We start from the raw sequence: 72089 nt of genomic DNA on the forward strand, positions 1-72089 counted from the left end.
CTTTAGTGCTGAAAATTAAAATTGACTATAGTAGCAAAAGAGTTAAAGGCATGGATGCTATGGGCAGAAAACTCAGTGGCATCCTAAGTATCTGCTTATTTTGCTTAATGGTTAATCTAGGGCTGCATAACAGGATGACCTCAATTTTGTGTGTGCTGGCTTAGCCCCCCAAAAATCCTAGTGGCTGTCAAAGTGACCTCTTCAAATTACTCATCTTACACACAATGTTAGGTCAGATGTTGGTAAAATAACTATGCAGGATTTAATTTTGGAAGTGCTGACTGTAAATACCTGGATGACACAGGATGAGTTAGTTTCTCCCACCTTTGAATGCCTGGATACTCTATGATATAGCAGATAGGGTGGAAGATAGAAAACATGAGCATCCAAGGTCGATAAGAATTCCATGTTTAAACATACTGTTGTGTATTGGTACTAGGATGTCAGATCCTCCTCAATTGGTTCAATTTAGCAACAGTTATTCATGCTTTATCCTGTCTTGTCTGCTGCAATGAACTCTAAATGATACTATCCTTGAAAAGTGGCTGGAAGTTGTCTATAGTGCTAAGTATAACAGGTAGATTCCTAAAATTAAAGCACACACAGAACTTTGTTCTGGCAATAGCTTCTTCTTTCTCCTGATACCTTATACTTTTTGGTGTGTATCTGCTTTCTAATGCCCTGGGCTCATTAAAGTTCTGTATACTTTTTATGTAATAAGCTTACTGAGCTTTGTAGCTTGAGATAAATCTAGTGTCTTGCTATGGGCAGGCCACCAAAGAGAGAACTTTGTTTAACTATTCAGTGCTTAGATAATTTTCTTGAAGGTGACTCTGTTTAAATCTGTGTAGAGAGCCTTTTCTTTTGTTTTTGTTTGGCACAAAGTCACCTTGGACAATTGCCCATTTCTAAGTTAAAAAAACTTAAGGGAATATTTCAAACTTGTATTTCAATATGATTTTAGTTGCATATGGATGAAATCACTTCCTGAATTAATAACTAACAGGGATGCTGGCTTTTGACTGTTGGCTAATGGGAGGAGATTAAGGCACTTCAGTCTCTAGTTGGATGTAGTGAACATCACATATTAATCTGATGGAGTGTGATTGCTTAGTAATATAAAATTATGCTTGAATATAGATTGTCTAAAAGATGTCAGTATTCTCAGTGGTATTAAAGATAGCTTAGACTTGAGACTCAAGGGCCTTCCTGATGGCAATTGTTCATTAAAAACTACTTAAATTGGAAAGAACCAAAGAATTATTATCAGGACTCTAGCTGCTATCAGGTTACTACTATTCTGTTGAAATGGTCAGTTTCAAGATGAATTTTGTTCAGGGAACTAGAAAACCTTGCTTTGTTTTTGCAGCCTCATTTAGATATGATAAGTAGAGAGCATGTCGGTAATATTTAGCAATGGGAGATTTGTAGGCCAAAAGTCAATTTATCAGTTTTTCTTTCTGAAAATTATTCTTTTTCAATTTGACAACACCCTCCTCTCCTCTGACAATTTTTGACCCAGCATTAAACCAAACTACAGCGTAATATAATTTCTTCAGGAAAGTAATGCTAATGGGAACAATGAAACAATGGTGTACATCTTTCAGATCTCAAACTGAGTGAATGAATGAATGAATGAATGCAGGCAATGGTTAGATTGGTTTCAAATAAACTTAAGCTTCCATGGATATTCATCAAGGGTTGCTGAACAGGGAGATCAAGAGCAGTGGTGGGATTCAAATTTTTTTACTACCAGTTCTGTGGGCATAGCATGGTGGGTGTGGCGTGGCTTGGTGGTCATGGTAGGGCAAGGATACTGTAAAATCTCCATTCCCTCCCCACTTCAGGGGAAGATTACTTCAAAATCCCCATTTCTTCCATATCAGCTGGGACTCAGGAAGCAGAGAATACATGGGGGCAGGGCCAGTCAGAGGTGGTATTTACCCGTTTTCCAAACTACTCAAAATTTCCTCTATCAGTTCTCCAGAACTGGTCAGAACCTGTTGAATACCACCTCTGATCAAGAGTAGGAGACTCGCTACAAAAAGATGGACTGTTCATTGGTATCCCCCACAAATCCCAGCAGTACTTGAGGTTGTTTCAAAAATGGCAGGGGAAATCCCTCCCCCTTACCTCAAGACCTATTCTTATAAGACTTTCCTAGTTAGAGATAAATCAGGTGAGACTTTGACCACTTTTAATGTTAATGGAGAGAACATCACAACATATTCTGTCAAAGTCTTTGTTCAATTTGTTTTTGCCAGAGTAACCTTATTATAGTAGCTTGGCAGTTGAACATGCAAAAGGCACCTGGCTATTTTTATTGAACATAAAAGTTAAACAGAGTGAAGCAGTTGTGAAAAGGCAAATGCTACCTCCCTTAACAGAAGCATAAAGTCCAGATCATGGGACATAATACTAGGTGGAGGACACCAAGCCCATGGAATAGTTGAAGGATGTAAGTATGTTTAGCTTACAAAAAAAAAAAGATTGACTAAAGACAGATATGTTAGTAGTCTTCAACTATCTGATAAAGTATAACATAAAAAGGGAGTGGAGTTATAAGATGTGGTTGGTTAAAACTGAAATGTTCAAGCTAGAAATCAGGAGGAATTTGCTGACCAAATGAGCTGTCAGTGAGTGGAATAAGCTGCATCCTTATTCATGAGAACTCTTCAAAAAGAGACTAAGTGGCCATCTGTCCGAGATGCTGTAATTAATCATGCATTGAGTGGCATCTTAAACTACATGGTCTCTATGATCACTTATAATTTTATGATTATAATTCTATCATTTAGCTTGCAAGTCAGAATTTATAGTGATTGTCCCATATTTCTCAACAATGCCCCATTACTTGAGTAATGAATAAGCTTGAGAAGTTTTCAATATATAAGATTCTGTGTGAAATATATTGTACTACATCCTGTGTTATTCATTTGGAAAGAAAAAAATGCTCTCTTGGGGGCACTATTGAGTCATAAGAACATGCTTATTGTATATTTAGTTTAGAACACACACACACACTCATCAAAGCTCATACGTTCTTATGACTCAATATACTGTATATACTAAAGTAAATATACAATAAGCATAAAGAATGATAAACTTGTCAAATGTTTGTTTATTGAGTGTGCATTGCAAAAGCAATTCTCCAAAATCTCTGAAACTTATTTGCAATAGGAAAAGAGCAAATTTGAGAGCTACCTAATTTTGTTTCAGCACAGAATGGGAAAACACCACAATATGACATTTTATGCTTGCCTGCATGCAACTTAAATAATGTTCATGTTTTGTTATGTGTCATTTTAACTTGAAACTAAAACACAGGTTCTTGTCAGTAATCCTATCAGTTGTCCATTATAGGCATAGCAATTTATTTCTGGCTAGTCTGGTTTACAAGCTTAGTTTGTTTTTCAAAGAACTTTGGCAAGACAACCATTACTAATTATATAAGTGTTTAATTACAGAGGCTTACAGTCCCTTGATATGGTCTTATCAGGTTTGAACTTCAGTGACAGCATCAAATGTAGGGATTAGCAAAGAAAATATTTTCTTTCCAAGTAGTTTAGATTTCCTGCATGTGAATCACCTTTGCTTTCAAATGTGAGCCCACATGATCTCAGCAGTTCCCAAGTTTTGGATACTGTTTATTTCTGCCGCTTGTTATTGTTCACACCAGCACTTTGAACTGACATCAAACTAACCATGGTACGTAAAAAGATGGACTACTATATTTTCCCAATATTTTAAAAAATCAGACTTTCAAAGCCTCTGTAGGATGTTAAAACCCACCCCTCTCCTAGAAAAATGAAATATCCTAGGATATTGAAAAGGCAGAATATTATGTTTCCCTGGATGTGAAAAAGGAGAAATGTTTTAAAGAGAAACTTCCTGCAGCTTCCTGCCTCCCGCCTTTTTGTCAATGGGCCATTAAGATGCCAAGCCAGTCTATTCACATAACAAAGACCCCACCCCTTCAGCTCCAGGGTGATGGAATCAAGGCGTGCCAGTATAAGCCCTTTACCCAACTGACCACATGGCATCTGAGAATTCAACAAAACCTGGACTCAGCCTAGAGAGTTGCCCCTGCATGGCCCCATGTGAGTCTGACAACCAATCAGAATACATTTCTTCCACAGGAGCAGGAGGCAGATAGGTGGGGCCGAACAGATTATAAAAAGCCCCTCCCTCGGCCCTTCTTCTTCACCCAACACCTGGAAGCATGTGATCATTTTTTCCCCCAGAACCTCAAGCCATGCGGTCCTGTCCACCATTAAACCATCTTTCTAAGCAGCCTCCATGCCTCCAGTGTCTTTTTCCCCACTTGGAGCCGAACCCAGAAGGACGCTTCTTCCAACACCTCAAAGTGAAAACTAAAAAGAAATCCATTTATATAAAAGCCGCAGCTATTTCCCCCAGAACAATGATTACATTTAATTCAGTTCTGCTATAGTAAGAAGTGGTTATAGCTCACTCTACTGATGCTTACTTTGCTAACCAGTTAAATATTGTGAGAAAATAATCTGTTCACCTCTTTTCAAATCCTTGGAGAAAGATTTGTCTAGAACCTAGTCTGGATAACATTAATCTCCCAATATTACACATGCTGTTTGTGGTTTCTAAAGGAAACGACTATTTCCAAACTTGTAGCAAAGTGCCCTTAAATTTTAAGTTCAGGTTTTTCCAGCTCTAAAGTACTAGTCTCTCTATACATTAAGATGCACTTTTATTAACCTCAGCATTTTGATTTCTTTGTAACTTTGGCCAAATCGTTTTGGGTATACTTTATTTCCCATCATAACTGCACAAACGAGATGTTCATGTTGTATCTCATTTTTTTAACTTAACAATGTGTTTTATGCTGAGAATTAACTCAATTTTCTGATGTTTTTGTGCTCACATATCAATGGCTCTGCTATAACTAGCTGAAAGGGGAGGATGTATTGTGGGAACTCCAAAAGGAAATCATTCACAGTTAACCTCAAAAGGTTTAGCTTCAGCTTGGAATCGTCTTGCATAGAATTTCTTGCATAGGCGTTTACTAATTCCCCTATGTCAACTATGTCATGAGAACTGCTGACTTGGCATCTAACTGTATTTTTATTTTTTCCCACAATAGAGAGGAAGCCCTAGGAAACCTGTCTATGAATCTGCCTGTAAGATTGCTTCAGTCTTCACACTTCATAGCTACCCAAGTTGGTTGATGGGCTGAAAAATGACCAAAATGGCTGTGAAGTGACTAACATTGCCCCATCCGTATCCTATACCTGTTGACAGTGATGCTGGCACTCAAGTATAGGTTTTTTTCTGATTTTTTAATTTTATTTTTGGCCTGGTTTTAAAAGAAAGAGACAAAAGGGAAAGAGGTTCAGAAGAGCCAATCTCCTAACCTCTTTTCATGTGATTGGGAGGAGTGCAAAACTGATCCTTGCAATGCAGATCCTGCTATCCCCCACCATTAATAACATAGATGAGAACATGGAACAAAGTCTTCTCAGATTTTCAGAAGGTACAAAAATCTACAAGTTGAAATAAAATTCAACATCACATTGACAAGGTAGAAAAGTGAGCTGGAATTAGCAGAATGAAATTTAATAGAGATAAATGTAAAGTTATGTACTAAGGAAATAGAAATCATATGACCATACAGGTGAAACTGGAAAAATTAGAATATCATGCAAAAGTTCATTTATTTCAGTAATGCAACTTAAAATATGAAACTAATATATAAGACTCATTACACACAAAGCAAGATAGTTCAAGCCGTGATTTGTCATAATTGTGATGATTATGGCATACAGCTCATGAAAACCCCAAATCCACCATCTCAGAAATTTAGAATATTACATGCAATCAATAAAACAAGGATTGTACATAGAACAATATTGGATCTCTGAAAAGTATAAGCATGCATATGTACTCAGTACTTGGTTTGGGCCCCTTTTGCAGCAATTACTGCTTCAATGCAGTGTGGATGGAAGCTATCAGCCTGTGGCACTGCTGAAGGGGTTATGGAAGACTAGGATGCTTCAATAGTGGCCTTCAGCTCTTCTGCATTATTCGGTCTCATGTCTTTCATCTTTCTCTTGGCAATTCCCCATAGATTCTCTATGGGGTTCAGGTCAGGCGAGTTTGCTGGCCAATCAAGCACAGTAATCCCACAGTTATTGAACCAGGTTTTGGTGCTTTTGGCAGTGTAGGCAGGTGCCAAGTCCTGCTGGAAAATGAAGTCAGCATCCCCATAAAGCTCATCTGCGGAAGGAAGCATGAAGTGCTCCAAAATCTCCTGGTAGACGGCTGTGTTGACCTTGGACTTAATGAAGCACAGTGGACCAATACCTGCAGATGACGTGGCTCCCAAAATCAACAAAGACTCTGGAAACTTCATACTGGACTTCAAGCATCTTGCAATGTGTGCCTCTCCTTTCTTCTTCCATACTCCTGGTCCTTGGTTTCCAAATGAGATGCAAAAGTTGCTCTCATCAGAAAAGAGGACTTTGGACCACTGAGCAACAGACCAGGTCTGTTTTTCTTTAGCCCAGGTAAGACGCTTCTGACATTGTTTGTTGTTCAGGAGCAGCTTGACAAGAGGAATACGAAGCCCATGTCCAGGATCCGGCTCTTGATGCACTGACTCCAGCCTCAGTCCACTCCTTGTGAAAGTCCCCAACACTTTTGAATGGCCTTTTCCTGACAATCCTCTCCAGGCTGTGGTCATCCCTGCTGCTTGTCCACCTTTTTCTTCCACACCTTTCCCTTCCACATAACTTTCTATTAATGTGCTTTGATACAGCATTTTGGGAACATCCAACTTCTTTTGCAATTACTTTTTGAGGCTTTCCCTTCTTAAGGAGGGTGTCAATGATGGTTTTCTGCACAACTGTCAGGTCAGCAGTCTTTCCCATGATTGTGATTCCTACTGAACCAGACTGAGAGGCCATTTAAAGGGTCAGGAACCCTTTGCAGGTGTTATGGCTTAATTAGCTGATTAGAGTTGGAGATTTTGAACCTAGAATATTGCACCTTTTCACAATACTCTAATTTTCTGAGATTGTGGATTTGGGGTTTTCATGAGCTGTAAGCCATGATCATCACAATTATGACAAATCATGGCTTGAACTATCTTGCTTTGCATGTAATGACTCTATCTCATATATTAGTTTCACCTTTTAAGCTGCATTACTGAAATAAATGAACTTTTGGATGATATTCTAATTTTTTGAGTTTCACCTGTATTTGGGGGTGAGTGCTACTGCGGTTGACAATAGTTCGTATAAAAAGGTTTTGTTAGTTATAATACATAAAAGCATTACAGTTTTAGGCTGTATTAACAGAAAGATAGCACCCAAATTATAGGAAATAATAGTTCTACTGTTGATCAATCTTACGTTCTATATTCTATTCACCATTCTTTAAGGATTCAGACAAATTGGGAGACCCAGTAGAAGATAATATCTCTTGTGCAAGGTTGAATTATGGAATTCTTCATGCTCCTGAGCTTGGTTATTTGCTTACAGATGTTTCATTGCCCAAGTAGATAATATTAGCAGTTTGAGTGAGCACAAGATTTGCTGCCTGTTTACATCTAGTAGTTTGGCTGCCAGTTTCACTGAGGATGTAGTTTCCACCAAGATGGGTTTTTTTTATTAGAGCATTGCTTTTCTGCCAAATTGTTTGTCTGGTGCTAACTATTCCCTGAATATCTGAATGTGAACAGCTGGAGAATGGAGGATGTATCGTATTTTGTTTCCTTCCTAGTTTTTTATTGTCTCTTGAATGATGAGTAAATGCATTTTGTCTCTATATGTTTATTGATGCTGTTTTATCTGAATGCAAAGCTTCCAAGAATTGTCTAGCAATTTGGGATTTGGCTTGGTTTAAGATGCTAATAGTTTTCCAATTGAAACTGTTATTGGGTTTATCCATGTGTTGTGAGATTAAAGAGTTTTTGTCATATCTTCCAACAGCGACCTTGTTCAGATAGGCAGACTTCTTCCTATCTGCCCTACATAGGGGCTGTAAAAGTCCTTACACTAAATGTTGTGTAGTAGATTACCTTCTTCAGAAAAGATATGTATCTAATATATATTGCTGGGGCTAATTTTACTGCATTTTAATCTATGTTGTTCCCCCTAATTCTTGTCAAGCGTCGGACTGGGGCTCGACAAGCACTTTTCTTACCTTAGGCCTGGAAGACAATTCCAAGATATTTAAAAGATTTGATTTATTCCTTTTCATATCTATTTGGTTGCACTTGTGACTGCTAGGACATTTTAGAAATACTTAGTACTGTCTTTTCATAGTTAATTGGTCGGTCTTTCTTCTTGCTCTGATTGACAAATTATCTTAAGATATGTTTCAATCCAATCAAGGGCTGAGACAAGAGAACTACTTCACATATAGAAGCAGCTGTATGTATCTATGAGCTGACCTTGAAGGAAAGAAATCAGGATTATTCTGATAAGTAACTAAACAATGTATATAAAGGTTAAATAATAGGGATGCCAATACACACAGCTAATTCCCCTAAGTGAAATACCATAATTGCTTTTATTAAGTGATTCTGTCTGTGTGTGTGTGTGTGTGTGTGTGTAAATTGGACTTTTAAGTAGAATTTTTTATGAAGCTTACAGCTACTGTAGAAAACATATTTTTACTATATATAATGTCTATCATAAAGGTAAAGGTTTCCCCTGTCCAGTTGTATCTGATTCTAGGGGAGGTGTTCATCTCTGTTTCTTAGCTGAGGGAGACAGTGTTGTCCAAAGATATTTCTGTGGTCATTTGGCCAGCATGATTACACATTGAGGCTCATGGAACACTGTTACCTTCCCACCAAAGTGGTACCTATTTATGTACTCACATTTGCATGCTTTCAAACTCTTAGATGGGACAAGTAAAGGGATCTGTTACCCAGCCCTCGGATCTTGAACCCAGTCTTTCCAGCTAACAAGCTCAGCATCTTTAATCACTGAGCCACTGCTCCCCATCCCCATATCTATTATAGAAATGGTAACTTTGATTTTAAAAAAGCAAACCTAAAATCAATTCAAATAATAGATGGACCAATCCTCTTTAGCTTTAGCCAGGTGCTTTTCTGCCAGATGTGTTCAGGAGAGAGTGATTGGCTCTAAAAGCTAACCTATGCTTCCTTGAGAGTTTCTTTTGCATCCAGCCAATCCAACATTTTTGCATTTTTGCAATTTGTTGATCATACTTTAGAATATACTGTTAAATCTCTTTCCCCTTTTATAGGCAAGGACTGTTATTATTGTACCTCTGTTCTTTGAAACCATTGCAGAGCAAACTTTAAAGGTAAGCAGGAAGGTTAAGGCCAGAGTCCCTCAAGTTTATACACATGATTTTCACTGTTAGGAAATCATTGCAACATGATTTTCTTGGTTTAAGTTGATTAAACAAATTTTGATTTCTTAGCAGTTTACTGGAAGCCAGTGAGAAGCAAGTCACCGTGCAAATCAATTTGGCTTGGTCTAAACTTTTTGTGTGTGCAGCAAGGGAATAACAATGCTGGGTGGGGAATTCTGAGGGTTGATGTACCTACATCTTAAAATTGCTAAGGTTGAGAAACACTGGTTTAAAGAACACTAGCATTATGTGCTATTGTCTCACTAGGCTCAAGGGGGTTTATTTAAAATTGGTAATAGCTTCCTAATCTATTGGTAATAGATTTTGACATGCAAATTCCAGTGAGATGCTTATAAAATTATTTGGACATCCAAATATCAGTTTGGATAGCATATCTGTGGATATAAATACAGAGTACAAAAGGGTTGTCTGTTCTGTACTAAAAGAACTGTGACTTAGCTGCATCCTTTAGTAGTGGATATTTTCCTGCTTCCACTGAATACATCTGCTGAAGAAGAGTCATAGGTCTCTAGACTAGAAATTAATATAATAGAGAATCTTCTGTCTTAAGATCAAAAGCTAATTAAAAAAGCAACTTGATTTTCTGTATTTGAACTGAGTGAGAATTCTTCCCTGGTAAGAGCTTTTAAAACAAATCATGTCAAATTCCAAGAATCTGCAGGAATTCCAGAAGTTTGACCCACATGAAGGATACATACTACATTCTTGAAAATTGCAAATATTAAGCACAGATATTATTGTGAACCCATTCTTCTCATATGATCATGTATTCATAGAAAAGAACGATAACTTTTTTTTAAAAAAAGTGAGCTCCATTTCATACATTTAAAATATTAGGTCTTTCTTTGTCCTTTAGAAAACAAATATTATACCTGATTGTCCTTCAAACTCAGCTGCTGCTATTCGTAGAAATATATTTTCCTATAATATATTTGTTATTTTATGCTGAATGCCAGTGAATAGGAAAGTTCCATGCAATTGTTTTTGGGCTGTTTCAAAATATTTTCTCTCTCCATTCCATAAGAAATCTGATTAGTATTTGAGTGTCTTGTTAATATTGAGGTGGCACCATCCACTGAATCTAGAGGCAACAGACTTGCCTAGATGTTGAACATCAAACTGATTCATGGATAAACAACAGGTTTCACTCATCATTATTTCTGGCATTTGTTTGCTTAAGGCATCCATCTCATTCTGCCTAATAGGATGACTAGCTGTAACTTCCTTTCCAAAGGTTGTGTTATTCATGCACAGCACCCTAGTGCATGAAATTATATCAGAAAATACATTCCTTTATTGCCAGGAGCTGAGCTTAAAAAGCAACCTCAAGCAATAGGTTTGAAGTTGCTTATTTCTTATAGTTTATCTTTCCATATAGTTTTGCACTTTCTCTGATCCTGCCTATCATGTGTTTGTTCTCATCAGGACTCACTGCAAAAGCTCCTAACTCCTACTTTTTTTTTTAACCAATCATTAATAGGAAATGACACACATGATAGCAATTGCTTGAAACTTTTGCATGCTAAAAAAAATGGACAAAGCCTGTAACCCATTTCTTAAATCAGTGTACATATGGCTACTTGTCCAAAGTTTTGGGGTTTTAGAGGTCTCCAACAGTGCACTTCTGAAATTCGAAGAATGTTTTTTTTTTCTGTGGAGTTATTTCTGGCATTTCATAAAATGAAGATAGGGAGCTTTTTATCCAACCACTTGAGGCTCTGAGTAGTGAACTTTGAGTGGTTTCCATTGTTTTGAACAAAAATAAGCAAAATATGCATGCTTACCAAGTTAGATTCCAATAATTAAATGATTAAATCTTATAGTTTTATCAGGAAAGAACAAAATGTAGCATAACAGAGCATATTTCAGGTCATATGGGCTACCTACAGATAAGGTTTGCTACTTATCTCCTTCCTGCATATATTTTGCAAAGTATTTAACAAACTTTCCCTAGATGTTCAGACTGGACAGATAATTTTATTTTGAATGTGCAATGCCTAAGATATCTGGATCTTATGCCATATAAAGCTTTACAGATAATATCTATATTTTCTAATAGTGCAAAAGCTTACTAATGCAGTAATTTTAAAACCAGTGTTATTCTGCTATGGCAGAGTTGTCCCAAACCCTGTTCCTGTTACCAAATTCAGCTTTTGAATCATCTTCAAAGCCACATACCATGGGATGTGTGTTGCAGTATTCCAATTGAATGGTGATAAAGGCATCAATTACCATTGCTAGGTAAGTTCATAACTGGTATAACAGCTGAAGCTGGTAAAGGCCCCTCTGGTCATGATTTCTATTTGGTACTTGTGCAAGAATTATGACTTCATAATCCACTTTTGTAGAGTTTAATCTAAACCTCCTCAACATTAAAAGCTTCCTCATAACAGTTCAATATTTTCCATTTGCTGCGGCAGTATACAGTTGGTGTCATTAATGTATTGCTAATATTGCACACCAAACTGATAGATTTGATCACCAACCAAAATAAGGTATGAAATAGCCAATGATAATAAAGACGATGGTATTATTATTTAGAAAAACTTCAAGAGAAGGAAGATCAACTTAAACGTAGCTTGGATTGATTACAAGAAGACATTCAATTCTTTGCCATGTGAGTGGACAATCAAATGAATAATAATAATAATAATAATAATAATAATAATAATAATAATATCATCCATAAAAAGGGGCAAAATCACTGCATGTGAGGGAATTGTAATGCCCAATGGCCAACTAATTAAATGCAATGAAAATGAAGCCTACAAATACTTAGGCATTCTGCAGTTGGATAACATCAAGCATGGAGAAGTAAAAACTATTGTCAGGCGAGAGTACACCAACAGAGTTAGGAAAATTTTGAAATATAAATTGAATGGTGGAAATACAATCAAGGCCATAAATACCTGGGCAATACCAGTTATAAAATACACAGCTGGTATAGTTAACTGGACACAAGCTGATTTGGACATTTTGGATCGAAAAACCAGGAAACTATTGACAATGCACTACAGTTTACATCCATGTGGTGATACTGATAGATTGTACCTGCCCCGAAAATCAGGTGGCAGAGGATTATTACAAGTGAAGCAAACAGTTGAAGAAGAAAAACATGCACTGGCTGATTATTTAAAGTCAAGAACATCTATTAATCGAAGTAAAGAACAAAAATCTACTGAAGGCCCAAAAGACGAAACAAGAATACAGAAAAGATGTGATAAAATCAAGAATGGAGAGTTGGCAGAACAAAGCACTGAATGGCCAATTTCTGGAAAAAATAAAAGATAAAGTGGACAGTGGACAAACTTGGTTATGGTTAACAACAGGTACATTAAAGAAAGAAACAGAGTCACTAATCCTGGCTGCGCAAGAACAAGCTATCCACACAAATGCCATTAAAGCCAAAATTGAAAAATCCTCTGATGATGCCAAATGCAGACTTTGCAAAGAAGTTGATGAAACTGTTGATCACATACTCAGCTGCTGTAAAATTATTGCGCAGACTGATTATAAATTGAGGCACAATTCAGTAGCACAAATGATCCATTGAAATTTGTGCAAAAATTATAATATTAAAACAGCAACAAACTGGTGGGAACATCAGCCTGAAAAAGTCACTGAAAATCAGATGGTCAAGATCTTGTGGGATTTCTGAATACAAACGGACAAAATACTGGCGCATAATACACCAGACATCACATTGGTTGAGAAAAATAAGGTCACAATCATAGACATCGCAATACCAGGTGATAGCAGGGTCGCCGAGAAGGAACATGAAAAAATCGCAAAATACCAGGACTTAAAAATCGAAATTCAATGACTGCACAAACCAGCAGTGGTAATTCCAGTGGTAATTGGCACACTGGGTGCTATTCCAAAAGCACTGGAATTACATTTAAAACAGTTTAAAATTGATAAAATCACCATCAGTCAAATGCAAAAAGCCGCACTGCTTGGATCTGCAAGCATATTACGAAAATACGTTACGACGTCCTAGGCCCCTGGGTGGGGCCCGACTAGTAACCAATGCCAAATCCGGCGAAACAACTGATCGCTGTGATATAATTGTACAATAATAATATAATAAACTCAATAGAAACATCAGAAGCTTTGTGCAAAGATCACTGGCATAATGGAAGACACAGTTGTTGATCAATTGTGATAGACTGAGAGAGGTTAATATCAAAAGAGGAACCGTTAAGGAAACTCAATATCACCACTATGGTTTATTATTTCATTGATTCCTTTGTCGAAAACATTGAACAAGTCAGACCATGACTATCAAACATCAGAAATATCTCCCAGACTATCCCACCTCCTTTACATGGATGATGTGAAGCCGTATAGAAAAATGTCATCTGAAATGGAATTGCTGCTCAATGCTGTCTGTATATACAACTGAGACATTGTAAAGGAGTTTGGACTAGACAAATGTGCCTCTCTCACCATCATCGGGGGAAAAGTCTAAGGAATTAAGATACTCTTTGGAAATAACATCAAGTGTCTGGATGAAGATGATCGCTACAAATACCTGGGCATCCTTCAAGCTGACAACATCAAGAATGCTGAAATCAAGAAGAAGTTTAGAAGGGAATCTCTTACGAGAATGAATATGATCTTAAAGCCTAAATATAGAGGAGGAAAGGCCATCAAGGCACTTAACACCTGGGCAATTCCAGTAATTAAATGCAAAGCAAGAATAGTGGATTGGGCTCAAGCAGAACTAAAAGCCTTGGATAGGAAGACCAGAAACTGGCACATTTGAGATTGTCTATCATCTAGCATGAAAATTACAGTGGGAAGGGAGAGAATATTTGGTTTATCCTCGTCCAGAAAGATGGGAAATAAGAAATAATTTAAGGCATCAATACATGTTGGAAATGAAGCTGGAGAAGAATTAGCAGTTTTACTGGGTGTTGGGTTGGTTCAGAGTAGTAGTGATAGCAGCTCTCTGGTATCCTTATCTTTTCCTCACTGGCTGCCTTTTTCCATAACAGCGTGCATTTCCATGTCATTCATAGACCTTGATCATATTCCAAATTTTTCCTAACTGATCTTTAATACTGAAAGCTATCAGATCTCATGTTTATACCTAGCAGCTGAGATGAGTAAATAGTTAAGAAGGCAACATGCCAATCTTTTTATTTCTGCTTATTGTTTATTAGTTCCTTTGTCTCATAATATTTTCTTGCCCTACACCACAACTTTTTTCCTGGACTATTTCCATGCAATCTCTTCTAAAATTGGAACAGAACAAGCATAGAAATATTTTCATATATTTCTTCTCTGAAATACATGCCAGCCAGAAATACGACAACTATCTCTCTCTCTCTCTCTCTCTCTCTCTCTCTCTCTCTCTCTCTCTCTCTCTCTCTCTCTCACACACACACACACACACACACATACACACACACACACACACACACACACACACACACACATTATATATATATAGTGTTAAGTGCTAAATAAACATTTCAAATATCCAATGCTTTGTATCTTAGGGTTCAGGGAAGTCAGTGGTTTCCAACAAATCAGCTAAGTCTGTTTATTCAGGGTTGCATATATCACTCTCTCCCTTTTCAATTTGGCAGTTATCTGTTTATTTAATTTCTCTGTGGGGATTTCCCTTCTTTGGAGAAGCCTCCCGCTGAGATGGTAGCATGTTGTGTTTCCTATTCTCATGGCCTTCAGAAGCTTCCAGAATCTTTGCTCTTTCAGAAAGCCTTCATAATCCGATTATGGTGGAGCTGCTGGCCTTAGATATGTAATTGCTAATTACTATGTTTAATTTTTATTGTATTTATTAATTGGGTTCATATATATTGCTTATGCTATTTGTAAACAGAGACACAGTGGCTCAGTGGCTAAGATGCTGAGCTTGTCAATCAGAAAGGTCGGCAGTTCGGCGGTTCAAATCCCTAGCACTGTAAAACGGAGTGAGCTCCTGTTACTTGTCTCACAGCTTCTGCCAACCCAGCAGTTCAAAAGCATGTAAAAATGCAAGTAGAAAAATAGGAACCACCTTTGGAAGGTAACAGCGATCTATGAGCCTTCAATGTTTAGTCATGCTGGCCACATGACCACGGAATCATCATCAGACTCTTCAGTAGGGATGAGCACCGCCCCCTGGAGTCGGGAACAACTAGCACATATGTGTGAGGGGAACGTTTACCTTTATCTATTTGTAAACAGCTTAGAACCTTCTGAGATTGAATGAGCTAAACATTTTAAATAAAAGTATAATTAGTTTAACCTGCCATAATATTAAGTTTTCAGGAAACCTAAATACCACATTCACCATGTGTTCGGAAACTTTCAGAGATCTATTTGTGCAGAGATGTAAGGGGTTTTTTTGTAGCACAATCCCCATGGAGAATGATTTTAGAGCTTCATGTGAGCGATGAGGGCTAGAGTCACTCTCATGCACAAATTCCTCTGCTATTTCTGATTCATGATCACCCAACTTTTTCTCTCTTAATCACTTATGATGCTGCCTCCCAAAAGCCTTGGTGATAATTTCAAGATCATTTTCATCCCGCCCTTTTTTTCCATTGTTGCACAGAAGTAGATTCCACTCTGCTACTCGACATTGCTTGTTTTCATCCTACATAGAATGAGTCTTCTTCCAATGCTCTTTTTCATTTTCCACTCAGTAATCCTGTCTCTTGCACAAAAATATACTCCATCTGTCCACTTTAAAAAAATGCTTTTCCATATTCTTTGCACCAGGAGTGAAATGCTACCAGTTTGGACCGGTTTGCCTGAACTGGTAGTAAAAAATGCTACCAGTTCGCCCGAACCAGTAGTAAAACTATGCTTATATCCGTTGATCAATTGTGTGACAATCAGCTGTGCCGCAAGATTTATATTCTCTAGAAAGTAGAAAATCCTGCTTTATAGCGAATCTAAATCGCATGGCACAGCTGATCCCCTTCACTGTTCTACTTACCTTTGCAAACTCAGAAAAGGCTTCTTAATCCTTCTTTTTCAGCACTGTGTGGTAGCACCTGCTGTATGCATGCGTGTGAAGTACGTGAAGTGAAGTGGTAGCGAAGTGAACCGGTAGCAGACATCAGAGCATTTTACCCCTATTTTGCACCAACTATATAATGAATTTGAAATGCCCTTTCTATGCAGTAATTAAAATTGTATGTAAAAACAAACAAACAAAACAAAGTAAAACAAAACAGCATCAATGGGTATTTTTGTTTCTAGGACAAATTGCAGTGGTGATGATGGGAAGCTAATGCAGGAGACTCAGGATTAGATACAAAGATGCCCTAAATCAGTGGTTAGTCTACTCTACGTTAAAACACATTTCAACATTTTTAATAAACAATACTTTAAACATGGGTTAGTGCAATATTTATTTCAGTTGTGAAAAAAGAGACACATCCATTAACAGTTTCACAAATGAATGTCTTCCCATCTTGATCGTCACCAGATTCGGATCCTTCTTAATTCTCAAAACAAATGCACTGGAGAATGGCCCTTCTGAACTCCGTGCTGGTTGTGGAGAAGAATGAAGCTTTGATTTTGGGATTTTACCGATGAGATTGATAGATCTTTATAGAAATGGCTTGTTTAGACTACCAGGAAAAAGCAAAAGGTTGTGATTTGATGTTAATGCCTTATTTTACTATAATAGAGAGTCAGAAATCAACACTTCTTTTTCTCTTTCTTTCTTTCTTTCTTTCTTTCTTTCTTTCTTTCTTTCTTTCTTTCTTTATCTTTCCTCGCTTCTCCTTCCCCTTTCCCTCCCCACTGCTTTCCTATTTACCTTGTATTTTGTATTTTACATTACTTTATAACTCAATAAAAATGTTAACTTAAGAAAATGACCCTTTAAACAGAGGAACTAATAAAATCCAGTGACTGAAACTATCATCCAGTCATAACCTGGTACAATATGTTCTGGCTTTTTCCTTTTTGTGTGCTTTTTCCCTGGTTGACTGAAATTGGCAAAAACAAACACTATTCATAATTTTGTCAAACTCCTACCCTGTCCCTCTTCCTTTTTAAAATGTGAAAACAACTATTTGTAAACTGTCAACTTTTATTCCAAAATGTTATTTTCCAATTTTTTAAAAAAATATAAAAGTACCAGATTACAGGTAATCTCCCATTTACAACAGTTCATTTAATGACCATTCAAAATTACAACAGCACTGGGGGAAAAGTGATTTATGACCATTTTTCACAGTTACAACCTTTGCAGCATCCCATTTGTCACGTGATCAAAATCCAGATGTTTGGCAACTGGTTCATCTTTATGACCATTGCAGCATCCCGGGGTCGTGTGTTTCCCTTTTGCAATTTTCTGACAAGCAAAGTCAACAAGGAAGCCAGATTCACCTTACAATTGGGTTAGTCACTTAACAACTGCAGTGATTCACTTAACAACTGTGGCAAGAAAGGTTGTAAAATAGAGCAAAACTCACTTAATAATTTTTTCACTTAATAACAGGAATTTTGGGATCAATTTTGGTTGTAAGTCAAGGACTACCTATATTTCAACAGGTGACGGCAGCTGGCCAATCTCAAGCACCTAGATATCCCACTTGGTTGGACAGCCATTCTGGAATTCCATGCTATAACCCTGTCTGGGAAATTGAATAATCACACTAGAAGACAAAGGTAAGCCAGTTTTATATTGTTGTAGAAACAAACAAACCAAAATCCCTACCAACACAAGCCCATGCTCGCCTTGAAGGAGACTTTACTGTTTTTATAACTGAGATAGTTTGAAAAGCTTTAGTGAAAACTCAATAGAAGAGCTAATCAATGAGGAAGGTTTTGTGCACAGTGCAGAGTATAATAATACCATCTTGTCTGATAAAATAAAAGCTGCATTTAATTTAGGGAGAGCCATGTTATATTTAGATTTGTGGGTGCAAGTATTCAAAGCAAATGAGGTTTTCATGAAATAGAAGGAAACCCCCTCTCCACTGCTCTTTCATGTATCAGAAATGGATGCAACTGAATTCTCCAATCAGTGACAGATGGGTTTAAAAACTGCTAATCAGACTAAATGTAATTTGGTCACCATCCTAGAGAAAAGTGCATTATGAAAAGATTTATTAAGAGTATCAATATTTAGAAATACTAATCTTATGCTCCCTAGGGAAATGTTGCAAATCCATTAAAAATACAGATTTCCCCCCCTCTGACTCCAGAAATAAAGACCCCAGTCTCTGCTGGCTTACATATTTGGCTTTTGTCAAGGTCAGGAAATTCTGACCTTGGAAAATCCTGAAAAGAAGCATGCCAGAATAGAGTGGTTTGGAAAGGCTCAATATCCAGTTGCTCCCAACCCTCTGTCACTCTCCCAATCTGGAGGAAACATAAGCTATTGATTTGGTTGTCCTAAATGTATTTCTTCCTTTTGCTTGGGGGAAAAATAAGATTAAAAAAAAGGATGAAGAAACTCATCTTTTTTCTACCCAATGCTCGCCCAGTAGGCCACTGGATATGTTAGCATGTTCTACATGAATGAAAGGATTGTTCTGCCTGGTTGCAATCACATACATCTGGAGTTTGGCTAGGCAATCTGGTGTCCTCCAGATGTTTTATTTTATTTTATGACGCCCATAAACCCTAACCATTTGTTATACTGGCTGAAGCTCACTTCCTTGGGAATCAGAAGGTGAGCAAACAGGCACTGGGTTGCAGTGTTAACTGAGAGAGAAAACAAAGCACTTTGATAGATTTGTTCAAACTAAACCATGGGAAAAGATATATGGGTCAAATGTCACTGTTTCTGCTCTTCAGACTAAAAGAGACTCAGAGATCTGGATATCTTTTATTTGCCTAGAAAGAAGAAAACCCTGAATTTAAGATTATCTTTCCCACAAAAGGAAGAATAGGTAAGTGCGTGTGTGGGTTTTCAACTTTCTTACCTACTCTTCCTTTTTTTATTCCAAAAATGGACAGGAGAGACTCTACTGAATTAAGAATTTTTAATTAAAATAAATTTCATGTGAAATAAAGTATTGATTTCAAAAAATTGATTCCTAACTGCATATGCTATCCACTACGTCTCATCTGCAAATTATTCTCATACATAGAATCTCTATAACAAATGACATTCCCTTTCCTTCCTTCTAGCAAAACCTTCTGTTGTTAGTGAATATTAATTGAAAGAACTCATCCCAATATCATAATTATTTGAAAGCATAACCCAATATGTTTTATATGGCTGGTTCCTAAATTTAGGTTTTGAACTGGCTCCATGACTACCCATTTTGATTTGTGGAAGTGGCAGCTGCAAAATGTCTATTAGATTTTTTTTTTCATCCAGTTCTTAGCCCGGTTATCCAATGAAAATAGACAGAGTGCAATTGCTAGAAGCAGAGATAGAATTGGACAACCATCTGTCTGAAATAGTATATGGTTTCCTGCCTGCGCAGACGGTTGAACTAGAAGACCTTCAGGGTTCCTTCCAACTCTGTTATTCTGTTTTGTTACATTTTATTTGAAGAGCCAGACAGAAGAATGGAAAATCTGCAATTTGAAGATTTAGAAATGAGAAAACAGAGTCATAGTATTTATAGTGATAATGGACTTTGAGCATGAAGTAATGGACTTTGATGTGAAGCCTGTTTGATGTATAAATTAAGATGACCTTGCTCTGGGGATATGTGAAGGATATAGAGGAAGACATTTCTTGCTCTGTGGGCTCTTTATCCCAAATGGGCCATGTCATCTGTAGTCCGATTGAAGTGATTCATTGACTAGACAAACAGCAGTGAAACTACTGTCCAAGAGTCTGAATTATAGACTATTTCCATGCTATTTCCATGCTTGTTTGTTTTTCAAATAGTTGTAGAACTTGTCTTTTCTGATAAAAATATTCATCATATCCCCTCAGGATAAGTTGTGGCTTTCTGTGATGACTGCAGGATGTCTATGACCATTTGTGGGTCTCCCTGAAAGAAGGGGATATCCTTCTTCCAGATCACCATGTTGGATGGGGAGAAAGTGCATGTAATAGTCTAGTTGTCCATGGACTCAGATGGGTAAGGGATTTTTCAAAAGGGGTGTCATATGTTTCCCTGTAATTTTCCCAGCCAGTCCATCATGTTCATGATAGGCAGGAGGAGTGGAAAGTTTATTTTGGCTATATCCTTCATGGTCTGTATGATAAGGAGGGACTTGATGGGATTAAGAGTTGTGACTGCCAGGTCAGAGTTCTGCCCAGCAATACCAATACAGTAAATGGACAGCTTCAGTTTCAATCTTAGGGATGTTAGGGTAGCATAATTGAAAATACCCATTTCTGGCCAAAATTGATTACCAGCCTTATCTCCAAGTCTTACTCGAGACATAACCCTTGTGCATGATTTTGTTTCATCCCAGCCTGGATGGGCAATTTTGAAAGACTGGTCTGACTGAAGAAACACAACTGCTTTGGGGATAGTTGATTAAACACTTGCATTCTTTTGGGTTTCTTTCCACACCCAACTCATAAAGTTAAGTGTCCCATGGGAAAAGGGTCTTGAAATAAATCCTTTAAAATCCATAAGGCTTAAATTAGTCATAATTAATTGACTAAATTTGGATCAAGCTCATTCAGCATTTAATATTTTTATCTTGCAAAGAGCAATTAACTTTTTCACAGAAATGGAAAAGTACCCTAACACAAATTAAATGATTGAAGACACGTAGCAATCTAATCTTCACTTTAATACATCAGTTGAAGGGAATCCTTCCACTCTTTGGTAAGTTCTTCTTCTGTTGACCTACTTTTTTACTGTTAGTAATAATATTTAGACATTTCTAAGAAAAATTCTATTGTATCCCTACTCGATATTTTTTATCAACTATCAAGTATCACTTAATATATCTTAATTGCTGGTACCCTATTATTTTCTGGAAGTATTCTAATTTTTCTAAATCCTATTTCCTGTGTTGGGCTCAAAACTGGATAAAATAAAGTGGAATCACTATTTCCCATGATTTTAAAATTATGCTTCCATTAATGTGGCCTAATATTACATTAGCATTTCTTTTGTAACCATATCATATACTTGTGTATTTTATTTCTCTTTCTGAAGTAAATAAATTTCTCTGTGTTAAATTTATTCTGTTACTTTCAGTTCATTTTCTTAATCAACTTTCTCAAATGTTTCTCTCTTTTACTTTTCCCCACCTTCTTTTTCTCTGATTCAGCTTTCGTACGATGGACAGACAAAATGGTTTGTTTCTAAAGGTACTGCAAATGTACTGCACATGAGGAAATATTTTAAATTACATTTCTATAGCCAGAGGAGCTTATCAGCCCTTCTTAATTTCCTTATTCACAAGAGGTGGCCACTATACTATATCTTCTTAATTTCCTTATTCACAAGAGGTGGCCACTATACAGCCTTGAAGAACTGGCTAGCCCGTCAGGCCTGGGGACAAGGATAGTTGCCCCTCCCGAATGATGAATGTATGTTGCTTATTACTTTTATTATATGTGTCTATGTCATTGTTGTATTTCCCCCCCCCCTGATTTTATGTGAGCCGCCCTGAGTCCCCTCAGGGAAAAGGGCGGCCTACAAATGTTAATAAAATCTAAATCTAAAAAAAAATAATAATCTGCCACTATATCTGCAGCATTCAAATTATTTGAAGTCAAGCCAATAGTAAAATTCATTATAATGCCCAGTTGGACCTCTTCTCTAATTTTGCACTATTAGAACTTGCAAAATCCAAAGATTAGTCTTTCATATCAAAAAGTGCCTCTGATGCCACATTTGAAACTAGAGACAACCTCATGAAAGTAGACATTGGAGTATGTCACTGGTTGAGACTATCCTTTTTTTTACATGGTCTTGCCCCATTTGATGATTTTCAGCCCATATGGAAGTTGGCAGTGGTAAGTAAAACCTCATCCTTTTCTACATGTCTTCTATTCAGAATTGGATACAAACAGGAGCAAGCAAAAATTAAGCAGCGTATAGCAGACACAGAACACCAAGTGAATCTAGCCAGGAGCTCAACCCTTATTGTCAGTTAATTCAACAGCCATTCTGCCTCCTCTGTGATATACTTAACTACATTTGAAGTACTTCAAGTGAATTTGGGGGCCTTTATTCTGGCACAATGTCATGAGGTCCGCCCAAGCTGTCTTTGAAGGCCCATATCTAGAGTGACTGTGCCTCTGTGACTCTGGATATACAAAAGAACAGACTATGTGCTTCTCCAGTGACTATATTACAGAGCCATTCATACTAGTATCCTCTCACCAATACTGCATAACTACTCAGGGCACAGAATAATTCTACACCACCCTGCTGCTTTTAGATATCAAGCCTGCTACAACAGACAAAGTCATGAGGTTTTGTGCAACAGCACTTAACATTCATCAGTTGATGATCTCTGCCATAAATTAGAATTAGTGAGCATTCAGTTTGCCATACTAGAACACTCTACAATTTGATATATACTTTCACTTACTAACCTTGCTGCTTCCCTACATCCATGTAACGTTCCTGCCTCTTCTTTTACATTCCTATTTATATCTTCTATAATATTTTAAGACCCTGATGTATCTTCTAGGACTGTATCCCACATGGTGGTTTTTGACTGTAATGTGGATTGGATTGATTGATTGTTCTTCTCACTCTGATTCTTCAATTTCAAACACAATCCTGATGCCACCTTCAATGAAATCAAATTATAAACACCTGCTCTATATGAACAATTCCCATGATTAAAGAAGGCTTCTTTACTAGATAGCCTTAACTGCCGTGTGATTTCAGTTTGGGAGAACTTATTTAATATTTAGTCTTTCATTTAACATAAGCACTTGTGTTCATTTGGACCCATTTCAAGACAGATATATGAAATATGTTGCCATAAAACCACCTTATTTTTTTTTCTCTGAAAGACTTCAACATGATTAAATTGAAAGGAGACAGCCAAAGAGGAAAGGTTGCTTGGGATGTGGTTTTGGGTAACATAGATTTACATTTCATCTTGCAGAAATATTTTATATTGCAGATGACATTTATTTTGCATAAAATGGAATAGACAAAGAAAAAAATTAAAGGGGATATTGGAGCAATGCAGAATTCCAGGATGATATATTTGAAAGTGTCCTAATGATGATTTAATATAATACCACACATCCACACCATGATCCGGGCTCCAGACAAAATTTTTCAACTAAGGCGATTGCATTCTTTATGTATGTGTTTCCAATTTTTAGACATTGTAGGAAATGACATTCTGTTGATAAAAATATAGCCACACATCAACCAAATATAAATATGATTCAATTCCTAATGCCTTAGAAGTTTAGCTAGAAAGCCTGCTAGCCATATGAAACTAAACAAATGAAAGATGTTGACAACCATCTGATTCATATCTAAGCTCACTCTGGCTATTAAATTATGGAACCACCAATATATTTGCTGAATTAGATCCCATCTCTAACTCAGCTATGATTTATTTCTCCATCTGATCAGTTTAACGATGCTAGCTGATTGGTAGGACTTTTAGTTTTTCTTTTTTTTTCCTTGCAAAATATTTTGTTTAAAGGGTGAGCCAAAGATTTTCCAGGTGTTTTGTTTCAAAAATCTCTGTGTACTTCAGGCAACTGATTCATTGAATAATGAATTCATTGGCAGCAGTAGCAATGCAGCTGTCATTTTTTTTTGTTCTCTTCTGTTTCTAAGTTTCTGATGGTGGTGGCTACATTAGCCACAAAGATCCTGTTGGCTACATATTTATCCCCAGAATGTACCAGACTTATAAACTACTCAGGGCATTGAAGAGCAGAAATGGGCCATGGACAAAAGCTATGAGAGTATTTCAAGCATTACAATTAAAAAATCTAAAAAGTCTGGTGCCACAAAATTATCTTACTAATATTATTCTAAAATTTCACACAGCAATGTTAAATCATACTAGCTAATTCTTTAGGTGTTGTCGATCGCATGAATCTAGCTCCTAGGATGTGATAATCAATTGCCATAGTATAGGTGTGGAGCCAAGCAGTGTCGCACTTTGTAATTGACATAAAATTGAGGATGACAAAGTTTCCAAGTGCTGCCCAAGATTATTTGGTATGGCGCTTTGTGCTGATAACTACTGAGACAATAGTTTCCCCATTTAACCATTTACTACTAGGACAACATCTAGTGGACTGTGCAATGCTAGTACACTCAACATGGTTATAACAATTAGTAAAGACATTCTAATAGTTGCAATAACATTAGGTTGAGAAATAATATAGCTGTAGCAACTTTTGGAATATAACATTTGTACAGAAAATTGTGACTCTGAAAACAGAGGACAGAAAGTTTGGCAAAGGCAAAACTGCACAACTGAAGAAAGTAGCAATGAAAAGAAATAGAAAACTTGTGATGCTCCTATCTTTATTTTTCCTATCCCCTTTATCTTATTGTCTCCATTCTCCCAGGAGTTTGACCGAAGACTTCTTAAGCTACAAGCCCAATCTGGAAATTGGCTGCTATAATTGTTGCATTTTAGGACTTTCAGACAATTTAAGACTGGGACCAAGAAATATTTTTCCTCTTCTGATTCCTCTGCCCTCTTATTAGAAGAGTCAAAACACACACACACACCAGCGCATTTGATATACAGACATTTGAAGATTTTGTGACTAATTCTATGTTATCCTCTGTCCCCTTTTCCTTTCTTATCATTTCCCTTAAATCTTTAGAGTGTTTAGCAAACTTTCGGTGTTTCAATAAATAATAAAAAAATTCTAACTTCTGCTAATTGCTCCATGTAAATAGAGAGGTGAATCTAAATTGTAATTGTAAAATCATACCTGGTACTAAAAGTATTAGCATAGGTATTGGTATTAGTACTCAGAATTATACTAGTGATATGATCCTAGCCATGCAATATTCTTTGAAATCTGTTGCATAGTGACATGTGTTAAGATGCACTATGCCTTTCTTAACAATCATCTCCCATTCTTATAAAGTGGTAGTCCCTCTGCCAGTATTCACATTTATCCTTGTTGTGTTTTTCTATACAGTCTGTTAAGTCCAGGACTGCTGCCACACTTTCTCAACAGACATTTATTCTGTTTTGTCACTTTCACCTTTCTCTAATTAACACATGCAAAATCCAGGTTGTCTTGAGAATGATACAGAGAGAAAAAAATGTGTAGGGAAAAAAAAATCAGAAAATGGTGAAATATCTAGAGACAAGTGAGGAGATTATTTATCAGCTGAGTTTGCCAGTTTGATGAGTTTGATGGCTAATGAAAACATAGCAGAAACTCCTGGAGCAACAGAGTGGTTTTCCAGCTGCTGCAGCTTTCTGATTATCTCCTTGAGGAACTTCACAGGAACTGGCCAAAGCTCTTCACTGTTTGCTTATTGTTTCCTGTGTTGCTACTCATGAAAATCAAAGGTAGAAAAAAAAGAGGACAGGGACATCTGTGGAGAGAAAAAAATGAACCAGGGAAAAGATATCAAAGACTGCTTGGCCTAGGCCAGTTCATGGGTCTTGATCTTTTGCCAGGGCAAACAAAGCTCAAATGCAAAGAAGATTGAATTCAGGCAAGGATGGTGTAGGCAAGTTTGGGAGTGCAGCAGTTGACTATGACAAATCTCATAGGTCACCCAAAAGGGACAAAGGCTTATTCCTCAAAATATGAAAACATTTCTCAAGGAAAGGGGAACATAAATATCCACATAGAACATGCACACAAAAACTGAATCCCAGGTGGGATTCACTTACCTTCCCTACCGATTCACAAATGTGAGTGCACTCATCTGTGCATGCGCGCCACCTTCTGCGCATGTGCAGTACTCACACATTATGTCGGGGTGGGTGGGTGGAGCCTCCCGCAGCTGCCGCTACCGGTTTGCCAAACTGGAGAGAACTGGCTGAACTGAATATATAAAACATTCTATGTTATTGTAGAAAAGATCTATGTAAGGTGTCAAGGCACTTTTTTGAATTGTGGGTAGTAGAAATACATTTAATAAATAACATACCATTTTACTTTTTGTATAGTCATTTTTCTATTCTTTCTTATCAAGGTGTAGCCTGATTCTGAATCTCCATTAGAAAAATACAGAGTTCTGCCAGGTGTTTCTATTTCCTATGCTTGGATTAAGAAAAGATCGTTGGTGCAATGGAACCAAAACCCCTTTTAATCTTCCCTTCCCATACTTTATCTAGTCTTTGCTGCTTAATTGAAGCTAAAGAGACTCCTTTCCCCCATGATCTTGGAGTGTGTAGTGGGAGAAGCAAGGAAGCAAATATACATGTTTAGATAGGACAACAAAAAGTCAGGAGAGGGAAGAAATGCAATTAATCATGACAAAAGGAAATGGAGATACAAATTAATCTTTACCTCCTTATCCATAGCCTTGGATATCTATTTACAGATAGTTGTTAAATTTCAGGCATTATGCCAATAAGATTTCCCATTGTTTCTTGATATAGAAAGCTAAAGGGACTTTATTCATTTATATTTCTTAACAGCCCATATCCTCTGGAGAGGAACTCTGAGCAGTATACAATATCATCAATAAAATTAAACATTAAAAACAAATAAAAAATTGAGAGCCCATTCCAGCCAATAGCAATCCAAATTAAGTAATCAGAGCTGTCCATGCTAAGCGTCTGAATTCAGCCAAGGTCAGCTAGATGCTACCAGGCGTCAGACTAAAAGCATATTTCTGGGCCTGAACAGTTCACAAAAGGAAACATGGCATGCTTTCAAGAAAAGTCTGTGGAAAAATTGAATTTTTGGGCTTTCCTGCAAAAAATTTCTTTGCCTTACTACCTCAAACAAAAATGGTAACTGTAGTGATGCAATCCAAGTATACACAAAATCAAAACATCAAGATCTATGGCAAAATATGGTGTCTGTAGTCTTCCTCTAAAGATATAGCCCATCATATGCAACAGTAGAATCATAGAACTGTAAATGAAAAGGGCCACAGGGGCATATAATCCAACCTGCTGCAATGCAAAAGAAAACCAAACCAAATCCTTGGGAGGCAGCTGTCCATCCTCTTCTTAAAAGCCTCCAGAGATGCAAACATTTCACAAACTCTGTAGGAAGATTGAGAGTCCACTGTTGTGCAGATTTTATCATCAAAAAGTTTTCCCTTTTCCTTAAAATTTAGATGTAACTTAATACCATATTGAATAATAATGGGTATTTCTATTCTGGCTTCTGTGGCAATGAAACTGCCACAGGAAAATGGCATCTTTCTTGTAGTTTCCATTTATGTACCTGATATGAGTACTAAATCTTTCCTTTGTCTCTTTTCTTTAGACTGTACACCTCCAGTTCCTTCATGACTTCTTAGAAAATTTCTCCAAATTTTCTATCGCCGTTGCCACCTCTTCTGAACCTGGCCTTACCTGACAGTATTCTGAAAATGTGATGCTCTAAACTGTACAAATGCCTCTAGATGCGAATTCACTAATACAGAATAAAAGAAAATACTTTTGCTTAAAGATTAGATAATACAAAGAAGTATATAGAACAGAATATGCTACAGATATTTCTTGCCTTTTCCAAAGACATCCTGAGTGTTGCAAAAGGGATATAGGCTTGGACAGGGCTGTCAAACTCCTAGCCCATGGGCTGAATGCGTCATGTGCTGGCCACGCCCACACCCAGTTTAGCAAAGGGGGGGGGAATCCTGGATATGTACGTGATACCACCGCGGCGACATGAGTTTGACACCCCTGGGCTAGGAAGTCGACAGCTTTATCTACTAATACAACTTGTTTCAATTATTCTAACATTTCTTTAACATAGAAATGTAATTATTTATTTTGTACCAGTATAATAATTTTGCTGATGTATGTTGAAAGCATAATCAAGTTTAAATACTGAAGAAAAATCCTTTTCAAAATTGTAGGCAAAGAATCATAAAATTACACTGTTAGAGGGATTTCTTATTCTGATCTGTATCAGTCCCTTTTGACATCATATTTTGAAACTGTTTTCTGGCTGTCTCCCCCTTACTTTTCATCAAGGAGAGTCACATTTCCATGACCTCATCACTCTCTACCTTGAATTAATGAAGCACTCCACACCTGCACCCAGCAGGAGTGGACTTCTTGATTCTCAATTCTCTGAAGTCCTAATGGTACTTGTAGCAGCCAACCATGATGTTACAAACAGAATTACAACAGAGTCACCTGGTGAGGGAATAAGCAAGTGGAGCAGATGAAATCTCCACAATAGATATCTTTCTATGCCAAATAGAAAGGAAATAGAGGAAAATATAGGAAAAAATATTTATAATCAATGCATTTGACAAGCTGCTCACTAGGATAACATCCTAAAGTGCAGCCAAACGTTTAAATGTTTGTATTATATCATGGGAAAAACAATTATATAGTCATTGAATTAGACTATTAAGCTTCCTGACAACACAGCTGTTCAGCGTTTCTTTAAATGACTCTTTCATTAGCTTATTTCAGTACTGTGGAGAAATACACTGCAATAACCTTCATATGGTCATCTCATTGATAGAAAGAGGGGTTTACTTGAAACATTATTGCATATTTTACAAGTATTGGTTGATTGACAGATTAGTTCATGCATGCATTTCTCTACTTGTTTGAATCTGCTGTAATACTATCAAAATATGAGAATATTTTCACTCATAAAACAGAATCTTTCAGCTTCTGACATGGAGATGGAGATCCAATACATATACTGTAGATCCCAAGAAGAATCTGTGTAAGAATTGCCTGAAATTTGGCCAAAATTTTAGTAAGGAGATATTCTGTATACTGGGCTAGAATATGAACATCTAATACAGTTTGAACCTTATGTATACAATTGGTCTCCTGCATACAGGTTATCAAATTTTGTCAAGTTTGTAAACTGAAAATTTTACAAAGGTATCAGCCATGTTTACACAACATACTCATTTAAAGTCTTTCTGAGATTCTTGTTTTAGAAGTTGTACTTATTTAGAATTAACATCCAGAGTACCATATGTGAAATGAAGCCAGCAGTGCTAAGATTCTGTATAAATATGTAATTAATACTTCTACATTTCTCAGACTATGTTACATTGACCTCAGTAGGTTTTCGCATACACATAATTTCTTCCTGCAATAAATAGTACAATACTTTTGCACTTAGTGAAAGCACTAAATCTGATCTCTAGAATCAAGCAAACTTCCTCTGAAGGTCTCCTTAAACAATTCAGTCTTTGTAGTGATGTAGCCTCCAGTTCTATGGCTGCTTTTCTTTACTATGTCACTTTTCCTTGATTTCCTTCTTTTGATCTTTTGGTTCCATGTGGTGTTGTAGTTGATAATTTATATAATATGCAGCAGATTGGTAACAAATGTTCTTAGACAATCAGATGGGATTCATGTTCAAGGGAAACAACCATGACTGTTGTAGAATGTTATTTTATCAAGGAGTAAACTTTTTCATAGTTTTATAAGGTACTTTATGGAGCTGGCTGGACATACTGAGATAAATTAAGAGGTAAGAAATGTTACAGTTAATAGAAGAGTACAGAGAAGAGTAGAGAAACAGAATTTAACTGAGCTAAACATCATTTTTGTTATTTAGTCATTTTATTCCTGACTGAAGTTTCTAGCACATTTACATATTACTTTTATATGTCCAGAATAAACATATAAAGCCATATGAAGCCATAATAGAATAGAATAGAATTCTTTATTGGCCAAGACACAAGGAATTTGCATATGCACTCAGTGTACATAAAAAGACAAGATACATTCGTCAAGAATCATAAGGTAAGTATAATCTTTATTGTCATTGTACTTAAATACAATGAAATTGGTTGTATTTACAACACTTAATGATAGTCATAGGGTACAAATAAGCAATCGGGAAAAAATCAATATTAATATAAATTGTAAGGATACAAGCAACAAAGTTACAGTCATGCAGTCATAAGTAGGAGGAGATGGGTGATAGGAACGATGAGAAGACTAATAGTAATGCAGCCTTAGTGAATAGCTTGACAGTGGTGAGGCAATTGCTTTTTGAGAAGTTTGACCCTCCTCCTCCTTGACTTATAATTAAAATTATTAAGATGCCATAGTGAACATTATAAATGCATTCTGGGAAAGGGCAGGAAAATTTCTTCTAACCACCCATAGTGGCATGAGCGGATAGAAAAAAATAACTTTCACCTGGGAGATAACCTGGAGGAAGCAAATTATGTTTATCTATTTCAAACTGGTTTCAGAGAAGACTGTGATTTTGAAACTGCTTGGGCTCACGCAATGGGTTTGATGTGAGACTATAACCCTGTTGGTTCTTCTTGCAATTTCACAGGCTTTTAATACCAATTACCATGGTATTGTTCTGGAATCATCTTAGAGATTCAGAAATATGACAATGACTTTGTTTCCATATTTCACATGTATATCTGAAGGTGTAAAAAAAAACAAATTGTGCTTGAAACAGAAGTTATTGTGTCATATTCCCCAGGATTCCATTCTGTTTTCCAATGTCAACATGAAACTGCTAGGGTAGATGATCAGGAGACTGTAAGTTAGATGTTATTACAAAAAACTTGTGTGGCTGTTCGGATATCTGTCTGCAGTCAGTACTGGGCTAGATAAGAAATAAAGTAAAATTGAATCCACACAAAATAGAGATAATCAAGAAAGGTAGTAAATATGTTATTCTTTGTGGGATTACACTCTTGAAGAAGAAGTAGATATGCAATACTAAGGTGCTTTTGGGAACAATGGCCAGAATCACTTTTTATCCATTTTAATCATGCTAATTATTGTATGTCCCTTTCTGGATGAAAATAAATTCAATACTATGAAAGTAGTTCTTGTTTAGGGATAGCAAATTGGATGGTGATTCATTCATTAAGCTAACTGAAAAATCATGTTACTGCAACTTACAACTTTATTTCAGCTTTTCCAACTCATGAGAAGGATGAGCAAAAAAGTAATAGCATAATTAACAAAAAGGGAATTAATGTTTGTACTTACATTTATTGGCGAGTAAAGGATTACAAAAGAGTACATAAGTATACAATGGGGAATACATACCAAAAGTCATTTAGAGGCAGCTATTGAGCTTATAACTATTAGTCACAATGTTTTTAGGAAGCAAACAAAAGCTTTCAGTGTGAAACTGATTATTGTCTTGTCAGTTTTAGGCAGCATCTACCAGTCAGTTAATTAAAGTAACAGTGCTGAGCTTGATGAATTGTAGTTAGTACTTTTTTAGGGATACTGTAGAACAGGAATGTCAAACTCACTTTGCCACAATGGTGTCACATGATGTATCGGGACTCCCCCCTTCCCTAAATTGGGTGTGGGGCAGGGGTGGGTTGCTCCCAGGATTACTGTCAGTTCAGTGCATGCAAAATTTTTGCATGCACTTGCTCACTCGCTTGCACATGTACATTCATTTGCAAAAAAAAATAGGTCTGCGCATGCGCAAAATGTTAAAAAAGAAAAGAAATTAAATTTGTGCAATTACAATTGTTCTGTGCATGCGCAGAACTGAAATCAAGATGGCTGTTCGATAGGAGAACCAGTTCAAGGGCATGGCAGTTCTGGGTTACTGCCAGTTTCAGCAACCCAGGCCGCCAAACCACTACCAGTTTGGCTGAACCGGTCCAAACTGATAGGAACCCACCTTTGGTGTGGGTGTGGCCAGCGCATGACACATCCTGGCAGCGGGCCAGGAATTTGTCAGGCCTGCTATAGAGCAAAGCAGACCAGGAAGAAAAAACTTATTTAGATAATCTCTCCACTCTATTAGGGGATGGGGGAAGAAAACAAATGGGTTCAGGCATAGAACAATATAAAGTAGTTTAATGGTGAATAAGTAACAGAGAGTGAAAGAGACTGTTAAAGTTGTAAACGTGGGTTTTGGTCACAATACCTCTTCTCGTTGTCATAACTGTAAACAGTAAGTGTTTAAGGCAGTCACTAAACAAGGGCTACCTCTGTGCAGGTGTGGTAATATGTTACATAGTATGTGAGGCTGACAGTCAAAAAACTTCATATGGTTCAAAACTGTCAGCCAGCATGGACTCAAAAAGACTGAAAAGAGATCATATTATATCTTCACTTAAAACATTGCATTGGCTGACAATTTGTTTCCAGGTAAAATATTAGTGCCATTATTATGTTTAAAGCCCTATATTGCTTGGGTTCAAAATATATGGAAGGGTTTATTTGACAATGTGAACCATCATGTTTATTAGATCATATGAGGAAATTCACCTACATTTGATCATCTAGAAGTGAATTGAAGTTGTGCCTTTTATGTTGCCCATTCTCGTTCTTTGAAACGCCCTCTTTGAAGAACTGAGGGAGTCTAAATATCATGAGTGGATTTTTAAAGGCTCGTAATATACATTCATTGTACATATTTTACAATCTATGCAATATTAAGTGTTAATTTTAATGGTATTTTTTTGATGATTTTAATTGTTATTTTAAATTATTTTAGTGTCATAATTTTAAATTTGTAAATTTAAATATTTAAAGTTGTTTCTTGCAAATGTTTAATTATTCAAACTAGGAAACAGCATCAATGCTAGTCTACATGAAAACAACAACGCCAGAAAGCACCAAGGACCTCACAGTTCAACCATGAGCTAAAAATGTTCTCCTTTATTGTTTAGGTAAGGAAATATCTCTAAAACTGTGACCCAGTAGTAGTCGTATTTTTTTTAAAAAAAATTACAAGTGTATATTTTTTCCATTTATGAAGGTAAAAAAGTTAGGGAAAAGAAGTAGTACTTGTCAATGGAGATTATTTTTGATGTTGGAAAAGACTTCTGAGAATATCATTGGCAGCCAATAAAACATACAATTGGATCATCAAACACATCAATTGAGACTTCTCATTCAAGGCACAATAACAAATAACCAAGCTTCAATTATTTTATTTCAGAGACATTATGCAAAGACCCAGGTCCCTGGAAAAATGCTGTAATGTCAGAGAAAGGTAGAAAGAAAGAGAAAAGGTGGATGGATTCAATGGTGATAGGTTCACCATTACAGACCTGAAAAGGGTTAGATATAGATCATCATGGAGAATATTTATGTGGTCACTAAGAGTGGAAAAAACCTTAACAGCACACAATCAATCAACCAAGAAGTTAACAGTCATTTAAAGTACAAAATCACTCACTAATGTCATTTTCCTTTTATCAGCAGCTGTCCTTATAATTAGAATTAATGCAGTTGGTGGTGCACCATCTATTTTTATATCTTTGGTTTTCCTGGTTGAATGCCAGAAAGGTGTTAACGTGTTGCTCTGATCCATCAGCACCTCATGAAGGTGAGGTGTTGATGGATCATAAGCCAGCAGTAATTGGAATCATGCAGATGGAAAATTTAAGGCTGCTACAACTATGGGAAGCAGATAGTGATTAGATGAGCATGGAACACTTGAGATAAAAACATGATAATTAAAGAAAACATTTAAGACTGTTAAATTGACTGGCAGTGTTACAAAACTGAAACTAAATGTGGAAGGTTTTAATTTTAGGCTGTCAGCAACTATAGTCTGATTTTAATAGGAATTGGAACATAAAATTGCATACATAGAAAATGTGCTAAAGCTGGTGTAATTATTACAACAATATTGTTTTTATATTTTGAAATAATTATTATTATTTCAATTGCTATTATTTAAGCAGGACAGAGGCTACATCTATATAGTGCTAAGGTGCTTGGGTCTGCAACCTTTAACTGGGTGAAACAGTGCATTACAGGGCAGGGCAACAGTTTTTGAACTAAGCTCCCTCAAATGGGCTAACTCAGAGAATGCATCCAAATTCAGTCATCTTTGACTCCTGTGGGATTAAAATTTAGCAATTTTGTGGTTGTTTTCATGTTGATGTGCTGCTGCCTCCGTAATCAAATACAGTTTTTCACATTAGGTAGTCAAAGCAGTACTTCTCAGTCCTTATTTCCTAGTAATTCTGTTCTCCAAAACTTAAGGGAATTCTAGTAATTGAAGTCTTGTACAGGAGGCCAAATTTACAGGTACCTCCCATCTCATCTTTGCTTGAAAGGAATAAAGAATTGCTGAACAGACTAATATACCTACCAATCTGGAAATTATGGAATGAAGTAGTGCCATGAAGAGCTTACATGATAAGCTTTTCAAAGTCTGTCTTAAAAGATTAGATGAAGCTGTTAAGATTTTATAAATGGAGAATTTAGGCTGACAGACACTAATTAATCTAAAGTGTAGTTTCTAGTCTGCTAACAAAAGGATCATGCTGACTTGTAGAATACATAGAATTCTTTTTCTCTAAATTCTAGATTCCTGTTTCTCCTTGATATGATAAAATGTCTACGTGGTTAGCAAAACAGTCCTTACAGTGGCTTTGAATGTTTTATATACATATGGGTTATATAATACAAAACATGATGTACTATTGCCATGAGAGATATCAGTAGCACATTTCTGATGTGCCATAAAAATTTAAATGAAATAAGGTGGGCAATCATAATGAAAGATGGCATAAGACAGGACACAAGCATACTTATCACATATTCCATACCCAGGTCAGACCAAGAGCACCCTTTCATAGAAGACATAATGTAAAACTAGCCTTGAGGCTTCCATGAACAGTTCCTCTCCAATTTGGATTACATGGGAAAGGAAATAAGAGCCATCTCTGTACTAGCTGCCAATCTCCTTGCGTTGCCATGACAGAAAACAGGATATAGTTCAAGGCATCTGTTCTCAGCACATTATTACCAGTTCATAAACCTGACTCCAGTTAGATTAACTTCTTCACAAAGATGTGCTGCCAACTTGTTAACAAGGAGATTTCCAATCTTGTGAGGGCAAGAACAGCCATTACTTGCTCAGAAAAACATAAACATCCTCTTTCTCTCATTTTTTTTCTGGCACCATGTAAGTCAAGAAAAATATAGTGCTTCTAAGTAATAACACATACTGTAAGTCTGCCTCTCTCGCATCTTCCTCATGTATCTTCCCACTCTCTGCCTCTTATGCTAAATGAAGTTGCAGCCCTTAGAAGGGACTGGGTTCCTTTGTCCCTGCAAACACAACCAAGTGGCATTGAGTGAATCTCAATCTCAAGAGCCAAGGTGGCGCAGTGGTTAAATGCAGCACTGCAGGCTACTGCTAGATCAGCAGTTCAGCGGTTCAAATCTCACCGGCTCAGGGTTGACTCAGCCTTCCATCCTTCCGAGGTGGGTAAAATGAGGACCCAGATTGTTGGGGGCAATATGCTGACTCTCTGTAAACCGCTTAGAGAGGGCTGAAAGCCCTATGAAGCGGTATATAAGTCTACTGCTATTCTGGACTCTCTTGCTATCTGCATTGTTGTAACATTACATTTTATCAAACTACTTTTTTCACAATCTGGTTTGATAGGTAACAGTAAAGATTCCCCTCGCACATATGGGCTAGTCGTTCCTGACTCTAGGGAGCAGTGCTCATCTCCGTTTCAAAGCTGAAGAGCCAGCACTGTCCAAAGACATCTCGGTGGTCATGTGGCCAGCATGACTAAACACCGAAAGTGCACCGAACGTTGTTACTTTTTTCTACCTTTCTACTATTTTTGTACTTGCATTTTTACATGTTTTTGAATTGCTAGGTGGGCGGAAGCTGGGACAAGTAATGGGAACTCACTCCATTATGTGACACTAGGGATTTGAACCACCAAACTGCCGTCCTTTCTGATCGACAAGCTCAGTGTCTTAACAACTGAGACACCCCGTCACTGTGCTGGTTTGATAACTCCCCCCTAAATTTAACAAAAGTTTCCTGTAAGCATATCCCCAACCACTTCTAATATTCCCCATCATCCATGTCCACGTAAAATTCTCATGGAAGAAATTTTAGGGAAGGGAAAATAGCGATTGATTTCCCCAGGCTTATGGTCCTGGGGGATTTCAATGTGCCTTCCATTGGCAAGACATCCGATTCAGCTCGGGAGTTCATAGCTTCCATGACGGCAATGAACTTAACTCAGTTAATTCGAGACTCCACTCATAACAAGGGACACATGCTCGACCTGATATTTGTCTCTGGACAGTGGATGAATGATCTAGTTTTAGGGGATATTGTTATTCAACTCTTGTCATGGTCTGATCATTTTCTCCTCAGGCTTGACTTCCATACTGCTACCTCCCACTGCAGGGAGGCGGAACTGATTAGATGGTTCCGCCCCAGGCGCCTGATGGACCCTGATAGGTTCCTGATGGAGCTTGGGACTTTTCTTAAATCCCTTGCTCACAGCTTGGCCAAGGCCCTAATGGAAGCCTGGGATAGGGCAGCCACTGGGGCCTTGGACCGTGTTGTGCCTTTGCGGCCTCTGACTCGGTGCCAATCCTGGGTAGCTCCTTGGTTTACCGAGGAGCTCCAGGAGATGAAGTACCGGAGAAGACGCCTAAAGAGTAGGTGGAGGGCTAGCCGGTCCGAATCTGACCGAACACTAGTAAGAACTCATATTAAGTTCTACTTAGTGGCGATAAAAGTGGCAAAATGGGAACATTTTTCCATTCTTATCACGTCCGCAGATAACTGCCCAGCTGCTCTGTTTGCGGTGACCCATTCCTTACTTAATAAAGGAACTGGGGAAGACCCCTTGCAGGGCAGGGCTGAGGAATTAGTCCAGTTTCTGCAGGACAAAATCGCTCAGATTCGGACAGGCTTGGACTTTGATGGATAGATTCGGGCGAGTCGATAGGGATTAATCTTGTGGAGACTATCTGGGATGAGTTTGATCCTGTGACTCCCGAGAGCATGGACAGGATTATGGGGAGACTCAGTGCTGCCACTTGTGTGCTGGACCCGTGTCCCTCCTGGTTAGTTTCGGCTTCCCGGGAGATGACATGAGGCTGGCTCCAGGTGATTACCAATGCTTCATTGAGAGATGAAGCATTGCCTTGAAGGAGACAGTGGTGAGGCCTCTCCTTAAGAAGCCTTCCCTGGACCCAACTTCTTTAGCCAACTATCGTCTGGTGTCCAACCTCCGCTTTGTAGCAAAGGTTGTTGAGAGTGCGGTAGCACATCAACTTCCCCAGTACCTGGATGAAGCTGCCTACCTGGATACTTTTCAATCAGGTTTCAGGCCTAGATACAGCATGGAGACGGCATTGGTTGCATTGGTTGATGATCTCTGGTGGGCCTGGGACAGGGGTTGTTCCTCTGTCCTGGTCTTATTAGACCTCTCGGCGACTTTCGATACTATCAACCATGGTATCCTATTGCGATGACTTGGGGGGGAGTGGGAGTGGGGGGCACCGTTTTGCGGTGGTTCTCCTCCTACGTCTCAGATCGATCGCAGTTCATGTTGACTGGAGGGCAGAGATCGACCCCGAGGTGCCTCACTTGTGGGGTGCCCCAGGGGTCAGTTCTGTCACCCCTCCTGTTCAACATATATATGAAAACGCTGGGTGAGATCATCCATGGTTTCAGGGTACGGTATCATCAATACGCTGATGATACCCAACTTTTCATCTCTATCCCAAACCACCACAATGATGCCCTCGACCTGATGTTCCGGTGCCTGGAGGCTGTGCGGATCTGGGTGGAGATGAACAGGCTCAAGCTTAATTCCTCCAAGACTGAGTGGCTGTGGTTTCCATCATCCCGATTTCTGTATCACGTACCATCTTTGATGATTGGGGGAGAAATTTTAGCCCCCTCAGAGAGGGCCCGCAACCTGGGAGTCTTCCTGGATATGTGGCTTAGTTTAGAAGAACATCTTATGGCCGTGACCAGGGAGGGCCTTTTACCTGGTTTGCCTGGTTCGCCAGTTGAGCCCCTTCCTGGATCGGGATGCCCTGTGCACAGTCACTAACGCCCTCATCCTTTCTCGCCTGGACTGCTGTAATGCTCTCTACATGGGACTGTCCTTGAAAAGCACCCAGAGGCTCCCATGAGCTGTCCCCGGAGCTTCGTATAATCCGCGACCTCCAGTCCTTCTGGCACGCCCTAAAAAGTTGGCTTTTTCAGCAAGCCAGCCTGGCCTGAATAGAAAAAAACAAATTATTAATTTTAAATTGTCAATTTTAATTTAATCCTAAATTTGATGTTAATTGTCAATTGAAGATTATTGGATTTCCTATGTAATCTTTTTTAACTTTTGTCATATGTGTTTTTATGCTGTACACCGCACTGAGTCCTTTGGGAGAAGGGCAGCATATGTCCAATAAAACCAAACTAAACCAAACCAATAAGAGAGACAATTTTGCAGAACTATAAATAAAACTGGAACAGTTTGTTTTAAGGCGATGAATGGTTACATAAATATATTAATTTTCTATAGCTTATATACACAGCTACCCAATAGTCAGCTCTATTCCATTTGAACAACTGGATCAACTGGATAAAGTATCTCTCACAGGAATACACAGGAAGGGTGCAATTATGGGACAATGTAGGAGATCTGAAAATATCTCCCTGTGTCTTTGCTATGGAATATAAATGAATATAGTGTTTTGGTGTCCTATTTAATATTTCTAAAAGTAAATAGTAAAATGTAACAGAAAAGTCCTTGAAGATCATGTTTCACAATTCCCTTACCTTGTGCAAAATAGTTCTAACCTTCTCCTATATCCCACTTTCATAAAGTGAAAAGTTTCCCTCATTCTACTAAGGGAAACTACTCTTCTCCATTTGTAGAAAGATTGAAAAATGAGAAATGCTTACAGACAGTCCTCAACTTATAACAGTTCATTTAATGACCATTCGAAGTTACAATGGCACTGAAAATAGTGACTTATGATTGTTTTCACACTTATGACCATTGCAGCATCCCCATGGACATGTGGTCAAAATTCAGATTCTTGGAAACTGGTTCATACTTATGACTGTTGCTCTGTCCCAAGATCCCCTTTTGTGACCTTCTGACCAGCAGTCTACGGGGAAGCCAGATTCACTTAACAACCATGTTGCTAACTTAACAACTGCAGTGATTTGCTTAACAACAACTTGGTAAGAGAAGTCGTAAAATGTGGAAAATTCCCTTATCAAACTTTAACTTACTAACAAAAATTTGGGGCTCAACTGTGATCATACGTCAAGGGTATTTTATGGTCTTTTTGCATATACCACTTAATTTTTATTGTTCACATTTCCTGTTTGTGTATTTCATTTTCATTATACATATAAAAAAGGTAGTCATTCTATAATAAGCTTTCTCACATGGAGTGTAAGATTGCCTATGGGTGTTCTTGAGATTATGTGTTTCCTTCACTGCCCTCCAAACTTAAATCAAGGTTTGCTGTGTTTCATAAATTATCACATAAATAGTATACTCCAAACTGAACCAATCACTGTACATAATTTTCTTTGTTAGTGTAAAACATAATTCGAGGGTAGAAAGCTATGTAAATAGTCTCTATTAAAATTAGTAAGACTTTGATCGAAAGCATTTGGATTTAGACTGCTATACAAAACTGTTTCTGCCTACTATATTTGATAAAAGAAGCAGCAGTCTCCTCTGTTTAGTATGTCTACTCCAGGAGTCTTAAAATAGTATAAAATAGTAAAATAAATAAAGCAATAACGTTTTTATTTTCTTATAATGATTTCTTATAGGGGAAAAAAGCTTTTTAATGAGATTTTGGGGACCAGTAACACAAATCATCAAAGTGTTTTGAATAACTGATAATATTTTGATATGCTGGAACTGGAATTAAAGCAGCAATGTGAAATGCAGGGTAGATTTTATTTACAAAATGATAAGGGGACTTTCTCTCAATCAGCGCTTCCTGCTTGCTCGTTGTGGGGGTGGTAAGTAGACAAAACAGTTTCTTGCTATCTTAAATTCTTGAAACAAGTTGTCTTTTAATTAAGTCAGAAATCAGTAGCCGGCAGTCATAACATTTATCCCAGTGCAGGAGAGGAACTATTGAAGTCTCACCAAGCTACCTAAATGAGTAAGATCTCTGGTCAAAATCTTAGTAGTAGAGGTTAGGTAAGCACTAAAACCTCATCACAAGACTAAGTACAAGAAAGCTGCAGTGATTTCAAAGAAAGCCTTTCTTGTTCAAAGGATGGAAACTGTGTCAGAAATAATATATCAGTCAGATAGATTGGACTAGTTCATTCATTGTAAGCACAAAGATCTACCAACATCCTCTTGAATTTTGAGATGGCTAATTCACATTAGATGATATGAAAATATATTCCAGTGAAGAAACTGTGACTAATGTGCAGTCATTGAGACAGGGAGTATTCACTTTGTGTTAAATGTGTTTAATAAATTGTTTTCAAACATATTTTAATGAAGATAGTATCTAATACATAGTTTTAACAATAAAAATACTTCCATATCCTAGACCACTAAGAAACTCAAACATCACAAAGAGCTCACAGTACGGAGCCAAAATAAATATTCATCACAATTTGATATACATAGTAAGAAAAAAAAATCCAAGAAAGATTCAGAACATGTTCCAAAATAAGTCCTGCCCAAATGAGTAGAACCAAAATGTGAAAGTGGAATATTAAGAAGGAATGTGAAACCACTCTTCCTGCAGAATCACCTGAACTTTTCAAAAATTGCTCATAGCTGAGTAATATATGCTTTCTATGTATTTAAGAAAGTGTGCATGTGTGTTTGGGTAAAGTTACTTTATGAGAACAAGCAAATAAATAAAAATAGAGTTCAGGGAATCTTTTACCCAAACACACATGCACACTTTCTTAAATACATACAAGCATATGTGTGCAAAAGGATTCCCTAAACTACTATTTTTTTAAACAAATTTAAAATGTATTAAGGATTTTTAAAAAACGAAGATGAAAACCAATATAAATATAAAATAGGAAAAAAACAACAACAACAAAAGGGGGGGAGTAAAAGAAAAATAGAAAAAGATATATAAAGAAGCAGCTTCTGATCCTCTTTACAACAAGTAGAAGTAAGCATAGTTATAAATTTATCTATGGTTACAAAATGACTTTCTTCTTTTTATTATCTAATCTGTATAATCATCAAAACCATAAATAATAAACTCATTTTTTCTGTAAAAGAATCATATCTTCCTATTTGGTTTTTCAATTGAATTTTATTGAATTTTTTTGTTTTACTTTTATCCACCCAGTATGCTTGATGCAATATAAAAGCTCTGTACACAAAGAATGGTACTATATAGAATAGAATAGAATTTTTTATTGGCCAAGTGTGATTGGACACACAAGGAATTTATCTTTGGTGCATTTGCTCCCAGTGCACATAAGGAGAATAAAATACATTCATCAAGATACAAAGATAAAAATATAAAAAGATACACTTAACGATAGTCAAGGTTACTAATAAACTATCAAATCTAATAAACTATCAAATATATTCCCAATCACATTATCCTTATTTAGTGATTTCCTCTTTGCTGCACATTTGCAGTTACAATGGTGATAAAGACAACTTTATGACCAATTCTTGCATTTATGATCTTGTAGGTCTGTAAAGCAACAGAAAGCTGAAGTAAGATTGGAAGCACAGCGCAATGGTGGAAGTAAATGAAGATTACCTATGCATGCCTGTACACATGTATACAATTTTATGGTTTCAGAATTATACATAGTAAACTGCTTAAACTGTTGCACAAAATCCTTTTCTTGTCACCTACATTTGCTTTTTGTTATTTTAAAATGATAAACTAGCATCATCTTTATTTTAAAATGATAAACTCTTAAACACTGCCACCTATCGGGACCCCAGAAAAGTGCCCTTTCTAGACAGAGCCTGCTCTCTGAAATGACATTCTCTTGAGATCTGGGTGGCTCCCACCCTGAAGCTACTCTTAAAGACTCAGCTTTTCTCACGGGCTTTAGGCGAGGCTGTTGTAGGGCATATGTATGTCGCTACTGGCTTGATTTATCATCTAATTTATTGTTTATTTGTATATTGCTCTGTGTATTTGCTTTTAAGCTGCCTAAACTTGATTGGAATTGGGTGGTGGCCAAGTTGACGGATTGAATAAATCAGTCTAGCTTTGGGTTTCTAATTTTCTGACCTAGTCATTCCTTGTAGATTTAGAAAGATATGTTTCAATTGATTTGTGATTATTTGTTCTCTTTTTACATATAACTTCAACCAGGCTTCCACATATATAAAAGGATAAGTCCCCCTGCTTTGCTATACACTTTTTCTTATGAATTCTCTTTCTTGGATTCCTAGGCTGTTAATGCCAGGAATTGGCTGGTCTGTGATTTCTGATTAGAGAGGTGCTCACACATGAGAATGCAAGCAGGCAGATAAGTGACAGTATGTCAAATGAATGAAGAAATAAGTCGCCTATTGAGAAGCACTGGAGCAGCAAATGGGAGAAAAATTGAGGAGAGGAGATTTCCCAAGACATTATTGTCTAAACTCAACAAAATGGGAGAAGACAAATAATGTCTGTTAAAATGTTGATTTCTAATTGATTCTACAAGTTGTAATGGGGAACAGTTTCTCAAGTCTTAGCTGGGGTTTAAAGGAAAAAGGGGGAAAAAGGCACTTTTAAAAATACATATACAATGCTCTTCTATAATACGATGAATAAAGAAACAGCTGTTCGGTTCATTGTTTGAGTTTCCATGGTAAAAGAGCAAGAGCTGGGGGCAGAGTTTACTGATTACATAGGCAGGATGCCAAAAGGAAGGTTTAAATTTGGGTCTCTTCCACTTTGTCAGAATCATGAATAGCACTCAGTTATATTTCTGCCTGTGCCTTGAAAGATGTCTAGTGAATTATGAGGTTGAGAAAAAAGATCATTTTTCTTCTAACCCATTTAGTTGGAGTAATATAACAGAAATATTTTTTTAGAGATATAATACTGAAAATATACAGAACATGTTACATCTATCTTTTCCTCTTTGAGCTGATTCTAATGTGATTTAGGCACAATGCCTGGATGGGGAATATATTTTGTGGAACATTGTAACCCTATACAGGGGAGATGGCCCTGTTGTGCAACCCCAATGCAAAGAAGACAGAAAAAGAGACTAATGTGGATCATACTTTCAGATATTCATTGAAATGTATTTCTCTGTAACTGTATACTATTGTTCAGGTAGAGAAGAACAAATGACAGTTTGAACTATGCATTTCTGTCCAAGGCTCTTCTCTTCTACAGCAGAAATATGTTGGCACAGTTAAACCAGCAGGATTTAATGATGAGGAATCAGATAAAGTTGAGCTGTGGTGGGGCAGTGGTTAGAGTGCAGTACTGCAGGCTAAGTCTGCTGACTGGCAGTTTGAATTTCACCGGCTCAAGGTTGACTCAGCCTTCCATCCTTCTGAGGTTAGTAAAATGAGGACCCAGATTGTTGGGGGCAATACGCTGACTCTGTAAAATGCTTAGAGAGGACTACAAAGCACTGTGAAGCGGTATATAAGTCTAAGTGCTATTGCTATTGCTAACTCTGTGATATTTCCTTTAAGAACAATCCACTGCAGGGTTAATTCCTTTTGGGTAAGCAGGATGAAGAGTCTGAGAGGGGGGAAAAAATCACATCAAAGCAATACAGCACAGATAGTTTATGATTCTAATACCGTATTTGTTTATTAATTTGCTTTATAACTACTTTTCCCATACAAAGTGACTCAAATGTCCTCCTCCATGAATATTTTTAAAGCATAAATGGAAAAATAATACAATTACTACCATTAACACTAGAACTAAGTAAAATTGAAGACTTTTTAAAATTCACTGTTACTTGTCTGGCAAAGTCTTGAGCAATTCTTGAGCATTTCTACATACCCGTGATGGGGAACCTATGGCACGTGTGCCACAGGTGGCATGCAGAGGCCTCCCTGCGGGCACTCCTGCTGTCGCCCCAGCCCAGCTCGGCACATGCACACATGCCTCCCACTCGTCAGCTGGTCTTTGGGTCTCTGCCCTGCATGTGTGGAGAGCATGGCAGATGTACAGGGAGTGCTTGCATTGCATTTGGGGGTTCGTGTGCATGCACATGCACCTCCCATGCCCCATTTTGGGCCTGGAAGGCCTCCTGCACCAACCTGGTAGCCCAAATGGGGCATGGGGGAAGGGCGCATGCCCAGGATGATATGTATGTGTGGGTGCAGGTTGCATGTGCACATGTGTGGGGGTGTGCACATGCACGGGGGTACTCACATTGCATTTTGGGGCTTTATGTGCGTGTGCTTTGGGCACTCAGCACCAAAAGGTTAGCCATCACTGCTGTATACTTTTCTCCAAAAATGGGAAGTTGTAGCAACAGTAAATTCCACATAATAAATTCAATTTTGGGAGGGAAGATGCAGCAATATATGTAATGCAAATATAAATAAAATTAGTTCACAGATACCTTACAGCTTTTTCAAAGAATTTCTCCTGTGAAATGTTGCACAGAGAAGATAAAAAGATGTTTCTGAGATTTATTTTAAAAATATTTGCAATAGTGGAAACTTCAATGATCAACCGGTTTATTCTTGAATCAGAAGGACTTTTTCTCTCAGCTTAATGTCAGTTGATTTATTTTATTCAGAGGTGGATTGCTCCCAGTTCAACCCGGATCAGTCGAACTGGTAGTAGCAGCAGCAGGAGGCCCCGCCCACCCTCCCAGATGCTTCTGTGCATTCTCAGAAGTGATGCGCGAATGCGAAAGCACAACCAAACAGGTAGTAAAAAAAATTGGCAACCCACCATTGATTTTATTGTACACTGCACAGAATGATTTCTTTGTCAGATGGGCAGCTATGTAAATTAGATAAATAATTATATAATATTCTAGATGAGTGGTACATTTAAGGTGTCTGCATTGAAGTGTGTAATGGGAATCAGGAGGGAGACTACAGGCTTATTGCTTTGGATCATGTGACCAGGTAGAAAGGAACGTAGAATGGAGCAGTTCTGACATTCTATGTACGGTAGATAATAGCTTTATCAGAGTCAATCTGCAAGCTTTGTAGGATCTTGCCCAGTTTACTTCATTTTGTGTCTTATCTCCCTACCAGGTTAGTCATTTTAGTCCCATCAATCTAGATTTGGGATCCACAAGAAAAATCCTGGAAAATTATGACCTGCACTTTTTCACCTATAAAGCATCTGTATTGTGCTAGGTGCAACTTGATCCACCAATCTCTTCTACTGCTAGGTAAAATGCATTGATCCAGCAAAGAAGTTCATAAACTCTGTTCTAAGTTAATTTTTAATGGCTTATTATTACAGATGTGTTTGTGATTTTCCAAGTATTCACTGAATATGAATAAGAATATTCTATTTGTCCAGAACAGCAAAAAAAATCTATTCCTAAGAGATGAAAAAGAGGAAGATTACATTCATGTAATCTGCTGATTTTTAAAACACGAACTTAAATACTATTTTGAGGGGGGAAATATACAACACGTGACGAATAAGTTACAGAAACATCTACGGAAGACTGATAAAGTACCAGACATTAACACTTAGCTACAATTAATGTGCAACAGCACAAAAAGACAGAGAAACTAAGAGTTATGACATAAAACCATAAAACACTGCAAAGAAAATAGAATATTACTCAACCACTTAGACATTCCTTAGAGGTACAATAAACAATGTATTTTGCCCACAGAAGCACATTATGAACACAACTGCTAGTTGTCTGAACTCTGTCCTCTATTTTTAATGATTCGGTTTTCACAATTGAGGAAAATTATATTGAAGGAACTATGAAATATTTTGGTATTTCTTCTGAAAGCCTGATATTTAAGCCAAAGGGCTCAAATTGAGAAATATTGTTTAATTTCCCAGGAATCTCTACATGAGATCAAACTACTTAAAAAATAGAGTTATTTAGGTTATAATCATTAAAGCCCTTTGCCTTACATGAGAAATAAACACTGAACATTTTGGACTTTTGAAAATCATATTGTCTCTTTATGGATGCTTGTCTTAAATTGATATTTTTTATAAGAAGGCTGCCTGAACCCATAATAAATCCTTCTTTATTCTATAGTATACCAAAAAATAAAATAAAAACTGACCCTATGATAGCAGCTAAGCCTAGTCAAGTCTCAAGACAAGTCTAGTCATGACCACAACATCTAAAAGTAGAGAATGAAGTATGTGTTATATTTTAATGATTTTGCAGAACACTGCACTGATATTTATGCAGTCTAGCTTATTTCAGGATGAAAGTGACTAAACTTTGATTTGTTACTAGGAATCGGTTCTTCTCCCTTTCCAGAGGTGGGTTGCTCCCAGTTCGGCCTGGTTTGACTAAACCAGTAGTGGAATTCAGACCTGGGTCGCAGAACCGGCAGCGACCTAGGCCTGCCATGCCCCTGAACCGGTTCCCTCCATGCCGCTGTGCCACTGCCATTTTGGATTTAGTGACTGCATGTGCACAGTTCACTGTAAATTGTTCTGAGCATGCACAAAGAACAATTTACATTGATCAGCGCACACGCACCGGTAGTAAAACTGGCAGCAACCCCACCCCTGACATATATATTATTGTCATTTTGAACTGAAATTATGGCTCCTTTGGAATATTTAATCTTTATGCTTTGGCAAGTTTGGAAAATTGGTCCTAAGCAGCTCTAACTAAGTGTGATTTGATTAAAAAAGAAGTGGCAGTTCAATCAATAAAGAGGAAGAATGGTAGTTTTAAACTAAAAACTGGGCAAATTGATAAAAGCAATGAAAGATCCATCCAAAATAATGGGACGAGAAAGTCTTTTTGCTATTTCTATTTTGCTATGAAGTCTTTGAAAGTTTTTCTTGAAGACTTTGAAGGTGCTTCATACTTAAACCCATTACAATTTAGGCTCTGCCATTTTATGTTTTCAATTGCATTTTCTTCCATACTTTCTGATATAGGAAGAAACTGCTGTAATTCAAACATTGGTTTGATACTGTTATTCAGATATTTGGCCCATGGTTTACTAGTACCAAATGCTAGTGTTGGAGGCATTTGTTGAACTATTTCATCTTGAAATGCCCAATTTCTTATACGCTGGAAAGACTGCTGTTTGAAGACAAGCCAAGGTGAGGGATCTGACAAGTTTGTTATTCCAGACCTGGCAAATGCAAACTTCTTTGAACAACCTCACTACTCCACTTAATAGTTATTTATTTTCATTCTAAAATTACCATTCATTTTATTTCTTCTCAAAATAAATGCTTAGTAGCATATTCAGTATATAAAACATATATAAATCTGAATATTGATGAATGTGAACATTAGAATGAAGAAAGAAGTGAAGAAAGAAATAAAATCTACACATTTAGAGTTACTGAAGTCTGTAAATATAAAATATGTAATTGTATAAGCTTTTTAAAAATATCTATATTTTCTCTTTTAAACATTGCTCTTAAAGATAATTTTAATATAGCTTCTTCTTTAGTGCAAAAAATAAAAAAGAAACAACCTATATCTAAAATTAGCTTATATATGTGTGTTTATTTTTTTATTATGCATTAGCAATACAACATTCTCTGCAGAAATATTTTGAAAAAGTTACAGACAAATAAACATGTAATAAAACACATATTGGACTAGGATCAGAGTAGAAGGCTAAACAATCATTTAACCCTTTAGTCCACTTTAAATATACCATATTTTTGGAGTATAAGACACACCTTTTTTCCCCCTAAAAGAGGCTGAAAATTTGGGTGCACATTATACTCCAAATGCAGATTTTTGGAAGCTTTTTTTCAGCCCTAATGAAGTGCTAACAAGTGAAGCGATCTTCCATTTCAGGCAAAGCACAGAAGATCACTTCACTTGTTAGTACCTCAATAGGGCTCAAATATTTGTATTGCAGCATACTGTTGGAAAAATTTCCCGGTTCTGTTCCAGCTGGCAGAAGCCAACAATGAAAGATTTGGAGACTGCCTTAAGAGGTTCCATGTTTTCCCAAAAATAAGACAGGGTCTTATTTTCTTTTGAACCTCAAAATAAGCGCTTGGTGCTTATTTTCAGGGAGGTCTTATTATTTTTGAGGTGCAGGAGGTGGCAGTGTGGTCACTTCACGGCTGCTGCTGTGTTGCAATATTTTCAGGGAGGGCTTATTTTGGGGGGGAGGGCTTATTTTCAGAGAAGCAGGGTACTTCCTTTGTCCAGTTTCTATTTTTGGGAAATAATCCTCTCAAGGGCAAGGTAGAAATTTTTCCTATCAGCTGTTTGAGTTTTCTCAATGATTTCCTTCAGGCAAGTGCTGGGCTGGTTTGTTGATTCACCTTTGTTATATTTTTACTAGATGTGAAGTGTTTTTGAATGCCCAGACATCTAGTTAAGCTTATTAAGAGTTTCCCCAACCAGCTGGGGAAAGAAAAAAGTTGCAAAAAGTGGCAAAAAGTATCATTTTATTATACTATTGTGTTTGCTTGCTTTTCTGGTGTTATGGGAATAAAAATGAATACATGGTAGGCAGAATTCCTCCCTATTTTTCTCCCCCCAAACTAAGGTGCATCTTATACTTAGGTGCATCTTGTACTCTGAAAAATATGGTATTTTTGTCAAGTTTATGGAAAATAAACTAGGTGCCTGAATTTGTTTTATTTCCTTTTTTCAAATAATTGTTTTGTTAAAAATGTCAGGGAATGTATTCTGATTTCAGAGAATAAATTTGCCCATATCGCAAATCCAGTCAAACATTGACATGATTAATGAAAAAGATAGCATCTAATAAAAAGTTCTTTTAGCATCTTGATTCCATGTTTTATTGGACCACTTCCTGCTTCAGCATCTAGAAATTCTTCATTTTCTGCAAGACATATATGGTGCTTCCCCTCCATGTCTTTCACAGAGAAGAAAGGTTTTCTCTTAAATTAGTGGGGTGTTAACTTTATCTAAAGGAAATGGCCAAGAGCTGTTTGCTTTTTTACTGAATTAAAATAATAATAATAATAATAATAATAATAATAATAATAATAATAATGGCAGTAGGGAATGAGATCTACGGAATGGTTAATATCAAGCGAGGAATTTTCCAGGGTGATTCACTTTCACCTCTTCTCTTCAACTGGCGAAACAACTGGCCGCTGTGATACAATTGTATAATAATAATAATAATAATAATAATAATAATAATAATAATAATAATAATAAACATACTTGATTCAGAAAGATCCAACTAAAGGAACAACACCTGAAAACTATAGACCAATAACATGCTTACCAACAACCTTCAAATTACTCACAGGCATTATTGCAGATAACATGATGGATTATTTGGAAACAAACAACATCTTGCCAGTAGAGCAAAAAGGCAACAAAAGAAGGAGCAGGGGCACAAAAGATCAGCTTCTAATTGATAAAATGATATTAGAAAATTGTAAGAACAGAAAAACGAACTTGAATATGGTCTGGATTGATTACAAAAAGGCATTTGACTCACTGCCACATAGTTGGATCATAAAATGCTTAGAAACAACTGGCATTAGCAAAAATATTACATCCTTTACTGAAAAGGCAATGAAACAATGGAGAACTGAGTTGGCAGTAGGGAATGAGAGCTACGGAATGGTTAATATCAAGCGAGGAATTTTACAGGGTGATTCACTTTCACCTCTTCTCTTCATCATCGCAATGATCCCACTATCAGTAATCTTAAAAAAAATGAAATTAGGCTACCAAACAGCCAAAAAAGCTGAAAAAATTTCGCATTTACTATATATGGATGATTTGAAACTCTATGGAAAGTCAGAAATAGAAATCCAATCATTGACAAATACAGTCCGAGTATTCAGCACCGATATTTCAATGCAGTTTGGCATGGAAAAATGTGCCACTGTATCCATAAAAAGGGGCAAAATCACTGCATCTGAGGGAATTGAAATGCCCAATGGCCAACTAATTAAATGCAAAGAAAATGAAGCCTACAAATACTTAGGCATTCTGCAGTTGGATAACATTAAGCATGGAGAAGTAAAAACTATTGTCAGGCGAGAGTACACCAACAGAGTTAGGAAAATTTTGAAATCTAAATTGAATGGTGGAAATACAATCAAGGCCATAAATACCTGGGCAATACCAGTTATAAGATACACAGCTGGCATAGTTAACTGGACACAAGCTGATTTGGACCTTTTGGACCGAAAAACCAGGAAACTAATGACAATGCACTACAGTTTACATCCACATGGTGATACTGATAGACTATATCTGCCCCGAAAATCAGGTGGCAGAGGATTATTACAAGTGAAGCAAACAGTTGAAGAAGAAAAACATGCACTGACTGATTATTTAAAAGACACTCAAGAACATCTATTAATCGAAGTAAAGAACAAAAATCTACTGAAGGCCCAACAGACAAAACAAGAATACAGAAAAGATGTGATAAAATCAAGAATGGAGAGTTGGCAGAACAAAGCACTGCATGGTCAATTTCTGGAAAAAATAAAAGATAAAGTGGACAGTGAACAAACTTGGTTATGGTTAAAAACAGGTACATTAAAGAAAGAAACAGAGTCACTAATCCTGGCTGCGCAAGAACAAGCTATCCGCACAAATGCCATTAAGGCCAAAATCGAAAAATCCTCTGATGATGCCAAATGCAGACTTTGCAAAGAAGCTGACGAAACTGTTGATCACATACTCAGCTGCTGTAAAAAAATCGCGCAGACTGATTATAAATTGCGGCACAATTCAGTAGCACAAATGATCCATTGGAATTTGTGCAAAAATTATAATATTAAAACAGCAACAAACTGGTGGGAACATCAGCCTGAAAAAGTCACTGAAAATCAGATGGTCAAGATCTTGTGGGATTTCCGTATACAAACCGACAAAATACTGGCGCATAATACACCAGACATCACACTGGTTGAGAAAAATAAGGTCACAATCATACACATCGCAATACCAGGTGATAGCAGGGTCGCCGAGAAGGAACATGAAAAAATCGCAAGATACCAGGACTTAAAAATCGAAATTCAACAACTATGGCACAAACCAGCAGTGGTAATTCCAGTGGTAATTGGCACACTGGGTGCTATTCCAAAAGCACTGGAATTACATTTAAAACAGTTAAAAATTGACAAAATCACCATCAGTCAAATGCAAAAAGCCGCACTGCTTGGATCTGCACGCATATTACGAAAATACGTTACGTCGTCCTAGGCCCCTGGGTGGGGCCCGACTAGTAACCAATGCCAAATCCGGCGAAACAACTGGCCGCTGTGATACAATTGTATAATAATAATAATAATAAAGCTTTTCACATTTTTCTGGCAAAGCTTTTCTTCTAGACATTTCTTGAAAGAAATATCTGACAACCATCCTCTAAAAATTAAGATAGATGGTCTCCCATTTCATTCATCTCCACTTTCCCTGCCCCTGCCCCTTCCAATGAGAATGAGTAGCCTCTTTCTCTTCAGGGACAATTTCACAACATTAGTTTCATGCATTTGGGCTGTCATAGCTGAATTAATCTGAAACCCAGATAAACTGTTGTAATAAAAGATCCAAATGCTCTTCATAATTGGCACGAGTGAACAATTTTGTCATCAAATCTTGAGCAACTGAAACTTCACAAAACTTTTAGCTCCATGTAAAGCAGATAACAGTAATACAAACACAACAAAAGTTAAATATTTGTCAACATGGCTGGATACTTTTCCAGAAATTATTGCAGCAAGTTTACTGAGCAAAATTTGAGCAAAATTATGTACGAACCAGGACATTTATATTGGTTTTGAATATTTTGAAGTTCAGGTAAATTTTTAAGTTTTCTAAAAGTGCTTATTCACACTATCTAACTGCCACTTTCCTAGAATAGGCCAATAACTATAGGTCTATTTTAAAATATGTACAATTTGATATGTTTTCCTGTGGCACTTTTTCTTCTTCTTCTCTTGTCTCAAGAATTCTTGTCCATTTGGGATTGAGCATTTTACTTCCTGTAGGCTAATTTATTATTTATTTTTAATTAGTTAGTTAGTTTGTCACCCATGTGCATGATAACAGGAATAAGAATAAACATGAATAAGAACACAGGAAATGGGTACAAATAAAAGGGGAGAGTAGGACAGGGACCTTAGGCACGCTGGTGCGCTAATGCATGCCCCTTCTTACCTCTTAGGAATGTGGTGAGGTCAACAGTAGACAGTTTAAGATTAAAGTTATGGGGCTTTAAAGATGTAACAACAGAGTCAGGTAGTGCATTCCAGGCATTGACCACTCTGTTTCATAAGTCAATTGGCATATTCACAGAAGGTAAAACAGGACCTTAACTGAACAATAGTTGTCAATACACAAACTTCTAAGACTTATTTGTACTCAGTATTAAAAGAGCACACTAAGAGTATTTCCTTTGACGTAAGAGGTTACTGATTCAAACACTAGCAAAACTTTTCAAATTACTACTTCCTGTATCTACTTTGCTTTCCCTGAATGAAAAGTACAAAGTTGCAGTGTTCTATCGTTTTTCTATTAATTGAAGTAAAAGGGCCTCATACGTAACTCCTTTAAGAAATTATTATACCTGACATTCGCAAGACAGACAGCAACATCCCAAAGAAAGAACACTCTTTAGCTAAAGCTACATAGTTAACCTTATCTGCATATAGGCAGGGGTTAACAACCTATGTCCACAAACTGAATATAACCTACCATGGTCTCTCTCTCTCTCACTCTCTCTACCCATCGCTCCCCACTGGGGTCCTTGGTTACTGAAGTCCTTTTCTTCTCTTCCCTCCAGACTCATTGGCCAGACCCTTATTTTTCCCTTTAGCCATACCTCCCCATTTTTTCCCTAAGAAAGAAATGTGTTTCTATGGTTTGACCTAAAGAGTCCTCCCTAATACAAATGTATTCACCTGTGACAGAGAGAGAGAGAGTGGCTTGCCACCCACACAGAGACATGGCGTCTGGCACTTATGCAGGAGAAAATTACTGAGCCCTGACACAAGCTATGGAGATGCCGTCAGCCCTTTATTTTTCTAAAGAGAAATAAAAAAACCACCAGTTATAAACTTTGTGATTTCATCCATTTCTACCTTCTAGAAATGTTTGCTGATGGTTCTGGTGATGGGGTAAGCAGGCAAGTGCAGACAACCCCAAATATATTGATCAACAGCCCTTTGATTTGTTATTTCAGTATGTGTGATAGTTACAAACTGTATTTGTCTCTAATAGTTATATATTTTGTGAAAAAGGTTGACACAATCCCATGGACTCTGCCACATGTCATCTCCTGAGTGGCCTCCAGAAGCCAGGAGAAAGAAAGATATAGTAAAAAGGGGCAACAGTCCCACGAATCTTATCCATTTTCTCATTGTTACAGGATGAAACTCTCCCCAACTTACCTGCCCAGTCCATGCCTTTGCCGTTTCTCATCTGTATCTGCCCAACTGAAGTTTAACTTCAAGGAAATTAGATCGATCTGCCTGCTAAATGCTATTTATGTTATTATTTTATGCTAACCAGAGTTTCCAATTCTGGCACTTCATGTTATGTTTTTTGTAAATTTAGTTTGAAATATGAAAATTTAAGTGTTTTGAGTGATATAAAGCTGGTGAAAGTATGCAAGGGCAGCCTTAAAGTATGATGTAAATTGTATTTTTTTTAAAAAAAAAAAACCTAAAATGTTAAAAACATTATGGAAGAACAGTGGGTTCTTGGACATGGGCTTATTTCCAGAATTGGACCGATTCCAGAACTAGCAAGAAGGTTGGCCCCACGACAGAAAGAGAATGCATGAGAAGTAAAAGGATCTGCTTGAAAGATCCTTTGTGAAGCCTCAAGGAAGCAAGCCAGAGACCCATAAAAACTTCTTCCTTAAAGATAAATGAAGACAATTATATGGGAACCAAGCCTCATTATCTAGCTCTGCACTTGAAACAGGTTCATAGATCCAGTAATATAAACCAGTTTCCTGTTTTCCAAATTTGCCTTGAAGTGCAGTATTTTACATCTGCCTGAGTTTGGCCTGAGTCTGTTTTTTAGAAAGGGGGACCACCACTGTGGTCAAAACAAACAATTGCCTCATCAAAAAGATTGTGGCTTGATTTTAATGATGCTTCCAGTTGGAATTCGACTGGTCCCTGAAAATGTCCCAAGAAAAGGAAGATAAATGGAAACTGCTAATATATGGAGAAGGAAATGCCACATCTAACAACCATTGCATTGTATTCTGTAATTACATATTTTAATATACACCTATATAAATAGAGGGAGAATGCTTCAATCCATATAGGATAACAATACCGAAATAACTGCAAAAGTGTAGGATATCTGTCAGGTGGAGTAGCTGAAGGATAAAATGGAAAAAGAAATGGAGAAAGAGCACATCTGGCTTTAATACTCTGACAGCTTTTCTTCCTTCCTTCTTTTGGTTCAGGCTATTTTTTTTTTGCTACACATCTGCGTAGTTCTTTTCTTTTTTTTGGCATTTAAACTTCAGTCCTGCTGTAGGGTTTCTTCAGAGTGATGCAACATTTTAAAAACTAGCCTTAAAAATGAACCAAGCCTGTTCCAGATACACAGTCTTCATCTGGTTATTTGGAATACAGCCCAATCTCATACTAAGCATCATGGATTTTGCAGAGCACTGCAGCGTCCTGGGCCACTTGTAAGATAAGAAGGTCCCCCTTTCAGTGAATGAGACTTGAGAGAAAGAGAAGCCAGACTGTCAGCTGGCACTCTGCCTTCTGCTTTGTGCGGTTGCAACTGAACATCATATTTCCTGCTCTTGCCTCAGTCCCATGAGCTGTAATAGATGTTGCTCTGGCTGGCAGACAAATAATGGGACTGCATCTATTTTTTAAAAAAGTATTAGTGTTGCAGCTATATTTAATGCAGTGTATCTTGATCTACTATACAGGATTTATCATGAAACTCTATTGAGTGAAAACCACAGTAAAGTTGTAATGACTTAGGCAGATTCAAAATTTAACACCTACAATGAAACAGGCTAAAATGCAATTTTCTTCTAGTGGCTGCCTGTATAATTTAGCAGCCATGAAAGAGGAAAAATTTATTTTATCATTATTACTATTAAAGTACAATTTAGCCGTTTGATTAAATTTGTGTATTTGTCCTGTTTTGGTCCTTCATAGTTCTATGCTGTGGTCTTTTGACAAAAGTCCAGTCTTTAAGCTGCTGTTACTGAACTATTTGACATCTTCCTCAATTGTAAATAAAAGACACAGGGCACTTCCAGCAGACAGACTGAATATACCATCACTTCATAGTATTGAGAAACTGCCAGTCCTAGTGAAAGAATCACAAAGACATAGAGTGGATTGAAGTGCTGGGTGAATGCGTCCAATAGTTATACATAAATTCTATAGTAGAACATACTGGACAACATTTAAATTAGCCAGAGAACCAATTAAAGTAGGATTTGGACATTTGTGGGTGGTCCCCTGCATCCCATTAGCAACCCAAGAATGTACCCCCTCCCCAATGGAGGCTGAAACATGTGGTCCTTATGTGCCCTTTCACTTTCAGTTGTGTAAGTCGTTTATTATACCACACAATCATCAGATCACCAGCACCCCAAAAATATTAAAACCTTGGTAGGGTTTTTTTTTCATTTGGAGGGAGCTGAAGGGCAAAAGCAAAATGCCCTGTAGCTCTGCACAATTTAAATTTCCAACATCACCAACTACAAGAAAAAGAAAGAGAGGGGGGAACCAGCCCACCTACTTGGATAATACCACCACCACATCCAGCAGCTCTTAGGAAGGGAGATTGGAATGTATCCCCAGGCCAAAAAGATTGCTTTTCCTTTTGTCATCTCACCTCCATCAGCATCTCTTCATTACCCTTTTTTTTTCATGATTGGGTCTCTGTGATTTTGTCTGACTTTTTCCTTTTTCCTTTTATTAGGAAAAAGTCAGAGGAAATCACAGAAGCAATCTTTTATTTTGCAGCTAAATTATTGCTATGGAATAAGACAAATTGCATTGTAGATATACATTCTACTTATTACAAGCTGAAGTCATGGCAGCATTTTACAGCTATAATCCTTAAGATTATATGGGAGATAGACTATAACTAATTATTGTTAGAAATGAGAATTACCCTACAAAAAGACCTTTAAATGTTCAAAAAGCATTTTGCAAAGAGAGGAAAAATATGTTTTATAAAATATATATGATATTCTTTGTTTTTGTTATCTTCTGTTTCCATGCCAAGCTGATTCAAAATTGTTTGTGTTTTTGTGAAAGTACATAACAACTGGACAATTAGTGTTTCAATTTCAAATTCACACATTTCTTTTTGTTGCTGCTTGCCAAGTGAAGTTGTTACTGAAAATTTATACTGAAATGATAACTCTGATGTTGAAGTATCACAGCTGTGAGTAGTTTTTAAGAATAGGTAATATTTAGGTTGTACTTATAATTAATATTAATGCCAAAGTGGCTTACTTCAAACATCATGCCAGTATTGGAAGATAATTCTGGTCTTGTCTATAGCCAGGTAAATGATCACAGGACATCTATTTGAAGTGGAAGTAGGATTAGTTTCAACAACAAAAACATGAACACACAATCCGGCTGACTATACATTTTGAACATTGAAAATGAGAGTACTTACAGTAACAATGGACTTTGATTTGAAGTATGTTATATATGTAAATTGAGGTGTTCCTGCCTTAAGTATATGTGAAGTCCCTGAGAAAGGAAGGTCCATTCCTTGTTCTGTAGGGTAGGTGTGTAAATCTCTTCCTTGATGTGGAATTTTATGACGGATCTGGCATTGGGGATGCAGCATTGTGATTTAAAAAAATTATTTATTTTGAGGGGATTCTGTTTTATATTTGTTTGGCAGTGTTGACTTACCTACTGGAGAGACATGCTTAATTGCAGCCCACATGGCCAAGTCATGCCCTAAAAGCTTAAGCTTTGTTTTGTGGTTAGCAGTATATCAGAGGTGGTTGAAGTTGATGTGTGTCCTCCCTAAGGAGTATGTGTGTGTCATAGAGGCTTATTAGTCTTTATTTTTTATTCTTCCAACACTAGTCATAAACAGAAGTTTCTAAACCATAATAACTTGGGTCATACCATACAGCAGTGGTTCCCAAACTTGGGAACTTTAAGACTTGTGGACTTCAACTCCCAGAATTCTCCAGCCAGTTCTGGAGAGCTGGCTGGAGAATTCTGGGAGTTGAAGTCCACAAGTCTTAAAGTTGCCAAGTTTGGGAACCACTGCCATACAGTAAGGCACATTTTTTAAGTATATCTTGTTGCGTAAGAGAGAAATGGATGGATTTAAACAATAGGTAACAAGCAATAAGGTATTCACACCCCTGGTAGATGATGAGACTCTCAAAATGTAGAATGGTGATAATGATGACAATGATGCATCCATTTGATAAGATTGGTAATTAAGTATGCAAAACTTTGTAGTTAATTTGTCCGCAACAAGAAAAGAGCAGTTAGCACATTCCAACCAATCTGTTTAGAGCAGAAAAAGCAATCAACCTTGCTGATCATGATGGTACATGTTCTTTGATGAAGTTTTCACATGACCTTCCAGAGTAAGAGGCCCCAAAACCAAAACATCTAAGAACAGAAGTGAGCAAAATGAAGGGTTCGCCCCCCACCGACAAAATGAAATTTCTCTGGTTAAGTGTATACCAGTCCTATGTAATGTTGCTGATAAATGTTGATGCTGCATCAGATTTCTTTGTAGAAATGCTGGCATGAAAAACCATAGTTGGCAATTAATTAGAAACACAATAGAATGCTAGCTAAAGTAGACTTAAATTCCACACTGTAATATGTTCAAGATAGGAACACTCCAAAGAGGCAAGCAGTATTTTCTCTGGTCAGCAGGGGGCACAAAGTGCCTAGCACCAGGCCTGATTGAAATAGGAAGAACAATCTGGATGTACCAAGAAACATGGAAAAAGCATGGATAAAGCAGAAGAAACTGTAGAGGCTTTCAACAATTCCCTTGAGAAATAGCAGAATCAGAACCTTTGTAAAAAAAAAAAGTTGGGCATAAGCACCAAGTTTTTGAAAGGATTAAAAAGTACCTTTTTTCTGCTTGCCAGATAAAACTTTGGGGAAGTTAGCAATGGAAAAGTAAGATATCTATTCCCAGGATTAGAAATTTGAATTACTTTGAAATAAACTTCTGGTGCTGGTGACCGACTCAGATTGGATCATACTGCTAAAGAAGCTGATTTAGATATCTCAGTGCAATGATTTCCTAGATATATAAAGGTTGGTCTTGAATTATTCACTTAGTCTTGTCATTTCCTTGGAAGAACAAACAATTCATCATTAAGAGTATAGTTGATTTATACCACTTTTTCCACAACTCCACACACCACTGTTACCCTTAAAAGATTCCAGTTTATGAGTGTACATTTAATTCCCAATCATATTCATTTTGTTCATTTAAAAAGATCCAATCACCTTCTGAGAAGAAATCATTAATACAAATAAAAATAAAAAGCATACTAGCTTCACTAGAGAAAAGTATCACTCCATAAAAGGAAAGGAGGATGTACTACTTGAGCAATCACTTACAGCTATCATTAAAAATAGGCCTCAGACTGACCACCCAAGATTGCATTCCTCCACTTGTCTGAAATCCAGCAAAATCTATGTCAAATTTCATGATTATGAATCCTCAGTCATTCGTATCCTTAAATCTGATATAGACTTGAAGCTGTTTTCCTGTTGTCAACAACTTCCCACTTCCTTGGAGCCTTTGCCACAAAATTCCCAACTTGATTATTATGTTAGTCATCATGAGAGGCAGTTAAATGTTGTAAATTTCAAGCAACCCATTGCTTCCTTCCAGTCTAGCCCTTAGGGAGATGTGTGATACAGAAATATTCAGAAAATCTGTAATAACTGTGTCCACAGAGATGGCAACAAGCATGTTATTTTAACTCAAGCACAGGGACACGCTGTTAATTTTTTAAAAAAAAGTAAAATTGGATTGGGTTTGGGGGATGGTGCAAAAGTTCATCATGAGGAAACATAGGAGACAATCATTCTATAAAATTTTGTTTCAGTACAATGACAATCATAAATTAAAAATGACCCAAATCTTATGAGACTCCCCAAATCTTATGAGTTTTAGGAACTCTTACATGGAATCGCATCACCTGTCTAGCAGGAATGCTGTCTCTTATGAAGTGTAGCTATTGTGTGAGATTGCAGGACAGCTCCGGGATGAGAACTCCCAGATCTCATGCTATGACAATTTCATAAGTTTAAACCTCATAAGTTTGTTGAAAATGAGTATACAAAATATTGAAGTATACATGGTATGGTACTCAAGTGATCTGATTTATTTCAAATGAAATAAATAGTTGCATGTTTGAACAACTGAACCCAGAAAAGTTTCAAAAAGGTATCCTGGAAATCCTTGCTCTAGCAAAGGTATCGGTGCCAAATTCATTATATGCAACTATCATTACAAAGATATGAGCCTGTGGAGATCTTTTAATTCTGTGGGTACCTTTAAAGCAAATGGCTATTATAGGCTCAGCTAGCCAAGAGAACTGTTCTGGTAGAAATATATAAAGGACACCTGATAGCATCTCTTCCATTAGCAGTTATTAAGATAGAGTCCCTTGCTCCTTAGGCTATAAATAGAGTCTAATCCTCTTCCACTTCTCTAGTGCACATGCAGGAAGGAAGATAAGGGGAGTCAGGTCTTAATGCTGAGAAAAGTATTGCCATAAGTAGCAAATTGTAAAAGGAAGTAACCTTCCTTATACAATTGCTTTAAAAATACTGCCATGTTTGTATTTAGAGATTCAGTTATACTGTACTATAGTAAAGTTTAGCTGATTAGGCTTTATTTAGTTGAAATATATTTATTTATAATCTGCATGTTTAAAATAGTTGATTTATTACAATATTTAAAAAGAAAGATAACCCTATTAAAATTCTAAGTGTTACAAACCAAAATTTATAAATATTACCCACATGACTATTAAAAAGAATTATGCTACATCTAACATTGCTGTATTTTTTCCTCAGAGAATCTTAATATGTCAAGATTTTATCAATTATTTTGTTTTTAAAATGTATTAGATTTGATTCATGCTAATTTTATTGCTTTCTAAGTTATCATTATCATTTATCATCGCTTGAAATATTAGTTTTTCTCTTCCCTTCACACAATAAATCAAAGTTCTGTGTTTATACAGAAATCTGAGCATATTTAATTGAAAAATAAAATGTTCCAGACCTTGTACATTGCAATTCATTCACATGGATAGTACTCTGGTCCTTGATTGATTATGTGCCATCAAGTCATTGTTGATTCTTAGGAGAAAACAGATTTTCTCCAAGACAATCTATCACCTGATCCTTTAGATCTCCCAAGGGTGCACTCCTCACTACTATAATTGACTCACCTTGTTGCCGATCATTCAATTCTCTTTCTTTACATTTTCTCAGCATTATTGACATCTCAAGAGAAGTATGTTTTGCATAATGTATCTAAAGTATGATGATTTAAACCTTGTCATTTTGCCTTGAGAACTCTAGGTGGATTTCTTCAATGATCCAATTTGTTTTCATTATATTCTCAGGCATCTTCTCCAGCTCCAATATTCAAAAGCATGAATATTATTTTGTACTGCTTTCAGATTCCTGCTTCCATGAGTGTCACAGGGGAAACTGTACCTGCACAATTCTGATTGTTGTAGGAATAGCTGCTATTATACTATCTGATTATCTTTTCCAAGGCCATCGTAGCTATTATACCAGTGCAAGTCTGCAATTTATTTCTTGAGTGCTGGTTCCTTTATGGTTAATAATGGATTCTACAAAGTGTAAACTAACCACCACCTTCAATGCCAAACTCTGAACTTTACACCAGATGTATGCATTAAGGTTAGGTCTGTTGTAAAATGTTTTGAAAACTTACTTGATGATTTCCAAACCTTGCAGAAGCCATTTTGATCATTACAAACCATCAAAAGAAAAACTTAGACAAAAATAAAATATATTATGTAGGCAAGAAACTAAGAATATTTTGGCCAGCTTTACCATAAGTGCAAGTTCCAAGATTGAGTCTGAACTTCAAAGGATGAAGTGTGGTAAATTACAGAGATCCAGTCTTGTGTTAGAAGTCAGCTGTGTGCAAGGAAAAAGCACAGAGGTGTGATGCTCAGTGAAGGACCAACAGAGACAGGAGAGGGATAAGAAGAATTAGGATTTACTTTTCAGATATATGAAGTGGCCACCAGTCTTTCATCTCCTACTCTTAAATGGTAAAAATGATAGCCTGGAAAAAGAAACTTCTCTGCCAAAAGCCCCATCCCTCGGTTCATTTGAAGTATATTTATAAGATGTAAAAACAGAACAGGAAAAGCCCTCAGTCACCTTATAGGCTTACAAAGTAATCCTACTATCCTGCTTTTAAATAGAGTGATGACTTTTTAAAATAGAAAAAATCTTTAGAAAAGTTTATCAGGCTGGAAATGTTTCTTTAAAGAGGCTGATGAGTGAAATGGACTTGGTTAACAGAGGGATAGAATCAAGATCATATGAAGGGTTAATACCTGAGAGACCACCTCCTGCCAATTACCTCCCAAAGACCGATCAGATCGCACAGACTAGGCCTTCTCCGGATTCCATCTGCCAGCCAATGCCGGCTGGCGACCCCCCAGGGGAGAGCCTTCTCTGTTGCAGCTCCAGCCCTCTGGAACGAGCTCCCCATGGAGATCCGGACCCTTACTACTACCTTCCACAAAGCCAGTAAGTTCTGGCTGCTCCGGCAGGCCGGGGGGCTGTTGAAGTATCCAGCCCCATGGTAACTATGAATGTTGTATATTTTAAATTGTTGTTTTGTCTATTTATCCCCTTCCCCTTTTTATTGTAAGCCGCCCAGAGTCCTTCGGGAGTGGGCGGCATACAAGACCAATAAACTGAACTGAACTGAACTAAATCACTTTATAATGGCTTGGTAAGACCACACTTGGAGTATTGCATCCAGTCTTGATCGCTGCAATATAAAAAAGATAATAAGCTCTAGAAAGAGTGTGAGAAGAGCAACAAAGATGATTAGGGGACATATACAAAGATGGGTTGCAAGAATTGGGTATGTCTACTTTAATGAGAAGAAGGACTAGACTAGGACCGATAGCAGTGTTCTAATATTTGAGGGGCTACCACAAAGAAAAGGGGGATCAACCTATTATCCAAAGCCTGAAGGCAGGACAAGAAGCAATGGATGGAAACTAATCAAAGAGAGAACCAACCAACCTGACAGATAGAACAATTAATCAGTGGAATGACTTTCCTCCAGAATTTGTGGATGCTCCAACACTGGAGATTTTAAAGAAAAGATTAAATAATCATTTGTATGAAATAGTATAGGGTTTCCTGATTGAGCAGGTGGTTGGACTAGAACAGGGGTATCAGACTCAAGGCCTGCAGCCAGATCCAGCCCACGGGGTGCTTAGATTTGGCCTGTGGGGTCACTCTGAAAACAGCGAAGGACCGGCCCACCCAAGTTCCATTTTTGCTGGCAGAGCACTGCAGGAGGCCATCTCAGCCAAAAATGGAGCGTGGAGCCCCCAGCCATGCCCACCCAGCCCCTGAGATCAAACACAACTCTGATGCGGCCCTCAATGAAATTGAGTTTGACACCCCTGGACTAGAAGAACTCCAAGATCCTTTTCAACAAGGTTATTCTGTTATTCTGTTCTGCTCGTTCCTATTCTTAATACAGTATGACTTGGTTTTTATCTCTTTTATCATTCTAGTTGATAGTTTTTTAAGCACCTTAAAATGCTAGATATATAAAAATTTTACCATATAGAATTTTTTGAATGCAACATAACATGAAACAGGGCAGCACTATTACTTCCTATAACCTAGATATTGTTGCTTCTACTGATGCTTTCTAAGATTGCATTAGCTTTTGTAGCAGTCACCTCTGACAAACTTCTGGAACTCAAGGACAAAACCCCTCACCTGATCCATATGCATTAATTATCCTCAGCTAATTAATTTCAAAACAATTATTCCTTCTGAATTTATTTTCCTAAGCTGTACCTCTGGACAGGGAAGGACAAATAAATAAATATCAGGTAGACAAATATGCCTTTTTTCTCAAATCCTACTCTCATACAACTAAAAAAAGGGACAGAGAATGAGAATGAAATAAACTTACCCAGGGTGGGATTTGTTAAGGAAAAATGCTGAAAAACATAAATTAAGTTTTATATTAAGAGTTCTAATATAATATGGGTGATAGAAAAAAGAGAAGTATTGGTGACCCCTTCATAGCTGTGTCTTTCTAGTCCCAGGCTGTTCTGAAGTACTATATTGTCATATGAATTTTGCAAGACTGACAAATTGCAAGCTGATGTTTTTTGCAGTCTTGTCTGACTTATAATTGAGTATGACTGTTAGCACTGAAAAGATAAAAGCATGAAGATTTAAAATGAGACAAAAAAATACTAGCAAAGATAACGTTCTTATCATGGAGAATTAAAACACCAGTTCAGAGTTTTAGCTGGAATTATGGCAGGCAGAAGAATGGATTTGTATCATAAATATGTAAGTGTTACATCTGTAAACCCACAGAAAATTATTCAATAAGCATTTGAATTACATCAACCTCCATTCCCTACACACATCAAATACAAAGGTTTCCGAAAACCTTGCTTATGTAACTGAAATTTTACCAACATTCTCATGCCATTTTGGAAACTCATGACTTTTGGAACATTTTGTATATTGTTCTAAGTTTTGTTTGGTGTAGCTTTAAGTCATACCAATTTCTTTCCAAAGTAAATCTGTCTAGTTTTAAACAAAGTATTATTAAAGCAAGAAAAAAAATCACATATACACAAAAATGAACAATTGTGCCTTAAACTGTATTTATAATTGGGGCTAAACTCATAATATACTTGTGCCTGATTGCACTGATACTATAGAATATAATATTTTTAATGCTTTGGGTTAATTGATTAATATTTTCATTAGACTTTGGGTGCTGTAGATACAGAATATATTTGATCCAAATAGACAAAATAGGAAATTAATAAATTTGATGGGTGCTTAAGTCAAAGGTTTCTGAGGGTGTGATAGCTCAGTGGCTTAAAGACCCTGGATTTGCTAGCCAGAAAAGGTCAGCTCCCTGTACTTCAGCAGTTTGAGCCCTAGCACCATGTGCACTCCTGTCAATCACCTCAGCTCTGCCAACCTAGCAGTCCAAAAGCCTGCAAAAATGAAAGTAAGTAAATAGGTTGCACCCTAGTGGGATACTAATGGTAATAGCTACAAACCAACTAGTGCCACCTCTGCCTGAATTTGAGGTGAAATCAGCAGAGAAAAATCCCGTATGATGCTCATGCTTCTGCAGAATGCCATTAGCTGCTTTGTGTGTGGAGCTAGTTCATCCCTTGTGGTGCACCCTGGATAATGTGTGAATATGAACTAAATCAGGGGTGTCAAACTCGATTTCATTGAGGACCACATCAGAGTTTTGTTTGATTTGGGGGGGGGGGAGGCAAGGGGCATGGCCAGGGTGGGCATGGCCAGCTTGAAGTTACTCATGTCAGGAGTACCTGTGATGGCCCAAGTGCTTTGCCAGCGATTGGTTCCCAATCTCCATTTTCAGCTGGGATGGCCTCCTGTAATCCTCTGCCAATGAAAATGGAGCTTGGGAGGGTGGCACGCTGTTTCCAAGGCAGCCCCTTGGGCCAGATCTAAGCACTCCATTGGCCAGATCCAGCACATGGGCCTTGAGTTTGACACCCCTGAACTAAATGAACTAGCAAGCTTAGGCAACCAAATTACTCTGTAATAACATTGTAGACTCCCTGGCTTGCAATGTACAAATGCTGCGTGCTAAATAAATAACAAGTCAAAAGTTTTACATAAGACGTTTGATCACAAAATTTCAAATAATCACTATGCTGTATGATTTCAACTTCACTAACCAATAGGACCTTCTCAAGTCATGCTCAGAGTGACATTCTCGTGAGGACTGCAATTCCACAGGTTTGAGTTTGGCATGCTTTTACTGGAGAGAAAAGGTCCACTTAGGCATCACCCCTGGAGTTAAGAATCAACATCAGTGAAAGTATAATGAATATGTGTCAGAGAAGGCAATGATGAGCTGTAGCTTCAAAGCAAGAAAGGTACACTTTTCTTCATGACATCTGAAACAAACCCTCAGAGATAAAAATAGATGTTCTCCTTTCAAAACGATATTGCTTGTTACACAATTACAAAGCTTCAGCAACACTTATCTGAGCTTTCTACGTGTCTTTGAGAAAGGTTTTGACAGAAACATTTGCATGGATTTGGAACAGAAATAGCACTTTTTAAATCTGTTACTTCCATCTTATTCCATATAAAATGCAGTTAAAAGTGCTTGCCTATAATTCACAAGCTGTAGGTGTTCATTTTTAATCCTTGTTATAGATATCAGTTTCCTCAGTGTTTGCAAACTTATCAACTGAAATGATTGCAGTAATTTCCTGACAGTGAGAACAATAAACCAGTGAAATGGCTTCCCTTTAAGAAGAGACTGGACAGCCATGTGTCTGAAATGATTTTGGGTTTCCTGTTTGATCAGAGGGTTGGACTAGAAGATCTCCAAAGTCCCTTGCAACTCTGTTATACTGTTAAAGGGGGTGCAAGAATTGAACCATGCTTGTACCTTAAATATAGCTCATTTTTAACTCTTGGTGGTGACTAGATTTCTTTTAAAACTGCTTCCCTATGTCATTGCAATAAGCAAAACTTATCAACAAGTTGTCCTTGAATCATTGCCTGAGAGACTTCTAGTTCTAATACCAGCTGGATAAATAACTGACACATAACTTTCTGCTGGCTCACAGATAGGAACCCTTTAACTGAGTCACAGGGAAGACTGTAGGAATGGCCCTTGGAACAGCAGCTGGGATAAGCAAATTCAGCTGCTCACTCTGTTTCCAACCCTAAACAGCAAGTTTAAACTTTTTGAACACCCTCAAAAAGGTTCCCTGCATCCAGACAATTTAAACAGTAAGAAATCAGTTTTAACATTGTTATATCCCAGCTGAAAACTTTAAAAACACCAATTGGTTTTAAGGGCTCCATATATAAAGACGGAAGAGATTGGTTGTTCGGGCAGAAAAGAAGATATTAATTGAGAAGCAGTACTTAAATGAAGGGGGATTTCATCCCCAAAATTATTGAGAAGAAAGTAAAAGAAGGCCAAAAAAGCCTAGAAGAGCAAGGCATTATAAAAGGGAAGTGACAGGGGGTGGTGTTCAAGGGAAAGAACTTGTAAAGTTCATAGTACAACTTATGAGAATTCATTGCATGGCTATAGCGAGAAATTCCATTTCAGAAGGTTCTGACATGATAAGAGTTAAAAAGAAGCCAGTTACCTATTCATTCTGAAAAAGGGAGGAAAGGCAGGCAGATTCAGATGCTGATGAGACACTCCAGAGAAAGAATTCTTCCTCTTGGGTGGCTTTTAGAAGGGAAAGGATTCCATGGAAATACTATTATAAATCACTATTGCTTCATTTTCCCTTCTCTTCTCTGCAAAAAAGCCTGCCATGTTTTAAAGAAAAAAAATAGTGAAATTGCCTTTTATGTGTTGAATTTGTAGTTAAAGCTTATGCATTTACCTAAGTACAGAATTTGTTGTTGTTAGTTGTGAAGTCATGTCTGACCCATTGTGGCCCCCATGGACAACGTTCCTCCAGGCCTTCCTGTGCTCTACCATCCTCTGGAGTTCATTTAAGCTCATGCCTACTGCTGTGGTGACTCCATCCAGCCACCCCATTCTCTGCTGTCCCCGTCTTCTTTTGCTCTCAATATTTTCCAGCATTAGGCTCTTCTCCAGTGAGTCCTTCCTTTTCATTAGGTGGCCAAAGTATTTGATTTTCATCTTCAGGATCTGGCCTTCTAAAGAGCCGTCAGGGTTGATCTCCTCTAGGACTGACCGGTTTGATTATCGTGCAGTCCAAAGGACTCGCAGGAGTCTTCTCCAGACCATAGTTCAAAGGCCTCAATTCTTTGGCGCTCAGCCTTTCTTATGGTCCAACTTTCACAACCATACATTCAACTGGGAAAACTGCCTTGACTATACGCAGGATGATGTCTCTGCGTTTTAGTATGCTGTCTAGATTTGACATAGCTTTCCTCCCCAGGAGCAAGTGTTTTTTAAATTTCTTGGCTGCAGTCCCCATCTGTGGTGATCTTGGAGCCCAGAAAAATAAAATATGTCACTACATCCATTTCTTTCCCATCTATTTGCCAGGAATTGAGAGGGTCAGATGCCATGAGCTTAGTTTTCTTAATGTTGAGTTTCAAGCCAACTTTTGCACTCTCCTCCTTCACCCACATCAAGAGGCTTTTTAGTTCCTCTTCACTTTCTGTCATTAGGGTGATATCATCTGCATATTTGAGGTTGTTAATATTTCTCCCAACAATCTTAATTCCAACTTTTGATTCATCTAGCCCCGCCTTTCTCATGATGTGCTCTGCATGTAAGTTAAATAGGCAGGGCAACAGTAGTACAGAAGTACAGAATTATGGCACAATAATTAAAACTGCAATTTATTAAGAAATAATTCCATCTTATTACCTTGAATGCCTCTCTGTAGTCTTATTGGGGTTTCTTGGAAGAAGAAAGACAGTTATGATGGTTTTAAAGCAGAAGGGTACATTTTTATCTGAAGCAAGAAATACATGTGGTATTTCACTTGCATACTGCAGGCCACACTTCAGAATAGTTGGAGTTGGGATAAAAATTAATGTTTCTATAGGTTGCACTAAAAAACTGGTGGTGCTGGGAGGTAGGTGTACATTTTGGTGAGGAACATGTCTGCCATTTTATACCTTAGGAAGTAAAACACAAAGTAAAATTCAGAAAGAATTAACCCATATATAGTCTATGACTCATGATCTGAAATGGAAATTCACAAGTATTTTGGAGCATGTTACTGAGAAGAATAAAGAGAAATGAGAAATAGGTGGAGTGTTAGGATACTCCCTATGAATAACTGAGACAGAAAAGGAAACATCTCATCTCTTAAAGTGATGAATCATGATGCATAGGCAATGCTTTGAGTCATGGTGTCCCTAAAGGGCTTCAACTCATAGTCCAACCCATAAATTTTGGACATTTTTTCTATTGCCTTGTTTCATACTTTGTCCATGTTCTATGCTGGAGGTGGGGTTGCCATTCAGAAAATATAACGTTCCAGAACTGAATTTGTTGCTTTTCTTGTCTCCCCTCCACCCCCAATATGGATGCAAGAAAGCTTCCGCTCAGTGGTCATTTGTTTGGGACCCCGGTCTTCATTATGGAATACAACGGGAAGTATTAAAACAAGCAAATGAGCAAGTTTAAAAATCATTCATAAGGGGACTACTAGATTGTATTTATTTTGTTTAATATTTGGCCACCGTTCATCATGATTGCTTAATGATGGTGTGAAATTAAAGTAGATTATATAATAAAATGACAACTAAAACTGACATACAGACACAAAATTATTCCACGGCAGGCACCCACTTCTTTGTCAGTAGCCAGATGTTCAATATTTAAAATTTCAAACTGGTCATGGTGTGCTGTAGATCTGCTACATACATCTACATAGGCTGAATGGCACGTGGGAGTGTGTATGACTTAGTGCAAACTTGATGAATTTATGATGGCTGGACTTCAGCTTTGATTCCAATTTCCCTCCAACTTCCAGCATGATTGCTAGGAAATTCTGGGAGTTAAAGTCTACCCATTTTGAAGTTGCCACGGTTGCAAAACACTGGATTAGTGCACAACTCTGAAACGGCCAGCCAGAAATGGTCTGCAGTTTGAGCCTGGCTCTGTGAAACAGAGTGAGCTCCCATTGTTTGAACTGCTGCCCACCCAGCAGCTCGAAAACATGCAATATTGCAAGTGGATAAATGGGTGCCTCTTTGGTGGGAAAAACCTAGCTGCATTCATATGTCAGAGAATGGAAGCTGACATTGGACTTGGTCAAACGCAAGGCATCATAACATGTGGTGAGAAGAGATGAGATCAGTGGAGGAATGGGAAGAGCCACTAGTTAGCTGATGTAAATCATCCCCTGCAGTGCACCAAGGATAAACATGTAAGTGCTGAACAAAATGAACTAGCATTCTAGGCTATCAGGACTGCATTGTGTGTCTCACATGTATAGAGTTCCTGACATTGTATGGCATACGCTAAATAAATAGTGCCTGAGGACAGATCCAGTGCATATTAAGTAGGGTGTTCACCAGTGGTGAAATCTAATTTCCTCCCCCAGTTCTGTAGGCGTGGCTTGTTGGGGGGGTTCATGTGACTGGGTGGCATGGCCAATAATTCAAAAAGCTTCAAAAAGCAGGAAAAAAGCTTCCAACAATGCATTGCTCACAGCTGAGCTGCATGATCCTCGGAAGCTCTTTTTTTTTATTACTGGTTCGCAGAACCAAGGACAATCGTCCCTACCGGTTTGGCCGAACTTGGCCGAACTGGGAGGATTTCATCCTTAGTGTTCACTAAATAAAGTCAAACATATGGATAAGATTTCTTTTTCTTTACTTTTCTTTTTCTCTGCCATCGGATGTTGTATTTCAGATCTAGTAATCCTAGTACAGTATTAACACGTCCTGCTGATGCCGCTCCATTTTAGGCACCAGAGAACTCTTCCTTCAAATATAGCTCCTAGTTTTAATTTTCTGATGGGAGACTTGTCCAAAATGTTCACCTTGGCGCCTGTAGCATTGTCCTTACAACCCTGCTTGGTTCAAAGGACAGCAGCTTGGTGGAATATTATGAACAATATTTTCTTTTAACTAGAGACCACAGGAACAAACGTGAATGGGCTTTTATGTTAGCAATCTCACAAAACTAATGGAAATAATTATATCAGGTTTGTAAAGCCCATTCATCAACAATATGCAGAAGACAGAATATTGATAGGACATGACAAAGCTTTCTGAGTAAGAACCAGCCTTTCATTCCAGTTTAATTACCTTCAATGAATGGAGCGAGGGGCAACTCCTAATCCTTTCTTATGAAGCTTAGTATAATTGATAGAGAAAGAAACCTATATTTTGAATTGCCCCAGCAAAGCTTCTAGAATGCAGATATTATATAGGAAAGTATATTGTGACAATAAATACATATAACAAATGAGAGGAAGAGAAGAGAGTTCACAAATTGCTTTCTTGCAGAATGCTTTGGGGAAATCATTAAGATGATTTTTTGATAAATATCAAAACTTTTGTTATATCATCAGTAAAAAGGTTGTGGGCGATGTAAAGGATTATGTGACATAGTTTGATATCCTCTAGAGGGGATTCAAAGAGCAGTGGAGAAAAAAATAGACATTTGCAACAAGAGAGCACAGTTCTATATTTGTTGTGGAGGGATCTCTCTAGAGTTTGTTCTGAAATTAGTTTGCATTGGGAGTCCACTTACATTCTTAAGCAATGATGGCAAACCTATGACATACAGTATGTGTCAAAGGTGAAATGCCACAATGTTTTTGGTAACATGCCAGTGTTCACCAACCCCCAACAACCACTATTTTCAAAAGCATGCCCTGTTCAGTATCATTTTCAGAGGTTGCAGAGGCCATGAGAGAATGGGGTGTGTGACCTTTGGATTCTATTGAAGTCGCACAAGTATGAAACATGCTTTTTCATGATTTCCAGAGGCTGCAAAGACCACAGGCAGAATTCTCCAAAGAAACTCCAAGAAAGAAGGCCTTGTGTGACCCAGAGCAGGCTTAGGTAGATCACGGGTGCCTGTGAACAGAAAACAAACACCACTGGAAGGTAAGTGGTATGTGGTAGATCCTGTGGAATACTGTGTCTAGGAGACCATTGTGCTCATGTGCCTTGGGGAATAGTGCAAGGTGGTGCTAGGGCTGAAATCAAGTCCCAGACCCCCTAGTCCCAGATTTCCACAACCTTAATAAGATAGAAAAATGTAGGTTAGACAGTGTCACAACCAGATGGATTCATACCTGGCTGATCAACCACACTCAATGTGCAGTCCTTAATGGAACTACAGGAAGGGAAGTATGCAGTGGGGCACCCCAAGGTTCTATCTTAGACCCAGTATTCTTTAATGTCCTCATCAATGATTTAGATAGGTGGATAGATGGAGAACTCATCAAGGCGGGTAAAATGAGAATACAGATTGTTGTGGGCAATATGTTGACTCTGTAAACCACTTAGAGAGTGACCACTATGAAGTGGTATATAAGTCTAAGTGCTATTGCTATTAATTGATCTGTTTTTCATTGATTATATAGAAGTAATAGTCAAACAATATACCATATTTTTCAGATTATAAGACGCACCTGACTATAAGATGCACCTAAATTTAGAGAATGAAAACAACAACTAAAAGGTTATTGGTCCCCACATGCTGCATTTTCAGCCCTTTGGGGGGGGGGCTTTTTTCAGCCCTTTTCCAGCCTTTTTTCTACCCATTATTGAGGCTTTTTCCAGGCCATTTTTGAGGCTTTTTTCAGCCCATTTTTGAGGCTTTTTTCAGTCCAACTTTTCCAAAAAAACACCCCCCCAAAGCCTCAAAAACAACCTGAAAAAACCCTCAAAAACAACCCCCCCCAAAAAAGGCCTGATAATGAGATGAAAAAAAGACCTGAAAACGGGGTGTGCCAAAAAATGGCTAGTGGGTGGGTGGGCCTTCAGCAATATTTAGTCTATAAAATGCACAGATATTTTCACCCACTTTTGGGAGACAAAAAGGTGCGTCTTATAGTCCAAAAATATGGTAGCATGTGTAAGGATTTAAAATGCATGATTTCTTAAGAGGTTAGTATGCTTAAGAGTTTTCAAAGAATCTCCAGGTAAATATCTTCATAATATGAACACAAAATGATTTAATTAAGCTATCTATG

General features: G+C 37.4%; 1 protein-coding gene across 1 annotated transcript; it reads left to right on the plus strand.

Moving 5' to 3' along the window:
- The first annotated feature begins 1397 nt into the window (after window positions 1-1397).
- LOC148045335 (uncharacterized) lies at window positions 1398-51379 on the plus strand. The gene is made up of 5 exons (XM_087715838.1): window positions 1398-1403; window positions 9256-9315; window positions 13892-14068; window positions 49382-49905; window positions 50647-51379. Exons 1-5 carry the CDS (start codon window positions 1398-1400, stop codon window positions 51377-51379), a joined length of 1500 nt encoding a protein of 499 aa, XP_087571964.1.
- The last annotated feature ends 20710 nt before the right edge of the window (window positions 51380-72089 follow it).

Source organism: Thamnophis sirtalis, unplaced genomic scaffold (assembly GCF_051295495.1).
Source record: "Thamnophis sirtalis isolate CommonGarterSnake01/CBP01778 unplaced genomic scaffold, rThaSir2_p1.2 scaffold_5, whole genome shotgun sequence".
NCBI classification, from domain to species: Eukaryota; Metazoa; Chordata; class Lepidosauria; order Squamata; family Natricidae; genus Thamnophis; species Thamnophis sirtalis.

Excerpts from the sequence above, each read along its gene's own strand:
- LOC148045335 (XM_087715838.1), top strand. Across the intron at positions 14,069-49,381 it reads TTAACACCTGGGCAATTCCA|AAAGATCCAACTAAAGGAAC; the intron begins GTAATTAAATGC and ends TACTTGATTCAG. Across the intron at positions 49,906-50,646 it reads GGCTACCAAACAGCCAAAAA|TCTGGAAAAAATAAAAGATA; the intron begins AGCTGAAAAAAT and ends GCATGGTCAATT.